Source organism: Lolium rigidum, chromosome 3, assembly GCF_022539505.1.
Source record: "Lolium rigidum isolate FL_2022 chromosome 3, APGP_CSIRO_Lrig_0.1, whole genome shotgun sequence".
Taxonomy (NCBI): domain Eukaryota; kingdom Viridiplantae; phylum Streptophyta; class Magnoliopsida; order Poales; family Poaceae; genus Lolium; species Lolium rigidum.
In genome coordinates, this window is record NC_061510.1 from 179,936,435 (window position 1) to 179,999,752 (window position 63,318).

The window sequence follows — 63,318 nt, forward strand, 5'->3', positions numbered from 1 at the left end:
CATTGGTAGGCTCTAGGCCATCTTGTTGCTTGCAAGGAAACGGAAGCGGGATCATAAACATCGGCGTAAACTATCACAAGGAAATTTATGGGCAAGTGGAACCTGTTACTGCAGCGAAGTATCGGTTTCGGCGTCAAGTTGCTTCGGCAACGGTCCTAGAACTCTCCACGAAGGCACCTGCCCAAGACCGAATTGCCGGCCTACTACGACCGGCTGGTAAGATTCATAACCAGGTTTTATGATCCTGTTTGAGGTGCTCATGCCAATTGTGAGGAAGCAGGAACGGATCATGATGGAATATAAATGCCGAGTGCTGTCGTCATCGGCAAAGTTGTCTAACCTGTAGGAGACTGGATTTTCAAAATTCTTTCAAAATTCTCAGACTCCTGATAAGGAAAGAAGAGAGGGTCATCCAGGCCCTGGTAAAAGGTTCTGAACTATCCTGATGCTTCCTTGGAGTTCAGTTTGCTGCTTGGAAGACTGTACGAGGTTTGGCCGTAGCGGGTACAGCGGATTGGCTTCCCACGGAATTTGGGTTTACATGTCCAAGATCTAGGGTTCGCACGGCTGTGGGCTGGACCTGTTCGATTGGAAATTTGGAGATCTGAATTTGAGCACGGGTTGTAGTTACCGTTTGAGGGGATAACTGAATTGGCCTGTCTCGCAGTTTATCGTGAAGGACTGATGCGTTGCCATCGGCTCATTCAGCATTGACCAAGTTGACAATCGGCAGAGTCAGTATGAGGGGAAATCGGCTAAATTAGCATAAAGGGAATCGGCAAAATCAAGTTAAAGGAAATTCTTCATTGATAACGAGATTTCTTACATAAAGGGCTGATTGCTCTCAAAAGGAAGTACCAGGGGATATATTGCCCCATCTACTACTACTGGTCCTATGCTAAGGATCCTATCTATGGGCCGTCGCTGCCCTCGTCGTCGCCGTCGTCGCCGCTATCGGCGCTACTCCCGGCCGGCTCGTCGTCGGCTGCTTGCGGCGGCCGCCGGCGGGGCCCTCGTTGTCCTCGTCCTCCTCGTCGGCGTCTTCGTCGGCTGTCGAAGTCGGCTGAGGTTCCCGGCCGGGCGGAGCGCTTGGCCGGCGGCTCATCGGAGGAGGTGTCGTCCTCCTCCTCCTCATCCTCCTTCTCCTCCTCGGAGGAGGTGAAGTCGTCCCGGGAGAAGCGATCGTCATCGCTCTCCTCCTCCGGTCCCGTCGGCGAGGAAGCGGAGGTCACTTCCCCGTCGGTCGAGGACTTTTCGTCCTCAGACCAGACGGAGAAGTCGTGGCTGGACTCCTCCCCGGCTTCTATGGCGCGGCGGATGTTGGCCTCGTGGGCCTCCTGCGGGTCCCACTCCGGCGTCGGCTCGCGGGAGGGGGAGGACTGGACGGAAAGACCCGATGAGGCGAGAGGAGGAAGAAGACATGGTGGCGAGAGGAGGGCTTTTGGAGTGCTAATGCAAAGGGGATGAAGAAGTGAAGCTGCAAGATGCGGTTAAAATAGAGGCGATATAGTGGAGATGATTCAATGCTGCAACGGTTCCCGAGGATGTGGTGCCAAAACCGTCAAATCGTGCGGAGAAGTTGAGAAGGCAAGGCATCATGATGAAGGGATACCGTGGCGGTTACGTTACGCCCGATTTGACACGACGAAGAAAGGAAAAAAACGGAGTGGTTTTGGAATTACCATTGCCAAAACCAGGGGGGCATGTGTTATCACCAGAATCTGACCACATTGGAGTTGGGCTGAGATGAAGATGGGCTTGGAAGATTTACATCTAAGAGGAGTTTCTGAATCGGCCTTGGGGCTAGAATTTGGGCCAGCGGGCCCGTGTATCTGTAAATATAGTAGACTACGTGTTGATTAGTTAGAGTTTGGCTCGTGCACGGTTGGGATTAATCCCACGTTAGAAAGTCTACGGACTATAAATATGTATCTAGGGTTATTGAAATCGAGGACAATCACGTTCACAACACAAATCAGGCGCATCGCCACCCCTTACTTCGAGGGTTTCTTCCGGGTAAGCATCATGCTGCCTAGATCGCATCTTGCGATCTAGGCAGTATATGTTTATTCGATTACCTTGTGTTACTCATGCTGAAGCGTTGTTGATGGCGAGTAGCACTATTTATCATAGATGTTTTAGGGTTTGCATTGATGCTTTTTCTTATGCGTATCTGCTTAGCAATGCGCGTCCTTCGACATCTAAGTCTGTCCTTACACACGAACAAGTGTAAGGGCAGCACCTTGCTTATTCGTTACCTAGTAGATCCAATCCGTTATAGTTGCTCCTTGTTTCAAGGATTAGTTTAATATCTGCATGATTAGGCCTTATGCTGGGGTTGGATGATCCGGTAGTACGTGAGGTGTTGCTTTACCGTTCCTATAAGGGATGTTCCGGGAATTAACTTTACGTTGGTTTTTAGGCCTCTTGTAGGGGTAGTTTACATCATATTTCGTATCTGCTAGGCCCAACTACGCGTAGGATGTTCCGGTTATGCGGTGAAAACTCTAAGCTGTCGTAGATTGGTTCAGCTTTGTTTTGATCAAGCGAGGAGCCCCATGTCATCGTAATTCCAACGTGAACCATGGGGTAATCGGCTCTTTGAGCCGATCCACGAGAGCAACTCGAGAGCCGACCGGGCTCGTATTTAATGTTTACGTGTCTACTATGCAGGAGACTAATCGAAGCAATCCAACACCTTCCTGATCAGGTCTAGGTCAGGTGGCACGCCCTTGCAACCGCCAGGACGTGTGCCAGGACTTTGCGGGTCGACGCGAGACGCCAAGGCCCACTAAGCGGTCGTGGGAGTCTCCCGGCTCTTCGTGTTGCTTAACCACTGCTCGCCGGTGAGTTTTGGCAGGCAACACCCCCCTAGCGAGACTCCGGCCTGGACTCAATGTCCTCACCTCTCCGAGTCTCCTCAACTGACTCGGGAGGTTAGGCGGATCCACAAGCTCACGGACGAGGGCTTGTCGGGGAAGGACCTGACCATGTCCTGGTTTACTAAGCGGATCCAACCCCTACAACACCGGGACCGCCTGCTATTCCAGTACACGGGGCGCGAAGACAATATGCGCGCCTCCAAGGACAACCTCTCCGCCGACGCCTTGGACAAGCGCCTCCGGGTGCTGATCAAGATTCCGCGTGAGCTGAAGATCCATGTGTGCAATATGGATATTCACACCAATGGCTCCGGGACCGCGGTAAGTTTACATGACTCAACTACTGATTCTCTTTAAGTTTTTTGCTGAATTCGTCTGAGCGTTTACTGGGTAACTTTAGCTCGAGGCCCTTGAAGAGAAAGACCTCGGAACTCTCCTCCGAGTACCTCAAACGGGCAACACCGACCCGGAGGCCGTATCCGAGGCGGAGGCTCCCGAAGCTCCGGGTTCCTCTAAAAGGAAAAGGACTTCTTCCTCCGGCCCTGCTGCTAAACGCGCCCGCGAAGTGCCCAGCACTGCGGCAACCCGGAAGGCAGAGGCGGAAAAGAAGCGCCTCAAACTTATTGACACCAGCAACCGAGCTCAGCCCAACATCCAGCGATTTTTTATACCAACTGGCTAAGCGTCTGGTTTCCATCATAAGATCTTGTTGCTGCTGTGAATCAACATACACTAACTGTTATGCCCTTTTTTTATATTGCAATAAAAGCTCCGGAAGCCAGGCCCCCAAGATCACCAAGAAGAGGGTGAAGCCCTCTCCGGCTTCTATGCCCGTCACACCGGAAGTGGAGGTTCCGCCCAAGGCCTCCTCAACCGCCAAGCCGGATCCCAAGAACGTCATCAATCTTGATGATCTTCCGGAGGATCCAGCTGCTGAGTCCGACAAAGGCGATTCTGGCAAGGGCGCATCCTCACCTGCACCTCCGCCTGAGCAGCCCACTGTTACCTCAACTGACGCTCCGGCTGACAAAGTTGAGAGAAAGCTAACCTTGAGCGGCGCCACTGGCACGCCCCAAACTCACCCTCACTTCTTTCCGATTCTGCAAAAGGTCCCCCTTTCACAGCGCCACGCGGAGATCTCCGCCATGATGGACCAGGTGTGGGGGCCTGCGGACACGGAAGAGCAGGAACTGACCGAGCTTGAGAGCAGTATCAAAGCTTTTATCGCCAAGCACAAGAATGTGCGTCAGGTAACACCAGCCCCCAGGCATTGGTTAATGCATTTTTTCCGAGTAACATGTATGAGCCAATGTCTTGAACTGTAGATTGTAGCGGAAAATCAAAATTTTCACATGCTAAAGATTTTAACTTCCGTCCAGTCCCCATAAGTTTGAATTTCCGTCTAATCCTTAAACTGCTTTCCACGAGAACACGCGGAAGCTGCACGAGGACTTGCGCACCCATGTGCTGGAGCAGAAGAAAGAAATTGAACTGCTTCAAACCAGGGACGCGGATAGTCAGAAGGCCATCGTGCTGCTGGAGACCCGCCTCAAGGGTAGGTAATAACTCCGACTGAGCCCCCAGGATCGTCAATGTAACTATATTATCTGAACTAACCATGTTGTTGTATTTCCGAGTTGCAGAAGAAATTGCCAAGCGCCCCACCATTGACACCCTTGCCGCCAAGGTCGAAGTTCTTGAGGCGGAAAATGAATCCCTCAAGAAGTTCCTGAAGGAATCCTCCGAGGAGGAAACCAAGAAGAAGAAAGAGCTCTTGGAGAAGCATACCCAGGAACTGTCGGATCTCGCTGAAAAACTCAAGAAGAGCCAGCAAAGGATCCAGACCTTGGCAGCAAAGAACAAGAATTACGAGGCGGAGGCAGAGGCTATTGACAAGATGATCTTCCGTAAGGACCTCTTTGTGTTTCTTTTTTACTCTGACTTCCTCAGATTTTTCGCGGAAAAAACTAATCACGTTTTTCGCAGCGAGCCTTGGTTTTGAGTGGACAAAGGATGCAACCCTCAAAAGGACTGAAGCGTATGAAGAGGCGCAGAGTTCCATTGATAACCTCTTCGAGGCATGTCGTGGGGTCGCCAAATCGATGTCCCTGAAGAGAGCCGGAACCACGGTGATTGACACCATGACCAAGCTGATCAAGCAGGTGCCGGAACTCATAAAGGATTGGCAGGAGTCTTTCGCCCGCGGAGTCGCTTCCCTCGTGTTGGCGACGTGCAAAGCACACTTCCCAACCATGAGCTTTGCTGATGTTGCACGCGGAGCCCCCATGGGCACCAACATGAGGATCCTTCTCGCGGAGACCCAAGGGTATGACCGGCTATTTGTCGGACGAGTTAACCACTCGTTCTGGTACAACAAGCACGATCTTCCCGAGGGGTTCTCTGACGCGGAGGATGAAGATGAAGAGGACTGCCTCGAAGATTTTGTTGAGGAGGGCTCCGGGTCAAGCGCGGATCATGAGGAAGAAAGCTCCGGCGACGACTCTGGCGATGGCTCCGCCTACATTGCTTCCGATGAGGATCAATCCTCCGAGTAGAACCTGTGAAACAATCAAACTGATGCATCATTTTGGCCCCTGAGTGGGTTTGTAATATAACTTAAATACTTAAGTAGGTAGGTACGAAACACTTATTCGTGGGCGGAAAATACTTATCCTGCTATCCGTTAATATTATTTGCATGTTTCGTTTATTGAAAGCAAGTGCTGGCTTTTATATTTTTCCGGCTTGCCCATTTGACCTTCCACGAGCCGTAAAACATCTAGCCAGGAACGCTCGCCATCGGCGACGAAGCCCAATGGCAATCCATCAATAACCGCGGAAACAAGCCCCCAGCCCAGGTGCCGGAAGTCGCTACCAGGAATCCTGAGTTTGCAACAGAAGATATTTCCACCAGAAAACTTAAGCTTACGTCTGAAAGGACGATTTTGAAAATCACAACTTTCATACACGCCTAGGCGGAAATATCCAGCTCTGCGGTTTTAGTCGGAAAACATACATGATCTAAAAATGAACAAGTAAAGGAGGTAAAAGACTCAAAGAGTGAACCAAAAGCTTTATTTCATTGATCATGTATAACTGTTACAAAGTATGCAATTCTATAATTGTTGCTAAGTGTGGAAAGGACGTAGCTGTGCAATGTTCCAAGCACGTTCTGTTTCATCGTAAATGTCATCCGGATCCTCGCGCTTAGCAGGTCTATCCTTTAGCTCTCGGAAATCGACAAGGTAGTACGATTTGTGTGAAGCACTTTGCTAACGACGAAGGGTCCTTCCCATGGAGATTGCAACTTATGATCTTTCACCTGGCGAAGGCGGAGGACCAAGTCTCCGGCCATGAACGAGCGATTCCGAACTCGACGACTATGGTAGCGTCGGAGCTTCTGCTGGTAAATGGTGGAACGTTGGTCCGCTAAGTTCCGAGCTTCTTCGATCAGGTCCACATATAGCTGTCTGGCCTCGTCAGCAGTTTCTTCATTATAGGCGGAAACTCGTGGTGAATCGTGGATGATGCGGAGGGGAGCACAGCTTCGGATCCGTATACCAGGAAGAACGGAGTGAATCCGGTTGACCTGTTAGGGGTAGTTCGTAAAATCCACAGGACGGATTCTAACTCCTCAGCCCAAGCTCCGGCTGCGCGGCGCAGCGGTTCTTCAAGGCGTGGTTTGATTCCGGATAGGAGGAGTCCGTTGGCTCTTTCGACCTGACCATTGGACTGTGGATGAGCCACTGATGCCAGGTCTAGCCGGATCCCAACGTCATGGCAATAATCCTTCAATTCTCCTTGTGCGAAGTTTGTGCCATTATCTGTGATTATGCTGTGCGGGATGCCGAATCTCGTCACGAGGCTGCAGACAAATTTTAGTGCTGTAGCACCATCGGCTTTTCTCACTGGCTTTGCCTCGATCCACTTACTGAACTTGTCAATAGCGACCAAGAGGTACTCAAAACCGCCAGGAGATGATTTCTTTAGTTTACCAACCATATCAAGCCCCCAGACCGCGAACGGCCAGGTGATAGGGATGGTCTTCAGCTCTTGGGCTGGAGCGTTTGGTTGAGTAGCATAGTACTGGCAACCGCGGCAGGTTTTTACCAACTTGTCAGCATCTTCTTTAGCTGTGAGCCAATAAAATCCAAGCCGGAAAGCTTTGGCAACGAGGGACATGGGAGCGGCGTGATGCCCGCAATCCCCTGCGTGGATCTCTCTGAGGATTTCAATGCCATCTTGATTGGAGACGCATTTCAGAAATACTCCAGTTGCACTTCGCTTGTAGAGATGTCCGTCAACTATTGTATAGGATCTTGCTCGTCTGATGATCTGTCGCGCGAGGACCTCGTCCTCTGGCAACTTCTGATCAATGAGGTAGTCCAGGAAAGGCTGCGTCCAGGCCGGAATGATGACCATCACTTCCTTTGCCGGAGATCTTGCCACTTCTGGATTTTCCGGGTTAGCGCCCTTGGCAGCGTATCCGTAGATGCTCCAGGAAAATACCAGGCGGAATTGGTTTTCTGCCGGATCCGAGCTTGGATAGCATATCTGCCGCTGCGTTATCGTCTCGCCTGACGTACTTGACTTCGTATCCGAGGAAGCATTTGGCGATCTCGTCAACTTCATCTCTGTAGGCCGCCATGATGGAGTTTCCGGCGTTCCAGGTTCCGGCTACTTGTTGTGCCACCAGGTCGGAATCTCCGCAGCAAATTATGTGCTTGATCCCAATTTCCTTAGCGATGCGCAGACCGTGTAGTAGAGCCTCGTATTCCGCCATGTTGTTTGTAGCTTCGAAGTGAATCTGCAAAATGTACTGCAGTGCTTCTCCAGTAGGGGACTTCAGGGTGACTCCGGCTCCTGAGCCTTGATCCTGCTTGGATCCATCGAAGTGCATGACCCATGTTTCTGGTTCCGGCTCCAGATTTGCATCCGGAGCCTCTGTCCAATCTGCGACGAAATCTGCCAAGACTTGGGATTTAACCGCAGTCCTGGCTTTGTAAGCGATGTCGAAGGCGGATAACTCGATGCCCCATTTCGCTGTGCGTCCTGTTGCGTCAGCGTTGTTGAGAATCGTCGACAGCGAAGCTTTGCTCTAGCTGATTCTTCGAGTGCTCTTGGAAGTAGTGTCTCAGCTTCCTGCTACCTAGGAACACGCCATAGGCTAGCTTCTGAAAGTGAGGATATCTTTGCTTGGATTCCGTCAGTACCTCGCTAATATAATAGACATGCCTTTGGACTCCGTATTCGTGACCTTCTTCCTTTCGCTCTACCACGATGACGAGACTGATGACTCTGTTGGTAGCTGCCAGGTATAGGAGCATGGGCTCTGACTCTACTGGAGCTGCTAGGATAGGTGGAGAGGTGAGTATTTCCTTCAATCCTTGAAGTGCTGCATCTGCTGCGTCGTCCCAGACGAATTTGTACATTTTCTTCGGCAGCTTGTACAAAGGTAGCGCCTTCTCGCCAAGACGGCTAACAAACCTACTGATTGCTGCGACACAACCAGTTAGTCGTTGCACATCTTTGAGACAAGTTGGCCTTTTGATACACAGGATTGCCTTGATTTTTTCCGGGTTAACCTCAATGCCTCTGTGAGAGACGATGAAGCCAAGGAGTTTTCCGGCTGGAACGCCAAAGACGCATTTCAGCGGATTCAACATCATCTTGTACCCACGGAGATTTTCGAAGATTTCTGTGAGATCGCTGATCAAGTCGGATCCTTTCCGGGTCATGACCGCGATGTCGTCGACGTAAGCGTGCACGTTCCGGCCAATTTGGTCCTTCAGGCACCGCTGCATCGTACGTTGGTAGGTGGCACCTGCAATTTCAAACCAAAGGGCATGGTGACATAGCAGTAAGTGCCAAAGGGGGTGATGAACGAGGTCGCCTTTTGGTCGGACTTCTTCATCCGGATCTGATGATACCCGGAATATGCATCAAGAAAACACAGAAGTTCCGCCCCTGCCGTCGAATCAATGACTTGGTCAATGCGCGACAAGGGGAACGGATCCTTCGGACAATGCTTGTTCAAGCCGAAGTAATCGATGCACATTCTTAGTATTTCAGTGTTCTTTTTGGGTACAAGGACGGGATTTGCGACCCAATCAGTATGGATAACTTCTACTACAAAACCTGCCTCTAATAACTTAGCTAGTTCCATTCCTATGGCGCGGCGCTTCTTATCTCCAAAGCGTCGCATAGCTTGCTTCACCGGTTTAGCCCCCGGATTTATGTTGAGGTAGTGCTCGGCGAGTTCCCTAGGTACTCCGGACATGTCAGAAGGTTGCCATGCGAAGATATCCATGTTAGCGCGGAGGAACTCGACGAGCGCGTCTTCCTATTTGGGGTCCATGTTGGCTCCGACTGAAACCTGCTTGGAGCCGTCACCTACGATGAGGTCATGCTTCTTGGTTTCTATCGCGGCCTTGAAGGAGGTCTTCTGTTCGGAGATCTGCTTCTTGGTGGTATGCATCTCGGTCGGATCCACCGCGGCTCTGTAGCCTTGCAGCTCCTCTCCAGATATCACAGACTCTGTGAAGGCGGCTTCGCCTAACTCGCACTCGTGAGCCTTCTTGTAGTCTCCGGATACGGTAATCATACCCTTTGGACCCGGAATCTTAAGCTTGTTGTAGATGTAGCACACTCTTGCGTGAAACTTGTGGTAGGGCCTGCCGAAGATGACGTGGTAGGAGCTCTTGAAGGGCACGACCTCAAACGTGATCATCTCTTCGCGGAAATTATTTGCATCACCGAAGGCCACGGGAAGTCTGATGCTGCCCAAGGAATTTGCCTTTTTACCGGAACCACACCATGAAATTCGGTGGTGCTTGTGTTTGAGCTGTTCCTTGGTAAGGTTCATCCGCTCCGAGTTTCCAGGTACATGATGTTCAGGCTGGCTCCACCGTCCATGAGGCACTTGGAGAAATCATACCCGTCGATGCGGGGACTTACGACCAAGGCATAGCACTCTTTCGGAATGACAGTAGGATGATCCTTCCTATCAAACGTACACGGAGTTTCCGACCACCTGATATACTGCGGCACAGCGGGAACTTTGGCGTTCAGGATCCGGAGAGCTGATTTGCTTGCACGGACTGTTGGAGTTCCAAGGAAAGTGTGGTACGCGCCCGCACTCTTTTTATCGAAGGGGTTGGGTTTAGCTGCGGATCCGGCTTTGGGATCCGACGAAGCATCATCCTCGTCCATCGCCTCGGAACTGTCTTCCTCCTTGTCCTTGTTTTTGCCCTTGCCTCCTTTGCCGCGTGGGTGGTGCTTCCGGGCTCTCTTGTATCCTGCTTCGGGATCAGATTTGAGATCATTGACCCACTTACAGTTGCGGTTGGTGTGAGTGGACTTTCCTGTAGCCGGATCCAGATGGGCCAGGCAAGGCATGTCTCTGTACTCTTCATAAGTTTGGGGGCGCGGGTTCCGGCAGCGGTGACCTCATCGCCACGCTGCTGGCCCCTTCCGGCTCCGCCTCCGCGGCCTCTTCCGCCTCCTTGGCCTCCGCGCTGGAAGGCCATGGCGATCAAGTCGGATCCGCCACTCCTTTGGTCATCAGGGGGATTTTTCCGCTTGGTGCCGCTGCTGCTACCGTTATCACGGTTCTTCTTTTGCTGATGCAGGGGAATTGCTGTAGCTGCTAGATCTCCGCCTGTGTCGTCATCGGCGGCAGTATGATCGCTGGCGATGGTGATCATGTCATCCAACGTCAGTTTTTTTTTGCATTGACCAAGCAAGTTAGCTTGTGCCGCAGCAGTCCTCCTCGCTGCAAGCCACCAATAAAGGCGTGCATTGCTGTGCGGTTATCGACGTTCTCGCACTCGTTCCTGGTTTGCAACCATCGGGTGAGGAAACTCCTTGATGTTTCACCCTTCTTCTGGATACATGCCTGTAGGTCGCTTGTCGTGGCAGGTCTCTTGTAGGTGCCCCTGAAGTGTTTCTCGAAGGCGTTCTTCAGGTCAAACCAGCAAAAGATGGAGTTCTTCTCGAGGTCACTGAGCCAGATCCGGGCTGGACCTACAAGGTACGAGCTGAAGCATGCGGCGGGCAATATTAGGGGTTCCTCCGGCAAAGGTTACTTGCATTATAGTAATCCTCAATCCAGGTATCCGGCCTTTCCGTGCCATCATAATTCTTCAGGTTTCCGGGTAGCTTGAGGTTCATCCTTGGTTTTGGTTCCTCTCGAATCATCCTGCCGAAGCACTTTGGGCCAATGTAATCAGTTTTGTACTCATTGAGGCATAATCGGGCATCGCGTGGGCCGCCGCCCGGGGTTTTTGAGCGGGAACGAGATCTCCGGCCACCGCCTCCGCCTCCGCCACTTGGTGGTGGTGAAGGGGACCTGCGAGGGGGCCTGCGAGATTTTTTGCTTCCGCCTTCGGATTCCCGGCGGTCTTCCCGTGGCTCGCTCCGGCTCCGGTGGCTACCTTCACCTTGGTGGTAGTTTCCTCCGTCGTTCCGGCTTCGGCGGGGTTCCGGCTCACGCTCAGCATTCCGGCCCCTCCTGTGCTCAGGCTCACGATCGTTGTTCCGGCTCCGACGTGGTTCCGGCGTACGCTCCCTGGTTCTCGGCGGCGGCATGTCGCGGATGTTGATTCCACCGGCCCCATGAGGTCTGGTGTTTCCAGCTGGACTGCGGCGGCGAGGAGGCGGGGGACGCGGGTACCCGTTAGGCGGAGGTGACGGATCCTGGTACTTGTTCCTACCAGCGTACATTGCATCCTTTCCCTTCTTTGGATCTGACGGAGGCGTCTTTGATGGTACGGGGATCGGATTTGGGTGCTCCCTTGCTTTTCTTCTGCGCTCCGTGGATCCGGTGCGCGATTCATCATCGGGGTGCCGATTGACATGGGCGTCCTTCTGCACGGTAGATACACAGTGGTCCGGATTGGATTCCAACCTGCGCGAGGTATCTGCCTTACTCTGCTGCTGCATTGCTGAAGCAACGAGCTTGCGGACGTAGTTAATATCAATTTCCTCGTCCTTCTTTTTCAGGAGCTCCGCGGCCTTCTTCATGTTATCCTTTGGAGTTGCGAGCGGCTGCTGCTCTGCAGGGGTTGCGAAGTTGATCCTACGGGGAGGGATTGCTTCTCTGACGATTCTATCGGCCTCCGCCTGTGCATAGGTCATTTTCACCTCCCACTCTTTCCTCATCTGCTTGACGTGTTCGAGTGTTTCAGTGATTTCGCGATCCTGTCTTTCAAAGCGATCCATCAAGTTTGCAGCTTCTGCCCTCTCATCCAATATTGCAGCTGCGGTATTGGCGAACTTCTTGGCTGTGGCCAGCATCTCCTTTCTCGTGGCCTCTAAAGCCTCCGGATCTGCGGCGTCGCCAGGGGTTATGGGTTTGTTGAGGACGTCAGACTGCGCGACTAAATCCATGCGTGCTTGCGCAACTATCTCTTCTGGGGACAGGAAGTCCTCGTGCGGACGTTCCCGATCTAACGGAGATCCTGCATTGGACGGTCCTGGGTCGGAGGTGGTGTTTTCATCTTCGCGTTCCTGCTGATCCAGCGGTGCCACGGTTGCGAGAACCTGCATAGGCTGGGCGGAATCGACGTCAGGTTGCTCACCGCCTCCGAGTTCTTCTAGTTTACGGTTGAACTCTTCCGTGTCCATGGAGGAGGAATCATCGGAAGTTCGGCTCAGGTTGCCCAGGATCGATTCTTTACCCGGGGCATCGCTTTCTCCGACAGCCTCCTGCTGATCCGGAGCATCGCCGTTTTCTGGGGCCTCGACCTGCACGGGGCCAGCTCCGGCTTCTTGAGGGGCGGCTTGGGCTATGAAGTGCACGAAGTGACACCTTTGCTTCTCTTACACCTGGGAGACCCAGGCGGATCTGCATTGGTCTTCCACCGTTATTTCCTGCTCAGGGGTGGATTGGGTGGGCTTTGATTTTTCCAGATCTAAGGCGGAATCTTCCTTAGGAAGTTTCTGCGACTCAGATCGGATCTTCGCGACTGCGTCCCGCTCGGCGGCGGCCGCGTCAGCGTTACTTACCAGTGCGTTCCCGTCGGAATCGACGGTCTCGCCGATGAAGATGTGTATCCCGCCGATCGGGATGATGGAGAGCTTGACGGGGTTTGTCTTAGCCGGAATCCAACACTCATCCTCAGGGACGATCGGGAAGTTTCCGGCGTACTTGACGCGCCCCACGGCGATGGTGTCGCCGATGCCTCCGAAGGTAGAACCCTCCCGATTCCGGCCTCCAGACGCCGCAGGCCCACGGTGGGCGCCAAGCGTCGTTGCCTATTCGACGGTACTCCGAGAGGAGGGATCCTCATGGAGGAAGAAGAAGTAGGGGCCATAGGGCGGAGAGTCCTCGGGACGGTGGTACGCGATTTACCCAGCTTCGGAACACCCGCACGATGGCAAGGCCTACTGCCGCTTGTCCGGAATTATCCGGGCGCTTTCGCGTTGTTACAATGAGTTGTGGTTGTGCCTCTAGGGCTCCCGGGATCCGGCTTATATAGGCGCACGGATCTAGGGTTTACATGGAGAGTCCTAGCCGGATTACAGATTGCCTAACTACGGTACAATATCTTGCCGTGTACGTTAAGGATCCGCCTTCCATCTACATCGTACTGGATCCGGGTTCCTTATGGGCCTCCACGGATCCGGCTTCCTCCGAAGGTCGGTTAAGATCCGGCTTACTGATCTTGGGCTGGACTTCATCCTTCATGATCAACAGCAACTGGGCCGCCCGATGGGCCTCACGCCACATCACCGTCTATGGGCCACCCGGGCTTGCCAGATCAAGGCACTGTCGATGGTACACCCATGAAGTATACCCACAACAGTGATGCAAAGGTTAGGTTTCTCTCATCGATGGGTGGACTGGATAATGTCATGTGTCACATCGGTGAGATATCAAGTGAAATTCAATGGAAACCTCCTGGATTCATTCTCGCCTTCTCGGGGCCTCCGACAAGGTGATCCCCTCTCGACATTTTTGTTTCTTTTTGTGGCTGACGGTTTATCCACCTTATTACATCATCAAGTCTCAGTTGGGAATATTACCCCGGTCAGAATTTGTAGGCGTGCGCCTGGCATATCACATCTTCTTTTTGCGGATGATAGTCTCCTGTTCTTCAAGGCTACAACAGATCAGGCAATGCACATAAAGGCAGTACTCGATACCTATGCGTCAATCACGGGGCAGCTGATAAACCTTAGCAAATGCTCAATTATGTTTGGGCACGCCTGCCCTAACCCTTGCAGGGAAGAGCTAAAGGGGATGTTGAATATGGTACAGGAGTACTTTGAATCAAAATATTTGGGATTGTCAACTCCTGATGGCCGCATGTCTAGTGGGAAATTCCAAAGCTTGCAGGCCAAGTTGGCAAAATGCTTAGTCGAGTGGGATGAAAACCATAAGTCCCAAGCAGCAAAGGAAGTACTGATCAAAGCCATCGCCCAAGCCATTCCTGTCTATGTCATGAGTGTGTTCAAGCTACTCCTGGGCCTCTGTGATGAACTGACCGCAATGATAAGAAGATACTGGTGGGGCGCTGAGAACGGTAAGAGGAAGACATATTGGGTGGCATGGGATACCATGCTTCGGCCTAAAGAGTGCGGGGGCATTGGTTTCCGTGATACGCGTCTGTTTAACCAGGCCTGTTAGCTAGGCAAGCATGGAGGCTGATCCAATATCCTGAGACTCTATGTGCACAACTGCTGAAGGCTAAATATTTTCCAAATGGATCTCTGATTGATACTGTGTTCACTGGTAATGGATCGTCATCTTGGCACGCCATTGAATATGGCCTAGAGCTACTTAAGCAAGGAGTGATCTGGAGAGTGGGCAACGGTGTGAGCATTCGAGCTTGGCGGGATCCTTGGATTCCAAGGGACTGTAACCACCGACCACACACATCCCAGGGTCGTTGTCGTTATCGGTGGGTCTCCGATTTCCTTCTCCCAGATGGTTCCTGGAATACACAGCGGCTGCACCTTTACTTTCAGCAAGAGGACATCGATGAAATTCGGAAGATCAAACCATCTATGCGTAACGAGCAGGATTTCATTGCTTGGTTCCCCGAGAAGAGCGGTCAGTTTAATGTTCGCAGTGCCTATCGCCTTGGCCTAACCAAGAGCATGCAGACCTAGTCCTATGGTTCAACTAGCCTGCGACCCAATGGAGAACGTCCAAGCTGGAAGGTGATACGGAGCTGTCAGGTACCACCAAAAGTGAAAATCCTAACCTGGAAGATTTGCATAAATGCCATTTCGACACAGGTCAATCTGTCTAGAAGAGGTATGGGTACTTCTGTGACATGTACACTCTGTGGCGTTGAGGATGAGGACTCCTTCCACGTTTTTATGTGCTGCGCTCATGCTACAAGCCTCTGGAAGGCTATGTCGGAAGTTTGGTCCCTGCCCCGTGTTGAGCTGATCAGAAATACCGGTAAGGAGTGGCTCCTGCAGTTGCTCGTCTCCATCCCGGAGACACAACGAGCGCCCACCCTCGTGACTATATGGCGTATCTGGCATGCCCACAATGAGATGACGCATAAGAAACCCTGCCCCTCGATTGAGGGGTCGCGTAGGTTTTTGATCAGCTACCTCAATTCGCTTATGATGATCAAGCAATTTCCGAATGCAGATGTGGTGAAAGGGAAGATGGTGGTGGATCCGGACCAGGGGTTTAAGCGAACTACTGAAGGCGGGGCCAACCGTCCAAGCCAAAAAAAGAGATGGATCCTACCTAAGCCAGGCAAGATGAAGCTGAATGTGGATGGGGCCTATACGATGATCAGTGCAGGCGCAGGTATGATCTTGCGTGATTCAACCGGCGAGGTTATCTTCTCAGCGTGTCGAGCTTTAGAGAACTGTAGAGATGCTACTGAGGCGGAGCTCCTTGCCATCGAGGAGGGCTTACGTCTGGCATTGCTTTGGACACAGATGGAAGTTACGCTGGAGACGGACTGTGCGGAATCCCTGGAGTTTATTCAACAATCAACGCCCAACACATCTATCTACGCTTCCAGAATCACAGTCATTCGTGAACTTTTAGGGGAACGAGAAACGAAAGTAGTGAAGATCAGCCGGGATGTGAATGGCGTGGGATTAGCTAGGGTTCACGGTCGTACTGGGTTTTGGCTCAGAAGCTTCCCCGAGGAAGTGGCTGTAGCCATCTCCAACGACTGTAGCTCCTGTTTGGATTGATGTATTTCTCATCCCCACCGCAAAAAAAAAGGATCACCTACCCAACGAATTGTCAAGAAGAAGAACCATCCGTGAATGAAAATGCCAAGAAGGACCAACTCTGCGTTGCGGCAGGGCTGCCCCGGCGACAAGCGGCACCGACCGCCGTTGGCCGTGCCGACATGATGACGTCGATGGGGCCATGCCGTGTGGCAGGATGACGTAGCGACATGTCACAGTTGGCTGTGGAGGCAAGATGACGTGGTGACGTGCCAGCTCAGTGTGCCTAGCTCTACGGCGACCGTGGTCAGGTACCTAGCTCTAATTATTTTTGGCAATTTCATTCACACGTGATTCTTCTTGACAATTCGTTGGGGTAGGTGGCAATTTCTATCAAAATTTTGTAGTTATCTGCGGTCGTGTTCCCCAAACCGTCCCCGAAACCGCGCCTGATCGACCGTTTGGGGGACGTGTTTTGTTCGTGCCGCGTTTGGGGGACGTCGCTCCCCAGTCGCGTCCCTCAAACAAAATTTCGAAAATTTTAAACTTGAGCGAGATTCGATTAAATTCATCCAAACTTGACATATATTACATAGATTCGAACGAGGTTCGACTAAATTTAAACTAAACCTAATCTAGAAGTACTTGCGGCGACCGGAGGCGTCGTAGTACTGGTGAAAGTTGTACATGTCGTCGGTGATGACCTCCTGCTTGACGCGCTTGTCGGGCTCGTCGACGGGCTCGTCCTTCACCAGGCCGCTTGGTCCTGCCTCGTCGGTGAGGTCCACGAGCGGCTTGCCGGAGTCGCGGATGGACATGTTGATCGCCGTGTCGAGGTCGCCCCTCCAGGCGTCCTTGTCATTCATCGACGCCAAGCAAGCCGCTCGCAGCCCTGGGTAGTCCTCGGGATCGTCGCTGCTGCCGCTCGTACTCTGCTAGCAGCGCCGCCTGCGACGCTTCCTCCGGCTCCTCCTTCACCTCCGGATTCGGGATGAGGAGGGTGCCACCGCGCCTCTCTTGTTGCCGCTGCCGCCGCGCCTCTGATTGATGGGCGTCGCTGGCTCCTCCTTCACCACGCGATTGGGGACGGTGTAGGGCGTCGAGCGGTACGACGAGGACGGCGTCGATCGGGCCGGTCCTGAGGAAGAAGAGCTCGAGGAGGACGAGTACGTCCTCCTCGGATGCCATTGCGCTGCGGGAGACAGTGGCGGTGAGGACGGCGCCTCCAACCTTGGGGCGCCGTTGCGGATGTCGTGGATGACGCTCTCCAGGGTGCGCCTCGGAACGCCCCAGAACAGGGCACGCCCATCCCTATTCCAGCTGTTCGGCCCGCTGATGAGGCCGGTGGTGTTGCGCATCTCCATGTCGTACTTGGCCTGGAAGTAGGTGCGCCACCATTCGTCGTTGTTCTTGGCCGCCCAGGTCAGATCGGCCCGCTCCTCGGCGTCGAGTTTAGCCCGCCGGGCCCTGATGGCGTCCTTCCAGCGCTCCGTGCCCGTCGTCGTCCACGGCCATCTTCCAGCCGCCGCTGCTTGGCAGGCGCATGTCTGGCGGGACGGGATATCCCTCGTGGTACAGCGCCCACGCCTCCTTCACGGTTAGGCTGCCGCGGCCGAAGCCGTTCGCCGCGGCGATCTTGCGGGAGGACGAGGACGACATTGCTTGGAACGGCGAGGAGAAGATCTAGGGGCGGCGAGGAGAAGATTTGGGAGCGGCGAGAGATTGGAACGAACCGCATGGCCTCTTAATGTACAGCGGCGGCAGCGGGTGATTGCACGCAATAACGCCGGCGCGGACGGCCACGCGGCCATGCACGCCGAGACGCGTCCCTGCGTCGCCTGGGAAAACAGGGACACCATTAACGTCGCTTGACGAAGGTAGGCGATGGGGTTTTAGGCTTCCGAGCCGCTGACACGTCGTGCCCGCGTCGCTTCGTCTCGCTTTTCGTTGTATCCGTCGTGCCCGGAGCGTTCCATGTGGGCGGGAACGGGCTCGAGGCACCGAACACCGTATCGGACCGCGCCGGACAAAAAGAAAGTTTGAGAGACGCGGCTGGGAATAATTTTTTGTCCGACGCGCCCCAAATCGCTTTGGAGAACAGTTTGAAGGACGTCAAAATGGAAAGGAACAGGCAGCAGACAGCAGAGAGTCAGGAGATGTTAGCATTGGGGTAGGTGAGATGGTGGACTGGGTGAGGACATGCACAAACATTGAACCGCAAATCCAGCCCAGATTGGGCCTAAAAATGTACAGTCCGAAGTTTAAACGAGGCGTTTGGAGTTTCTACGAGCATCTCTACCGGCGCTCCTTAAATAGTCATCGGTAGAGGCGTCGGCACTTCCGTATGGGGGTTCCGGCACTGCATCCCCTATTTGAGGGTGATTTTCCCACACCGGCGTCCCCAAACCGGTGGCCCTGATAGATAATTTGAATTAAAATTTCAAATAAAAGCCTAGAAATTTGAATAAAGGGAAGAAACATTTCACAAACTAATACATAATTAGGAACATGGTTTACACGAAGATATAATATGGAACATTGATTTCCACAAACTAATACATAGTTGAACCATGGTTGACACAAATATAAAATATTGCAAAATAACTAAACCTAACTAGTGTTGGCATCGCAGGCTTCGTGTGTTCGCTGCCAAGAAAGAACACTCTCAGGCACTCCCGGTCACTCAAACTGGAATGGTTCTTTCGAGGAAGAATATCCAAAAACATGCGTGCCTATTTTCGATGCGAAGAAACAACACTCAGTCGTCCTCATCATCGGTGTCGCCGTGGTAGTACCCGCGGCAACGCGTCTCGTCAAACACCTTGACTGTCATATCCCCCTCGCCAAAGTAGGAGAACGTGAGCACGAAGCCATCTTCGAGGTGGTGGTAGCGCGAACTTCTCCCAGCCGATGTGGAGGTACATCTTGCCGCACGCGTCGCGGATCACGTTCACAATACACCGGCAGCAGCCGCAGGCAACCTCCCGCAGATGCAGAGAGGCCGGCTCGTTGCTGGCGATGAAGTCGGCGAACTTGTCCAACAGCCTCTGGATGCCGAGTGGGTCGACCTTGAGGACGACGACGAACTCAAACAGCACTTGCCGCTCCACCTCCTGCAGGTCCGACGATGAAGACGGCGGCGAGCGTGCAGCTCTGCTGCGTCCACGACCACGGCCGTAACCTCGGCCTCGACCAGACATGGCGTCATCTCTTCAGATGGTGGCGACTAGGGCTGGGGAGAGAGGCGCTAGGGTTTGTGTGGTAGGGACGATGCGAGAGAACCCTTTTTATAGGCCGGAGAGAGGCGAGGGAGCGGTGACGCTCATTAATACCAGCACAGAGAGCTAGACACGACATGACAGTTCGCTACGCGTATGCGAAAACTGCACCGCCGCGAGGTAGGCGACGGTTAGGTTAAAATTGAATGTGCCGCTGAGGCATCAGCCCCACCACTCCCCGCTGGCGTCAACTTTTGGGATGTGTGGCTGACAAGCGGCCCCCACAACCAAAAAATTTCTCGAGAGGTGCCGGCGCACCCGATTCACGCCGTTGGCCAAGAAGCCGGCACAGGGTTGTCAGCGCTTCTGTTGGGCTCGAAAAAGCACCATCGCTATTTGGGGCGCGCCGGTGTGAGCTAATTTTCACCCCCAGCACCCATATCGCTATCAGGGCCGCTATGGGACGCGCCGGTGGAGATGCTATAAGGCAGTGAAACAGAACGTGCTTCGTTATGCAAGGCGAAAATTAAGATGGATGACCTCACGTGTTTCAATGCTATTTCATCAGGCAGAGAAAAGCTTTCGAGTTTCCAATTATGCACAGAGAACTTATATAGGTTAAAAGCATATCTAATAAAATAGAAGTCGGTATCAATTCTTTCCAGTATGGCACCAATAACCATGGCAAATACAATGGTCCACAAAAACTGATGGAAAACTGAAACCTCGCATGCACATACAAAAAAAAAATCTAGTTTTCTTTAATCCTCCATCTTGAGCGATCCTTCAGATACCCTTTGGTCAGCACGGCAAACAAAGTACCTTCAACTGAAGCATAGGCATGAGTCAGATCAGCAAATTGCTCGATGGTACATAAACAGACCTAATTTTCAGAGCCTTGCTCGCAAACAGCAGGGTGGCAATAAGAAAGCACTACTGCATTTTCAGGTGCATTAAGAAGAAATCACTTGGTCTTCTCTAGATCTGTGAGTTCGTGAATTATAATGGAGGACACATCGGGCCCAAGACTTAAAATAATCTATGCTATTCTTCATTTTTGTTAACACCTGAGACCTTTATAACCCACAAGACTCATTATGCAAGATTAGATAGGCAATAAAGTTTGAAGGTAATGCAGAAATGTCATTTTCCTGTAAGCTCAGCAGGGTGGCATTGTCATGTTGAACAAAAATAGAGTGCCTCAGTTTTTGCAAGCCAGAAGAGTTACTAGATAAAGAGGCATGTCACATACCCATGGATGGTTTAACCTTTGCAGAGCTACTCTTGCGGCTTCATGGCCGGGAATAGGAGGACTTCCTGAAATGCATCAAAATATAAGTTTCACATATCAACAGATGTGCCAAGCAAGTAAAATGTGTCGGCCATTTATATGTGTATACAAATTATGGAAGTAACCAAACCTTGATGTTCTGGGAATCTGTCAGCATCATTGTAAGGCGATCAATTCCCAAACCCCAACCACCTGTTGGCGGCAGCCCATACTCAAGAGCAGTGCAGAATGTCTCATCCAAAGCCATAGCTTCATCATCGCCAGATTGACGATCCTGTAACATTATAAGAACCAGGAAATTATTCAACTTTTCAACAAGCAACACATGGAAGTAGGGCAACTTTCGCTGCTTCGATTTTCTTATATAAGTGCACAAATCTAAGCATGACATTTCGATGCATAGGTCGTTATCTAATAACCAAACATGAAAATATACAATACAAGGTATCTTTGCTAATTCCAAAAGTACCACGCATATGGAGTGGGGGGCAAGTACAATCCAAAGGTTATGTTTAGTTGTCAAAAAAATTCAAATATGTACCTTTAGTTGTTCCTCAAACCGTTGCCTTTGCACAACAGGATCATTTAACTCGGTGTATGCATTGCAGACCTAAAAGACATTTGCAGATCACAGCGTAAGATGACATAAACGAAGCCAAGTATAAAAGACCGATGAAGAATAGTGCATACCTCATGTTTGTTAACAAAAAGCTCAAACCTTTCAGTCAACCCAGGCCTGGTCCTATGCCACTTTGCCAATGGACTCATTATCTCTGGATGGTTGATAATAAATGTTGGGTTCACACATGTCTCTTCCAAGAAATGGCCAACTAGCTGTTTGAGAGAAAAATGGATTGTTAATCTAGCTAAGAGCATCTCCAGTCATCCTCCCCAAAGCCTAGAAAAGCTAAAATGGGGGACGCCGGCGACAAAAAAGACGCCCAGTCAGTCCCGCCTCCCCAAATAACAAATTTTAGCAGGCGGTCCCAATCAAAACCCAGCCCATAGGGAGGCTGCTGGGGGAGCCGGCGCGCATGTGGCGTGCATGCAAATGATATTTTATTCTCTCTCCCCACATGCCTGGCCTACATGCAGGCTCACATGCAGGAATCTTTTCTCTCTTCTCACATGCACATGCAACCAAATGGGGGCTACGACTGGGCGGTGGCATGAATTTTTAGCCTCCCAAAGATTAAGTAGCCCCCCAAAAGCCATTAGCCGGATGTGAAATGAGGAGCATCGAGTGGAGATGCTCTAACAAATTATCAAGAAGTGTCCCCGAAAGGAACGAATCCAAAGGTATAATATCACGGCAAAGAAACAAAAGCCCTAGTATTGTGGTTCTAGTTTCCAAATCCCAAGCAGGCCCTGATATTCAAGTTGTTAAAGATCTAGCAAAAGCAGGTATTCTAGTATTTTGGCTTATATGGCTAGTATTTTAGTCATATAAGCCAAAATACATCGCAAACCTTGCAAAACTACCCAACAAAATTATATGAAAATACAACAATGATGCAGTCTAGTGTCAAAAGTAAAACCTTGTCAAGCAACCGTGTTGTTGTCTGGGGAGGTGGGCATTTAACATCATACTTGGCACAGGCATCTATTAAGTACTTGTTTGTTTCATCACTGGATAAATCTTTTGGTATCTCCAGTTTGGCCATAGCCTCCAATCCTTCAATCATGTCTATTCTTCTGCAATAAGGCAACAGAGAGCATTAAGTTTCCTTGCGACTGAATAACTTGGATGGTCAGTTCAAAGCAGATCTTGAGCAATGAGATTCTAATATTCTACTAACCAATTTACAGTCTATTACCTGAAGGGAGGCGTGAAATCAATCTCTATTGGCGGGCTGTCAACTCCATTCGCATGATAGCTGATCTTATACCCACCTGTCAGCTCTTTGACCATACCTGCCAACATAAAAATTACAAATTATAGTCTTCTAAAATAAAATAAAACAAAAAAAATGTCACAAGGGAGGGAGAGAGATATGAACGGAAGTGACTCTTACCAGATATCATTTTTTCAGTAAGCTTCATTAAGTCATTGTAATCTGCATAAGCCATATAAAATTCAACTGTTGTGAATTCAGGATTGTGTGTTAAATCAATTCCTTCATTCCTGAATTGCTTCCCAATTTCATAAACACGATCTAATCCACCAACGACCAATTCTTTCAGATAAAGCTCAGGTGCGATACGCATAAAAAGCTTCATGTTTAGGTCATTATGGTGTGTGACAAAAGGCCTTGCAGCGGCTCCGCCAGCAATCATGTTCATCATTGGAGTCTCCACCTAAAAACATAGACAGTTCAAGCATCAAAGGATCAACAGAAGTACAAGAAAGTAGTATATAAGAATCCTACCTCCAAAAAGTCAAGTTCATCAAGAAACTTCCGAATAAACGAGACAATTTTAGACCGTGTCTTGAAGATATGCCTCACTTCATGGTTTACCATAAGATCAAGGTATCGTTGACGATAGCGCGTTTCCTGAAATCACAAAACGAAACAGTTCAGGAATCAATGCAGTAATAGTACAAATGTTCAATATTTGAACATATGAACAAAGGTGGCAGTGGTGGAATATTCAGAAATCAGAACTGAGAAACCGTTGAGACACAGGGGCCAACTGACAGTCACATGCACCAACTTTATGATTGGGCAATGCAAATTACAAATACCAGTAGCACCTGACCAATTTAACTTGGTAAAGAAACTGGTATCCATTCATGCAAACCCACAACACTGTGAATGAAAGGGTAAGATGTAGCACAAAAAAGTAGACATCAGATCTGTTCCTTAGCGTACGACATGCCTGACAATTCAATCAATTTTTTGTATCCAAAATAAATACACCATTTAACAAGTTTGATGTGGTGCCGATCCAGTTATTCAGCCTTGATCTGATTAACAACTGGTTCACAACCCTGAATGAGCCCAGTAACCTCCAAAAGCAACCAATCAAAATTAACTTTGTTGCATATAATTCACAAATACATAGAACCCCTTAGCAAAATTAGACAGAATAGGTTAATGCACACAGAATGGTACTTGAGGGTGTCCATTAAATCCTGAAGGCCTTTCTAGTTATCTGTTATATAGTTAGGTCCTCAATGGCAAGCATATTACTACTTCAGAAACATGTTAGATGTGAAAATGGAAAATGCAATAACTGCTAAAATTGATGATGTGCAGAAGGGGATATAAAAGAAGTAGAATTATATGCAAAGACACTATGCCACAAAAGAAGACAATATTACTATTAGGAATGGACCTTAATCTACAGTGTACACCATTCTGATGTCGGGCTCCCCAAGTTAGGAATGAAATTTGATCTACTCCATTGGCAAAAAGATCAAATTCTATAGATGTACATGGGAAGGAAAATAAGCATACACCATGCTATGCAATATTCCTAACTGTTACTATCTGCTTGACCAACACTCCACATTGCAAATGAATTTAATGCGAGAAAAGTAACTGAATTAGATTGAGAACAAACCTGGTCCCTCAAAACATACTTTTCAATATTCCTACCCATTCCTGGAGACCATGGCGTAGGTACAGCGCTTCCTTCACTCTTCTGTAAAGGTTAATACTAAGTATTTAAGTAGTCATTCAAACAAACATTCCAAGTAACATATAACAGACATTAGGAAACCAAAGGCAGACTGTGCACTTTGAAAAAAGTTGAATAGAGCATGCATGGGCAAAAAATTCATCCAAGAATCAAGTATCAATGCATACTACTTATGTAAGCAGTCGTTTAAACTAACATACCAAGTAATATAACAGACCTTAAGAAACCAAAGGCAGACACTGCACACTGAACACTTGAATAGTGCATGCATGGGCAAAGAAATCTTTAAAGAATCAAGTTTCAATGATACTACATATGAAAGCAATCATTTAAGCTAACATCGCAAGTATTGGAGTAATATAATAGACCTTAAGAAACAAAGTCAGACACTGCACACTAAAAACACATGAATAGTGCATGCACAAACAATTCTTTCAAGAACAAGTTACAACTAGATTCTGATCCGCACCTGTCGGGGCATCATATGAAGACAAGGAGAGAGCACATCAAAGTCCTTCGGGAATATACTAAGCTCCCCTCTCTTGCTTTTTCCTGATGATTAACAAAGTGAGAATTCAGTCATCAAGCACAGTTCAACACCACAAAGAAGCCAATTATATGTAAACTTCTGTGACAATTATTATTGTCCAATACAATTTATAATGTTTATATCTATAATCGCAGATCCCAAATCAACCATAAATAATTAAGTTTTATAAAGTTTATATCTATACTAGCAGATCCCAAATCAACCATAAATAATTAAGTTTTATACAATTTATATCTATACCAGCAGATCCCAAATCAACCAAAAAACAAAAACAGATATTCTATACAGCTATGTGCCAAGAGCAACATTAGTTTAACTACCCCAGCTGTTACAAAATGGTTTATTAAACTCAGTATAGAACAGGAGTGAAAGCAGCTGACTGAACTGGCCACACAGTAATCTGTAGAAGTAGCCGACCAAACAGTTAACAGTGTTTTTGCATGTTATTACTAAACCCGGTCTGAACTGTTTTCAAAGCAGCATCCATAAGACTCAACAATACAGATTTGGTCTGTCTATTTCAAAGATAGGACTTGGATTTCACAATTGTACAATTAAGTGCAAGACAAGCTAACAAACCTGGATAACCACTTATGCCAACAATATCACCTCGCTTCACACCAGAATGGAAACTAAAGAATGCAGCGTCGTCCAACACTGAGGTACTATAACAGGTACAAAGACGAAGAGAAAATTAAGTTCACTGAGACCGATACCGAATGAAGAAACCTTTCCAAATAGACACCAAAGCAATCTTGAAATTTTACCTGGCATCAGCCATGACTTGAACCTTCAGACCATCACCAAAAAGGTCATAAAAGAAAAGCTTAGAAGATGATGTTCTCTTGTTCATGATCCTCCCTTTGAAAAATAGAGCCACAAATCAAATTAGACCCATATGCAGCATCTCTAATCTCAAAACACTGCCCTAGGCAATGAGAAAAAAATATACCTGCTATAGACACAGTTTTCTCCTCGAGCTTCTTCCCATCACTCAGGTCCTTGTATTTCTCAATGTATCCAGGTACAGTGAAGTCAGCTGCAAACTTGTGCGGATAGGGATTGCCGTTCTTGGCTTTGATAGAGGCAATAGCGTTGAGCCTATTCTCACGATATTGCTGCAGCAAGAAACACGCCGAATTTGAGTTTTCCGAAGGGAAAAAAATGTAATTGAGTTTATAATAGATGGGTAAGAAATAGGTGCCACTATGACATACAGTAGGATCCATGTCCTTGTCCTCATCGTCGGCCGCAGCCGACTTCTGTGGCTTTCCACTGGCTGCCGCCTACATTAACGAAAAGATATCATCAGTACTGTACTAAATAAGTAGGAAAAAGAGTAGTATCACAAAGGAGGACTCGATATCTCAAAAGCATCACACCTTGTTCTTCTTTTCTTCCTCCTTGAGCCGGCGCGCCTCCTCCTGTTTCTTCATCTTCTCCTCCCGCTTCTTGGCACTGCACACACATCCAACCACAAGCCATGGTAAGAAACTAACAAAGGCAGACGACGAGGGATGGTGTCATGGCAAGAAGCAAGGAAGCGCACTTCTTAGAGAGCTGCGGCTCCTCGCCGCCGTCCGCGGACAGCCCCGCGAGCTTCTCTGCCAGGCCTGCCGCACCCTCGCCGTCCGCCATGTCGCACGGGATTCTAGGGTTTCGAGGGTGCAAGAACGGAGATGGATGGAATTGGGGAAAGCGGAGGCGGAAGGAGGGGGTTTTAGCTAGGGTTAGTTATTTGCTCCTGCGCCGCCACGACCAAGAGGAGGAAGTGGTCTCGGTCTCTCGGATGAGTCTAAATGGGCCTGCTGCACGCTATTTCCGGAATGGTCCAAAGTAGTCTACATGGGCCGAGCCCACGTACCTTTGCTTTTTTTTTTCTTTCTTGCTCTGCTATCGGAGGCGATTTTAGGCGAACTCAACGAGTGGGGAAGGGGACGAGCGGAAGCGGCCATGGAGGGAAGAGGCGGCGGCGGGGGGACCCGGAGCTCCGGCAAGGGATCGGCGGGAAAGATCATGTCTTTGCAGGAGTTCGTCTCCACCATGGCGCCTCTCATCGACCTAGAGAAGGTTTCCTCTCCGGCCCTTTTCTCATCTTCGCCGTTGGCTCGGTCGGAACTTGGAATGGGGATTGCCATGACTGAGTGCGGTTTGGTGAGCAGGAGGCGGAGATATCGTCGGAGTCGGAGGCGAGCTCCAAGAGGATGGAGAGGAGAGGCTCCGTCATGCCCAACCTCAAGTGCACCGATGCCCAGGTTGGTGGTTTGGCTCAATTGCTGCCTGATGCGCACATATCGGCCATGGTGCTAATCTTGCTCTGGCCTTTGGTGGGTAGAGTAGACGGGGCTGATGGGGAAGACGCTCCTGGAGTTCCAGCCTAACAAGGGAGACGTGCTTCCACCGCACAAGGTGAGGTTGCACTTCTTTCCCCTTCCCATTTACTACGGTTAGGAATTTTGCTGTTCATATAATGAATCTATGAGTGATCAAGCAATGCTAATCTTTGACAAAGGATGGTTTGCTCAATAGTGTACCAGTCCAATACATGCATCTGTTAATGTTCATTATGAATCAAACCTTCTGATTTTTTGGGGGACTAGTACTTTGTTTCTTTTGCTAGTAGCACTGATGTTGCTTCTCTATATCCCCCCTTCTGGGCTTTTGCTTCTCTAGTTCGGTACACACGATGTGGTTGCCCTGAAGCCAAATAAAGCGGATGCGGGATCCGCTTCTCTTGGGCAAGGTGTAGTTTATCGCTTGAAGGTACCTGTCTCTCATCCAAGGATTGTCATCTATCTAAGTCTTTGCTTTGGGGTAGGCATATCGATTGCAATTTTGTGTTTGAACAAACAGGATTCTTCCATTACCGTTGCTTTTGATGATATTCCTGAAGATGGGTTAAATAGCCCTCTCCGTCTTGAGAAGCTTGCGAATGAGGTACTGCATTTCTTTTTTCATGGTTTCCATTTACAAGTTTTCAGTTCACAATTGCACAACTAACAGAACACACCTAGCACCTTCTTGGTTATTACTCCATGGTCCATTACTTTTTGTTGCAACAGCAGCATTATCATACAGTATACCAGACTGAAATATGCATCGGAATCCCTCTTTTAGGTTACTTATCGCAGAATGAAGGATGCGCTAATTCAACTTAGTAAGGCGATTCAAACTGGACCTTCTGCAAACCTTGTTCCTGTGTTATTTGGGGAGAACACGCCTATGCGCTCCAAGGATGCCGCGAAGTTCAGTCCATTCAACAAGAATTTGGATGAATCACAGGTTAGACTTGTTTTTCAGTGTACTTAGTTCTTGTGTGTTGCTGCTTATGTCCTGTTTATATTCTGACCCGCTTAATTTGACTACATAAAAATGAGCCATATACCATTAGGCTAGAGATGTTCCTTAGAAGTCTAGAACAGTTGGGTTTACCATCTAATTTGTTAGTGCTGCCATCAAATGTTTAATTACAATATATGAAGTAAATCATATATGTCATGATTTGTTTCCTTGTCATTGAAGAAGGAATAGGTGTCATTAATGTTCCACATCGTAACACCACAAAAGAATGGTATTAGGCTTTAATGCCTGCCTTGTAGGAGTGCCAGAGGGAAAGCTTTTTAGTGAAGATAGTAGATTTTTGGAGTATTGAAATATTATAGGGTTAAGTGCACTTTTGGTCCCTCAAATCTTGCAAAAGTCTAATTTTGGTCCCTTAACTCTGTTTTGGTTTAAATCTATCCTCAAACTCTCAATTAAGTCTATTTTTGGTCCCTGGCAGCGGTTCAATGATGGTTGACTGGTTTTTGACTCTCTTTTTGCCATCGTGGACAAAATTGTCCGGTTTTAATCTGAGCGGGATCATTTGTCCTCAGTCCACAAATAGAAGAAATCCCCTTGCCCTAATACACATGTGCGTCGCCGCCGCCTTTCTTGCTCGGTGGAACCGTCCTCGCCACTTCAGCCGCTTTGCCTTTCCTCCCGACGCAAAAGCCCTCTCATGTCCGCCGCTTCTGCCTTTTCCGCCCGGCTTATCTGCCCTCGTAGTGTCAGGTGCCGCCGCTAGGTGTTGGAGAAGAGTTAGGGTTACTACACGCCAAACGGATAATGATCATGATCTCGCCGGCGAATATTCGTAATGCTAAATGCACAAATGATCTCGAGGTGAGATGGTCCTACATGGACTAAACCTCTCCAAATCTGTCCACGGTGGCAAAAGGAGAGAGTGAAAAACCGGTAAACCATCGTTAAACCGCTTTCAGGGACCAAAATTGGACTTAATTAAGAGTTTGAGGACAGGTTTAGACCAAAACAAAGTTCCGAGACCAAAGTTAGACTTCTGCAAGACATGAGGGACCAAAAATGCACTTAAGCCAATATTATAATGGTAGAACCATCATGCGCTGTCGCTTTAGAACTAAATTCTCTGATGCCTCTTGATAGGTCAACTGGCTAACTAATCTTAATACTCCCTCCGTCCCGTGGAGAGTGTGGGACCTGCAGTACAGAACAGTTTTTCCAAAAAAGTCCTAAAACACTGAAAACGTTTCAAACTAGGACTTCGACATTGAATCTGAAACAGCAATTTTCCCCGGCCGCCCTCTACCTCCGTCTCCGTCCTCGACCTCCGCCTTCCGCCCCGTCGCCCCCGGCGACCGAACTATCAGCAAATACGACGTGGGCGAGGCAGCAAACACATGGATTGACCGTATCTGGGACCGTCGCCCCCGTCGTGTTCGTCATCGACCGCGACCTCGAGTAGAGAGCGTGCGGCGCTCGCTGCCGACTGCTCTCTGCTCCGCGTGACACGCCCGAGCTCGCCTCGCTCGCCACCGGATGCTCTGTTCCGCGGATGCCGCTGCTCCTCCTCTGCTTCGCGTGCATGCCTCGCTGCGCCACTGCTCCACGCGGCTAGCAGCACCATGCCGTCGGCCACGAGCTACTCCCTGCCGAGCTGCGCTGCTGGTCCTCCGCTGCGCCGCTGCTCCTCGCGCTCACCGCTGGCCTACTCGCGGGCTCTGTCGCCGAGCTCGTCGTTGTCCTCGACGGCTCGACCTCCTCCCTATGCTACTGCGCCGCTGGCTGCTGCGACGGCAAGCTCCTCTGCTCCCTGGACAAGATCGCCGCCCTCCCCTGAACGAGCTAGCCATCCTCCCCTGAACAAGCCCGCTATCCTCGTCCCTGAACTGTTACCTAAAGAAGGTACTGCGGTTTAAAATTCAGTTTCAGAGAAATTACTGCAAAATATTCAGTTTCAGAGAAACTTCAGTTTCATATGTGGTGGATGGATCTATCTTGGAAAAATATTAATGCAAATATTTTCATCACTATATTTTGGTAAAAATTCGTTCTCCTTGCCATTGTCATGAAATTGTAGCTAATACAGTAATAACAATGAACTTGTGAAATTCAGAAAAACATATGAACTCAGTAGATGTCAACCGGTGGCTGCAAAGTTACGCAAAATTCCTTTGCATATGGATCCTCATTGTATGGTTTCACAGTCTGTTAAAGAAGATAAAATAAAACAAGGATAAACCTATAGATGGATGTGACTATACCTGTTCTTCATTATGCAGTGATGTACTTTGAGTCTTTGACATAATTGGCAGTGAAATATTCAGAGACAAGCTAACATTTGTCTAAGAAATTTCAAACATGCATCTTCAGGAGTTCCATGAACTCCCGAAGCAGAATTTTATACCATTCTCAAACAGAAATCAAGTGGTATATTGTGATATGCCTGATAGTAATCTTTCTTGACCAAGAGACTTAAAACACTGCAGAATACAATCTGGTGGGAAATCAGTAACAAACCTTTTAAAATCTCTCCTTCTGTATTTAACCTGAACCCATGCAGCATAGTTGAGAGCATAGCCATTAACAATCTGGTGGAAACTGTGGCATAGTTGAGAACATAGCCATTAAGAACAAAGACAGGAAGAAGGGTCTATCACCGTGCATAGAGATATGAGTTACACTAACAGAAATAGAAACTGAGTAATCAACAGGTATCTTCGTTTTGCGGGGCAAGGAAGAGCAACACATGACAACTTCACGACATGTTAATAGATTAGAAGAATACCAGGATTTTCTTCAGGTTTGTTACTCATTATGCCCGTAAACTGGAGTTTCTTCTCCATGTGGTTTGATGACCCACACCGACTGCTCTAGCGGAACACGCAGCTTTTAACATCAACGCACCAACCTCCACCCTGGAATTCGATTTAGAATCACCATCAGCTAAGCCTAAAGCAGACATTTTACAATCTCCTACTACTACTGTTAGAGTACGTCATGGGCCTGGTTATAGCCCATTAGTCTTAGGGTTAATTAGAGATAAGGGTCGCTTGCTTAGGGGTCAAGTAAACCTCTCTATATAAGGAGAGGAGACCTATCAATCTAACCAAGCAAGAATTAAGAAGGAAATCCCTTCCCTCTTGCCACCGGCCGTGGGCAAGGCCCCCGGCCGGCCCTCTCGCGCCATCCCTCTAGCAGCACCATAACACTTGGTATCAGCTTTCCCGGGTTCGATCATGTCCAGCTCTTCACCGAGTTCTTCCCACCCGCCGCCGCCGCACTCCGACGTCCCCGCCGTTCTCTCCCTGGCGGATATCACCGCAGCCCTCCGCGATCTCGCCACCGCGGTCCAGGAGATCCACCTCTACTTGGCCGGCCCCTATGGGCTGCCGCCGGCCGCGCCACCAGCCGCCACCACCGGGCCGCTGCTCCTGCCGTGGCAGCCGCCGCATCTGGCGGTCTCCGCCCTGGTCGCCGCCACCACCCCTCCCTGGTTGCCGTGGCCGTCCCAGCCCCTCGCGGGATCCGTCGCGGCCGTGGCCTCGCTGCAGCAGCCGGCGCCGCCGCCTTGGTTGCCGTGGCCGTCCCAGCCCCTCGCGAGCCCCGTCGCGGTCGTGGCCCCGCTGCAGCAGCCGGCGCCGCCGCCACTCAGCCCCGGGCCAGCTACGACCACGCCGGCGGGAGTTCCGATCCAACAAGTCCGGTTCCCGCCCTCGCCGTCACCGCTTTCGTCTTGGATCGCTACCCGCCACGTGTCGGCGGCGGTGAGGCTGCAGGCTGCTGCGCGCGGCCTCCTAGCGCGTCGGCGCGTGCGGGAGATGCGTGGTCTGCAGCTGCCGCTCCTCCAAGTTTCCCTTCGTTGCGCACATGACCTCGCTGTCGTTCGCTGCGTCGGGGCTCTTGGGCATGCGGTTTTCCCCACGAGCGGCGGGCGTGCTGTTTTTCCCGTGTGCAGCGACCTCAAAGTCTGCAACATCGGCGGTTGGGGGGCGCACCCCTCCTCGACAGGAGCGCACCGCGTAACACCACTGCATTCCGCCGCCAGCCTCCGCGAGGGCGCCTCCGCTAGTCGCTCTTGCGACCTCTTCCAGGTGGCCATACACATGCACTCCTTTTGTCCAGCTGGTGTCCATGGGACCCAGGTGGCTGTACACGTCCACGTACGTCGTGCGGATGGTGTCCACTTTTTGTTAAGGGGTCCAAAATAGAGCGTCCCAACCCATTTCAGGTTGAGAATAATAAAACAAGCCAAGATGTAAAAGGCTTGTTTTTAGGTGTTAGGTTTGTGTCGAGTCAAGTCATCGTTATAAGTTGGTTAGGTTGCAGCTCGAGGACGATCTGCATGTTCAGGTGGGGTGTGGTGTTAGAGTACGTCATGGGCCTGGCTATAGCCCATTAGTCTTAGGGTTAATTAGAGATAAGGGTCGCTTGCTTAGGGGTCAAGTAAACCTCTCTATATAAGGAGAGGAGACGTATCAATCTAATCAAGCAAGAATTAAGAAGGAAATCCCTTCCCTCTTGCCACCGGCCGTGGGCAAGGCCCCCGGCCGGCCCTCTCGCGCCATCCCTCTAGCAGCACCATAACAACTACAAAGCGGAATTCAAATTTTTCTCTCAGCCCACATAATATCGTAGTGTATTGGTCACCTCCAGGTTGACAAGCCAATTGTTTGACCCTGATCCAGATCCTCGGTGTAGATGGTAACACAGTGAGCTTCCATCCAAGCATGCTGTAATGATAGACATGGAAGTAAAGCACCAACATTTACAAGCCTACCATGCCATTTATCAGCTAAAAAATCCAAGCATGCACAAATTCTGATGTGATTGCAATAATACACGCATCTGAGAGGAATTAGCTAATAAATCCACACAGCATTACCACCAAAAGCAAGGTATCTGAGAGGAATTACCTTCTGGGCGATGCACTCCCAGAGTGCGTCCAGGAGGGAGAGGCACTTGTCGCGGTCGTAGGGGTTCTCAGCGGCGCAGTTGAGCAGCACCATCGCCTCCGGCCGCGGCGTCGTCACCTCCTTCTCCATGCCAATCCAATCCGACGAATCAACAGGGGTCATCCACGAGCTCCCCAACATTTCTCTCTACCTGGAGCTTCTCACCGTAGGGAGCAGACCGGGAAGCGCTGCTGCAAGATCCAGTAAGTTGGCGTCGAGGAATCAAGGGAGAGGCGGTGTATTGCACAGAAAAATCAAAGCTTGGACGGAAAAGTCCGATCTTCGCTGTTGGGATGGGGACCGGCTCAGGTGAGCTAGATGGAGGAGGGGTAGCGGCGCGGGGAAGATATACGACGGAGGGGAGCAGCGAAGGCGAGCTAAGGCGGCGCTCGCCGGTGGAGGAGCAGCAGCGCCGGGATTCAAGCGGGGCGGAGCGTCTGAGAGCGAGGAAGAAGAGGCCTGCGGGGACTACGGGTTGTGTCTGGAATTAGCCGAGGGTGTTTTTGCAAATTTGACCATCCGACATTTTCCCCCGGACGGAGGGAGTATGTTTTCTCATGTAGTTCTAATTACAGATTAGAGAGATAGCTCATGAAGCAGCGCATGAATTATTTGTTTAGCAGTAAGTCAACAAATCAAAATATTGCAGTGGGAGTTTTTTACTTCTTATTACATGCCTCTAAGTTATATGAACTTGTCTTCATGTATCAATATCAGTAAGCATTACAGAATGAAACAAAAAATAATTATTATATTGTAGTCCTGTAAAGTCAATATTTCTATTAAATGTTTTTCAACTAGTGCAGATTGTATAGAGAAATGTAACAGATATTTCTTCTGTAGAAAGATGCTATCTCGAAGGCCCTCAGATCAAGGGATGTTTTCTTGCTTCATGGACCTCCTGGAACTGGGAAGACAACAACCATCATTGAGATAATATTGCAGGAGGTCAAGCGTGGATCGAAGATTCTTGCTTGTGCTGCTTCCAACATTGCGGTGGATAACATTGTTGAGCGACTATCACAGTACAGGTTGCTAAAACAAGTGAAACATATAATTTTCCTTCAAATGTTCTTTCCATTATCTCTCTTAGCAAAATGTTTCAGTCATATATATAGTCCTTATAGAAGGTGAATTCTGATGAACTATTCATCTGAACCACTAAGTAACTGAAATATTCTTATTTCGTTTTGTAGAACGAAATTGGTGAGGTTAGGGCATCCTGCTCGTTTGCTACCACAAGTATTGGACAGTGCTCTCGATGCTCAGGTATAAACCTATTTTAAGTTGTTCAATTTGCTTTTGCACTGCAGAATTATATGAAGATGCACACCCTTTTTGTTTTCTTCTATTCTTAGTTCATAAGTTATTCTTTGGATCACATTTAACTTAATCTTCATCCAGTGCACCACCTTTGCATTTATATGAAATTTTGTGGGAATACATGCATGCACCTCATGATTCAAGTGAAGTTTTATATCCCCATTTGGTTGGATTGTTTTTCCTATTTTCTTATGCTTCGCAGGGCTATGCCTTTTTTCCTAACAGTGTAAGGAATTCTACTGTGTTCTTCTTGTTAACTAAAGCAACTTAGTATTAGTTTGTCTGGCCCACAAAATTTTAGAGCAATTTCAAAATGAACTGGATTTCCCATATGAAGTATATTTGGCAGCTGTATTATCTGTGATGCCTTATTGTGTCCATATGATCTTATGATAGTTAGCCTGATTAATCTTCTTTGACCAGGTACTGCGAGCAGATAATAGTAGCTTGGCTGGAGACATTCGCAAGGAAATGAAGGTAATAAACCATTTCCAAGATCCTAAGTTTTATGTAATGCTAGGACAGCATGTGTATCCACAACTGTTAAAGAGCCTTCTTGGTAGAACTTGAGGATAGGATAGCCCCCGACCCTGATCTAAGGTTGTAGGGTGCTCGATGGGAGGCCGAGGTCTGTAGCCTCGGGGCCCCAGAGCTGATGTATGATGCGAGCGAGAAGGGGACTGGGACATAGATCGGTTTTGAGTTTATTTCATTGCTTAATTTTGGAATAACTAGTCCGGGCATAATTTAGGCTGGATTACATTTACATCTGACTTGCAGGAAAAAAAAGAACTCCTAACTAACTCTTTGCGTGGCAGAATACATAATCTAAACCGGCTCTAACTTACTTAAACTGACTAACTAATCTTAACCCTGCAGCCACTGGATTGTTGCCACCACGTAACACTTCTAGTGTGGAAAATGTCCTACTTAGATAGTACCACTGGCTGCAATTTCATTTATTTTATATAGTTTGATATTCATTGATATGTTCTATTCTTTCTGCCAGGTGCTTAACAGCAAATTGCTGAAAGCTAAAGATAGAAACACGAAAAGGGACATCAGGAAAGAGCTCAAAACCCTTGCCAAAGAGGAGAGAAAACGACAGCAGCTTGCAGTCGCTGATGTGATAAAAAATGCAGATGTTGTGCTGTCTACTTTGACTGGTGCATCTTCCAAAAAGCTAGCTGGCATTACGTTTGATTTGGTAATTATTGATGAGGCTGCTCAGGCACTCGAGGTGGCATGTTGGATGGCCTTATTGAAGGTAAGTTATAACTTACAGTTATGATAAATAAAAGTTGATCACTGCATGCCATTTAAAAGAGGGTTAATCTTCGACAATTAAATAGATCTATTATATGTGTTGTAGGCTTGTAGTCGGGATTTTTAAATTGGTGTAAATTATAGCGCATTGGTACGAACGTGTGCTAAACTCTGTAAGGATGCAATGATAATCTTCTCTAATTTCCATGCGTATCACCCAGTAGGCAAATCGTAGGAAACATAGTTTTGGCTTTACAGTTACGGCATCCCGCTTATGTTGGATGATTAGTTTTGGGATTATGAAATGATGGTAGCAGAGATTGCTATCACCAATGAGGTTGTTTCTGTGTTTGACATGATTGGCATGCCGAATACTTTGGATGAAATTGTAATTGTTCTGTTCTTATTAGGATTGATTTTATGCTATGGAGATTCTCATTTATGTATTTATTTATTCTATTTTCAATTGGTATTCAGGGGCCAAGGTGCGTGCTTGCTGGAGACCATCTTCAACTTCCTCCAACAATCCAAAGTGTTGAGGCAGAGAAGAAGGGTATGGGAAAGACACTCTTTGAACGCCTTACAGAAGGCTATGGAGAGGAAATCACATCCATGCTCACTGTCCAGTACAGGATGCACGAGCTAATTATGAACTGGTCATCAAAAGAACTTTACAATAATAAGGTGCACTTTTCCTTGTATTATTGTGCTACCTGTTAGGTTACTTGGTTTCGATCCCCCTTTTCCATAACACTGCTTTTTTTTCTCAGATCAAAGCGCATTCTAGTGTTGCTGGGCATATGCTCTATGATCTTGAGAAAGTAAATAGATCTTCTTCAACAGAACCAACTATTATACTCATCGACACTACAGGGTATGTATTCTCTGGTGCTTACCCAAACTTCAAAGTAATGTGGCAAAATGTTTTTGAGATATGCATTGAAACCTTGACTGCTTTTGTATTTCGTCGCCCTCTGTTCCTTGCATTACAATAGTTTTCAAGATATGCTTGTACAGACGTAGGACTAGCGGTTTGACTGAACAGACCTATTTAATATCCTAGAGAATGCAATAATTAGACAGGTTCACTATTATTTCAAATTTGGACCAGGCTGATACGAAAATGTTATATTTTTGAAGTGATGAGCGGTTTGAAATGTTTTTTTGAAATGATAAGCAAAATACTTCTAACATGTCTGAAGTAATCTGTAGGTGTGACATATTATTTCAAATGTGGACTATCCTTTGGCTGATACAACAAATGTTTATATTTCCTAAGTGATGAACAATATAAAGCTTTTAAATTAAACCTAAATACTTCTAACATATGTGAAGTATTTTTTAGGTGTGACATGGAAGAAGTGAAAGATGAAGAGGAGAGCACCATGAATGAGGGCGAGGCTGCAGTATCCATAGCCCATGCCAAGTTGCTTGTTGAGAGCGGTGTCCATGCATCTGATATTGGCATCATTACGCCTTATTCTGCACAGGTTATTTATTACATGCTCTCAGTATTCATTGGAATGTATAGCTAGATAATGTTATTAGCCATGTGTTCTTCATACACTTCATATTTAGTAGTATCATGGTTACCTCGCTATTTCTTTTTGGGGGCACCGTACAAGCTTTTTGTTGTTGCATGTTCTTTTTGCTGCTCTGGTCTCGAGTCTTGACGTATTGGTTGATTGGGGATTGTGCGCTATTTGGAAGACTCTGCTTCTCTATCTGTAACACACATCTTTTGCAACTTTTGGCTTGCAATTCACTTCTCTGTTGCTAATTTATGGTTGGTTCCTCGGATGGTGTAACAGGTAACCTGTCTGAAAATGCTGAGAAACAAAGAAACTAAACTGAAGGACTTGGAGATATCGACGGTTGATGGATTTCAGGGCCGGGAGAAAGAGGCCATCATCATTACAATGGTCAGATCCAACTCCAAGAAAGAGGTGAGCTTCATTCCGCAATCTTCCCAGTTTGGAAAGTTAATCCTATCTCAATGTCTGATGTACACTGACATGATATTATGCATTGATGTTGGTTTGGCTTTGCATGGTTGGTCCAAGAAATTAGGATGTTGTGGAAATTTGAAATGTTTAAATTGTCTAATAAAAAGGAGTAACTAGTAAAACTGTGTGTTCATTTTCTTCTTTCAGGTTGGGTTCTTGAGTGATCATAGGCGAATGAATGTCGCTGTAACACGTGCAAGGCGGCAGTGCTGCATAGTGTGCGACGCGGAGACAGTAAGCAATGACAAATTCTTGAAACGATTGGTTGAGTACTTTGAGGAGAACGGTGAGTACTTGAGTGCGTCTGAATACGGGAGCAGCTGACCGTGATAGCATGTATGCTGCTTTTGTGCCTGCTCAGCGACCATCATGGAGATATTGGAGAACTGGAGTACAATTTTTAATGGCTGCGTCTGGTAGTTTTTTTTTTCTCGCGGGGACAGTACTTAGTTCAGATATAGACGCAAATCACAACCGAGACAAGCGTTGTGACGGATGACCCTACAACTGAACAAGCAATTGGTTAAATTGATGATTGGTGTGTGGAATGTGGATTAGCATATGTGGCCGCTTTGTCGGCTGCTGCTCTTGGTGCGAATTTGTGGAAATAAATGTCCTTCGTATGATAGTGAACATTCCCTTGATATCGTTGATAAAGCAACCAGATTTATCACCAGACTATAATGATAAACTTATATTTGTTTCATAGTTAGGGTTGTACTGATGAACTTCAATCTGTAGTAGCTATGACTAGAGTTAAATCTATACCCGTTATCTCTATGGCTAACTGATGAACTGCCATTTTATTTGCTGGTCGTTGTGTGTGATGGTGATGTACTATTGTAATGTCAGCACTAGATAGAAGACGTGACCACAGATATGGTCTGCAAGTAACCTAACATAGTAGCTCTCCTCGTCATAGCCATTTTTCTGAATGCGTGCAAGGAGCAAACGGCAGGTTTTGAAACTGTCTCAGGCATAGGAGGACCCAACCGTCCCTAAGTCTGGGCACCCGCCTAGGTTCGGCCGGTGGCGCGATAAAAAATTGATGAATATTTTAACAAAAATTTGGACGGGTTTACAGTGCGCTTAGACTTGATGAAAATCTTTGGTCCGTCACTGGTCTCAGGGTATGTACTACAACATAAGATGCTTAGGGAGATGCTTAGAGAAATAAACGGATTTTTTGAAGCACTAGTGCTTATTTATACAACCAAGATGCTTAACTAGACATATTTTATATCAAAATAAAATAAGCACGGGTTCTTAAGAGCATGTACGATGTGGTGACGATCAACCTTCTTTTAGAGATGCCACGTAGAACTTTTACTTAATTGGACGAGAGAGAATAGAAAAAGAGAAAGTTGTCTTAGCTAAACTGATGGATGATTCTTTAGAAAATAGAGTGACAATTTTTTGCGTTGTCCCATATGTCATCTCTTAGCCACATCATTTTTGGCAAAAAAATTATTTTATTAATTCTCGTTAATGGTAAGGCTGACAATAAATAAGAGATAATGCATTGTGCATGGGAAATTCAAAACGAAACCCAGGTCCAAATGATCTTTATATCTGTACCATTCATTTTTATCGGGATCTGTGCGTCAGACAGTATGAGATGCAGTATTACACATCGTATATCTATTATTGAACAGTAGCTAGGCCCACGTATCGACAGCATTAAAGGCCTTTGATCGTTGTCCCACACTCGGTCCAACATGTTGGCCGACGAAATAGACCGTGGTGGACCGATGTCCACGCGTCTAAGTACTACCTCTTTGAAGTGCACACGTACCTACCGCCGCCTCCACCAGTCTTCTCCAACCCAGTGCCTCTGCAATTTCTTCTTTATCCCATCCCCATCCAAGCTCGAGATCCATGGCCTGCTCTACTTCTTCACAGTCGGGTGCTAATGGAGTTCGGAGCTCCCGGAGGCAACGGAGGCCCTGGGGGTCATGAAGGTCCAGGAGCCAATGTCAACGACTCTGCCGCTCATGCCCATTTTGCGGCAGCTGAATCTCAACAGCCATCTCATGCAAAGGAACCCGTCCCAGCACTAGATACTACAAGTGCAGATTTTCAGCGTGAGTCTTCAATCCCATTGATTCAGTTCTTATATTGTGTTCTCCCATGCCCCCTATTTTTCTATTCGATCTGGATCTTGAATTTGGGTGCCACGCGCTGTCTGCAGTATGAAAAGTGCCCGTTATTCGAGTGGAGGGAGGGATATGCAGAGCTCGTCGGTTCCAATGTCGCGCAAGCTCAGCAAAAGCGCACCCCAAGCAGCAGCTCCTGCAAATGCTCACCGTCAGCTGCTGAGGCTAAGGGTCCGTTTGGATTGTGGCCACGAGGAGCCGAACCAATATTTTGGCGTTGACTGGGAACGCGGGCAATTGTTTGGATGGTAGCCAAGATTCCACATCCCTTCCAATTATTTGGTTATGCCTTCACGTTTTGCTGCCCACAGCTTGGCGAGACGGGGGCGGCGAAATCGTCCGCCAAATAATTGGCTTGCCCACGTTTTGGCAGGGCGCGCGCGGGCGCAATCCAAACAGATCCTTAATCTACTCATCAACGTCACCAACACACTTGCAAACCATCCTCTTCTGGCAGTTGTTCTGCTCATACTCATGTGGGCAAGCCGCAACTGATGTTCTGCCTCCTACTGTACAGCGACTAGGAAATTAATTACCAGATCATGTAAGCCAGACTTAGGCAGTGTGTGTTAGCAACTTTGTGTTGCATATGAAATTAATTATCACGTTCCACTGGTCCAGCACCGCCACTCTGTCACACGACCATCAGCCGCCCCCGACGCGGAACCTGCTCCGTCTGCGTATGGAAAGGCCCACTTCAGTTAATGCACATGTATTGCTCTCTCGCTTGCTTTTCCGCATGCTATATTTGCAGACATAATGTTCCTGTCACGCATCCCCACACGTAATTCAACGGTGGAGATAAAAGGATCATCTGGACCCAGGTCCCAAAACGCCTCTCCCATTGTGCATGCTATATTCAAGGTCTAGTCTATATTTTGCGCTGTCCTTGGGAAAGGTTGTACACATATCCATATGTGACGGGGAAAGGGATTCAGTGACTGGACTACATCAAGTCACCCTGTAACTGGATCTTCTATCTACCTCACATTTTCCATCCAACGGCTCCAATCAAGCGATTCGAAAATTTTACTAAATTTGTCTTTTTTGCTGCGCATAAAATATAAACTATTTTTCTTTGAAATTTTTTCTTACTTACAACATGATTCTTTGGCAACATGTACATTTTTAGTTTTGAATTTTTTGATGATTTTGAATTCAAAATCATCAAAAAATTCAAAACTAAAAATGTACATGTTGCCAACGAATCATGTTGTAAGTGCGAAAAAGTTTCAATAAAAAATACTTTATATTTTAGGTGCAGCAAAAAAGACAAATTCAGTAAAATTTTCGAATCACTTGATTGGAGCCGCTGGATCGAAAATGTGAGGCGGATGGATGGTCCAGTTACCGCGTGACTTGACGTAGGCCAGTCACTGAATCTTCGTCCATGTGACGGAGGGGCTGCAAACAGCAGACGGCGATGTTGTGAACTGACCGGTCAGGGCTCCTACAAACTATGCTCGATGTTCCTACAAGCGGGATCACGTTTTCGGGATTTTTGGGTGATTTGCTACATTCCTATATTTTTCTTACTACAATTATTTTGTGATTTTGCTACAATAATATAAAATTATGGCTCCGACGAGAGTATTAGGCGAAGTCGGTTTGCAACAGTAACACTTTCTCTTTCTCCGAAGGTCTCCGACGATGATTCTAACAAAGTAAAATTTTGCTAAAATAGTACAATGTTGTTGCTACGAGGTCTCTGGTGACGTTTGTGTGTTTTGTGGTGTAAGGGTACATTGCCCCTAAGTGTGTTTTTGATAATTAATGACAATCCTCTATGGACTAATATTTTCATAGTGTTTATATGAAGGAATATTCCATAGGTATTTCTTGAAGTCCATATGTTGGATTCAAGTGTGGATGCCATGAATATAATGTTATACCTTTCGTATTGGCATCAAGATCATCGATTTGAATAGAAGAATATGATATGATCGGGAAGAAGAAATAAAGATGGAGTTCTTGTGTGGAACTCAAGTTAGCCATGCTCTAGATTATGTGTTAAGCAATGAATGATCAAGATATTATGATAGAGCATGAAGAGATTTAAGGTTGACCAAGACTAGGAGTGAAGATTGAATTCAAGTTGGTCAACACATGAAGCATCAAGATTGTACCACTTTGGATCATGTGATCTTGTGTGCGGGAAGCCTTGTCAATTGTACTTCATGAGCTAACCCACTATATATGTGCATTTGTGTTGTCTATGTGGGTTAGGTATCTCGTCATGGGCACGCATCAAGAGTATGATCTCATATACACACATGAGAGGATGACATCAAGCTTGGATGTCATCAAAGTTGAGAAGGGCAAGTTCAACATGAGCATATCGAAGATATCATTCTTGAAGCTTGCCATCCATTTGGTGATAATGGACATGTGAAGATGTACCTCAATGGAGCTTTCCCATAGTGGTGTATATGGGAGCAATCATGAGTCTTCACGAAACAACAATGATCAAGTGGGCATTCTAGCTTGAATGAAGCATTAAGCGTCTTCATCAAGATCAAGCGGGATGCACAAGGCAAAGGTATAGACTTGCTAGGTGACGAGGTATCGACTCGTCAATGCCTACAGATTGTAGACTTAGGGTTTCGTAGAAAGTAGAGGGCAAGTAGATCTCGAAGGTTGTCAAACAAACAAAGACGTCCAACTCAACAAAACACGATGGCTAGGGTTTGCAATGACTCGATCCTATTTTGACCTCGGTTTCCCCTTTATATAGGAGGTGAAGCCGAGGCTTTTCCGTGTCGTACAAGTATAGATTATCGGGCCGTGCTGGGCCTTTCCCTATATTGATACAAGTTCCCTATAAAAACTATATTTTCATAATCCGAACATCTTCAATCTTCTGGGCCTCCAAATCTTCGAGTCCATGGGCCTTCTACGTCAATTATGAACCAGGGGTATTCATGCGACATGCCACTTAGGCATACCTATGTCAGTAGCCCCCGAGATTTTACTCGAGTCGTAGAGTCGGGCAAAATCTCCATCTTTCGTCTTTTCGATAATACTTTCGAATTACGCACAATCTTTACTTAATATCTACATTGTACAGGGATGATGGTAAATGAGGCTGGTTCATCTCACGGATCAGGTACCAGTTAATTTCTCTTGTGGCAAATCCGCATAAACCTACTTCAAATTTGAGTCCCTGGACTCGAACCTGGGATACTGGTGTAACTCGGTACGTACCGCTTTAGGACTTACCGAAAATTGAATTCCCGCTATTTTATCGAGTATCCAACATGGCCGCTGAGATTTTCTTCAAATCTGTTGATGTGGATAAAGTGGGAGAGCGCATTCGGGTCCGATAACACGCCACACAGGACGGGTCCTGGGGTCTTACCTTCGTGACCCTTTTGTAAGTCACGACATTCAGAGTTCTTATCGCGATGGACGCGCTCTGAGAATATATTGTCAAGCATCTTTGTTCGGCTGATGGAATACTCCATTTCTTCGGGTTGATGTATTTCATCAAATAATATCTTGACTCCCAATGGGAGTACATGACGAGTTTTGCGAAACTCGAAAATGTATGCCCACGACCGAAATTCTTCGGTTCCATTCTATAATGCCTTGCTATCTTGCTTTCTTTACTATCATTTTTCGTCGGGTGCGCAACCAGCGCTCCCGATGGGAGTAGCCCCCGAGGTTACAGCTGAGTGTTTGCACTTGGGTGTAGGCTCAAATTTGTTGTTGATCAACTCTATATTTTTTCATCATCCACCTCGTCTTATGAGCAGTATAATCTATACTGCCGATAAGAGTAGTCCCCCGAGCCTATGGTCGGGTGCTTGCAGCTGGGCATAGGCTCCAGATTTTATACTTCCGGTCGTATATTGTCTTGTTAACTCAAAAAAAATTTGTCCGTGACTTCGATGTCGATGAAGACCATTTTTTGTCGCCTTGGGAAACCACGACTGCTAGTGGACCACTATTGTGTGGGTCCAAAAGTTTTGCACTTCCCCCACGACGCACGAAGTGGGGCTCGCACGTTCTCCGGAATTCCCGGCACGCGCAGTAACTCCTCCATTTCCAAATTAAACCGTAAAAGTAATTTTACTTCCTTGCCACGCGTAGGGCCTAGATTGTTCCGCAGAGATCCAATGGTCCAACCGCTTCATCTTCTAGGTTAAAAGGATTGCCCTGGATCTCATTTCCCCTTCTTCACTCTGCCGCACGAATCCTTTGCCTCTGCCATTGCTTTAGCTCTCACCACCATTCGCGCTCTCTGCTTCGAGCTCTCCCGTTACCGTGTCGTGCTGCCGCTGCACCACCATGCCTCCTCGTACCAAGCGCACCAAGAACATCGCCACCGATACCTCCGCTCGATCGGAGAAGGAAAGGGTCTCGGGATGGAAGAGATCCAAGTTCACCTCGGCAGATCAACGCAAGCTGAAGAAGGTGGGCTTACTGGCGAACGATGAGGCGATGTAGATCCCAGGTGATGAAGCCATTCCCAATCCTCCCGAAGGTTATCGGGTAATCATCGCTGACTTCCTTATTCGCGGCCTCTCTGTTCCAGTTCACGAGTTCCTTCGGGGACTCCTTTTCATCTATGGGATTCAGCTATACCAGCTGACTCCCAATTCCATTCTCCACATTTCCATTTTCATCACACTTTGTGATTGCTTCCTTGGCGTCCATCCCCACTGGGGCTTATGTAAACACATTTTTTACCTCCGCCGCAACAACTCGAGAAATGCCATCTACGACGTAGGTGGTGTTTGCATCTGCGTGCGGCCGGAAGCCGGGTATTTTGACCTAAAATTCGCCGACTCGGTCCAAGGCTGGCGAAAAAATGGCTATACGTCAAGGATGAATCAACTGCCACCCAATAGTATGGCCTTGCTCCCTTTGATATGTCGCAAGAAATCTTGAGGCGTAAATCTTGGGATGCTGAAGCTACTCCCGGAGAATTGGCAGCTACAGAGTGTTTGATTGCTCGGATCAAGGCTCTTCAAAACACACAAGGGCAAGAATTATCGGGTGTGCAGATCATAGCGCATTTTTTGCGAATTCGCATGCAACCCATCCAGGCTCGTGCAAGTCCTCTCTAGCTCTACTCTGGCGCTGGTGATGCTACTAGAATTTCGAAAGATCTGTCTGTGAAGGATTTGAAAAAACTGGTGCGCCGCTTTACTTCCCTTAGCAAAAAGAGTGAAGTTCCTGCATCCTACTGTCTGGAGCCATTCAGTGGTGCTCGCGCCCTTCCAGCTGTAAGTGCCTTTCTCGAACTTTTTGCTTTTCCTTTCCTGCCTATCTTGTATCTTCATTATTTTAACTTGCACTTTTATTATGTAGAACCATCAAATAGTTTCTTCCCTTTCTCCTGCTCCCGAAGGTGGGGATGTTCCTGAGCGAGCAATCATCACTGATGACTCGCAAGAGGTTTCAGTTCGCGATAGTGAACCCACAGAATCTGAAAAGAGTGCGGGTTCATCTGATAAAATCTCGTAGTCAGCACACACCTCTGACTCCTCCTACACAAACTCCGTTCCTCCTGCAGCTTCTCCAAAGAAGCACAAAAGAAAAAGGACGGATGATGCAGAGGATTCTAGCGCGTCCAAGCTATCTGAACGAGATGCCGAAGAATCTTCTCATGAAGAACCAGCGGATTTTGACCCCTTTGCTTATGTCGCCGTTATAAGCTCGTAAGTTTATTTTCCTTCTACCCAACTATTTTGACTTGATTTCTTTTTTCTTATGTTGAAATATTTTGTATATGAATAGGGACGATGAAGAGCATCTAGAACTCAATGCTACCAAACCAGCAAACACAAGTACATCCCATACGTTGGTCATCTCCGAGGACCCGAAAACTACCCTTGAAACCACGGATCCACCGCCAAGCCCCCGGGTGTTGAAGAAAAAACCCAGGCCGGGTGCCGCTGGCAAGGGGGTAGTTGCCACCGAGATTTTATCGACCCCTCTTCTTGACGATGTAAGTTTACCTTTTTTTCCTTCTTTTACTTTTTTGTTTACTCGATAAACACCATCTCCTTGACACTTTTCTTTTGTGTTCTGACTATTTTGCAGCCCTTAATGAAGGAGATGGTCGACATAGGTACCCAATTTATCGGTTTCCGTGATGAAGCTGACTCTTTAAGAAGCAACTTTCTTGTATATGTTACCTAATACTCATGTGTTGTTTTGCTTATAACCTAAGCCCTCCTTTTGTTCAGGAGCTTTGCACCTTGCTGAAAAGCGCGCCAAAGAGCTGGAAAAGAAGCTCGAGGCCAGCGAAAAAGCTCGTAGTGATGACGAAGCAAAAGCTGCGAGTGCTGAAGGTCTTCGAGATAGGCTTAATGTCGCCAAAACAACCTTGAGCGAGAGGGAAGAGCAAATTTCTAAACGAGAAGCCGATATTATTGCGTGACTCGACACACGGTACATCAGATTTTCGAGTAATGTTACCCTTTCTTTTCGTCGCCCTTTTTGTTTGCTTATATCATCTTCATGTTTATATTGAAAGGTTCTCCTTTTTCAGCAGAAAAAATCGATGAGATGTATACCAGGAACCAAGATTTGGAAGAAGTTGCCCTCCTGGATACCCTCTCGATACTGGAGATGAACTGCACCTTGGCGCGCGACTGCTTGCGGGCGGGGCGAATTGCACTTGAACATATTTTGCCGTACTTCTTCTGGAAAGCTGTGTTGCTAGACAAGTTTGAGCTTCTCGCCAAGAGCTTCACGAACAAAGGTGATCCAGTTTTGGCGCATCGCCAAGCTAGCCTGCATATTGGTGTTGAAGGCACCATCACACTGGTGATAGCCAGTGGTGAGAAGATTGACTAGGCCAAGGTTGCAGGTGTTCAAGGTTTGAAGAAGGATAGGTGGACCCTCTGATAAAGAGTGCGAAAGCCTTCTCGAAGAAACTCATCGTCATCATTGACCCAACAGCTTCTTCCTCTGCCAGCACGGAGGTCAAGTAGACAACCTTGTACTCCTTACTGTGTAGATATTTATACTTTTGTTGCTTTTGACTGTCCTGTAAGCGCCTTGTTGGCTGCAATCTTTTGAACTCCTTTTTGTAATATACCATGATGATGAATGAAAAAAATCGACTTGCAGAGTAATTGATGTCAACTATATTTTTATTTTCCAGTTAGTTTTTGACAACTATACCGAGACTGGATGTTCCGACGCGTCTCCTGCGGCACCACAACCCGCGAAAATTCCTGAAAATATATCCTCGGATGCGTCTTAAGTACCTGACTCAATGAAACGGGAGATGGAGGAACTGCGACACAACTACAATTGCTGAAGAAGCAAACTATGACTGCCCTGGACCAAGCACGAAAATCATCGGATCGTGAACAAACTGCTCTTCTTTAAGCAAAAGAGTCTCTTAAATTGGAAAAAGCTGCTACTGCCAAGGCTACTCGTTCTTCCGAACGTGAAAATTACATGCTCACCTCATGACTGATGCAAGTCAAGACATGGATGGTGCGCTTCCTTTTCCCTTCAAACCAAATTATCTTTCCTTGTTCAGCCACTTACTACGTTGCTCTTACTTTTCTTCATAGGTTCCTTTTTTGGATACTGCTGCTGAAGAACAAAGGGTAAACTTGTGGGTTGAGAGTCTCACGTGACTTGCCAAGGAAGCCAATGTTTATTTCTGGGCAGATGAAACACGTTGTCATCATATTGTCCAATTGACATAGGCATCCCCAATGGGCCTGCCGAAGATGGTACCCGGGGTTTACTGAAGGCCCACAGGTCGAAGAGTATGAAGTTCGGAAGCCCAGTTAGTTGTTAAGGAAAGATAGAATTGTATTAGGAAAGTAGAGATTTGTAACTTTACGGGTTGAACTCAGAGAGTCTCCCGGAATCTGTAAACTTGTGTAATACGAAACCCTCGACTCCACCTCCTATATAAGGGGGAGTCGAGGGACAAAGAGAGGATTGAATCATTGTCAACACAACCCTAGATTTCATAAGCAGTCGAGTACTTTTCGGCTGAAACCCTCGAGATCTACTTGCCCTCTACTTCCGACAAAACCCTAGTCTACAACTTGTAGGCATTGACTAGTTAATCCCTTGTCAATTGTTTCAAGATCGCGCTAATCAAATCTGTGTATTTATTGACCTATGTCGTGATACACTGGGTATAGTTTATAAGACCATGTTTCCTCGCAATCCCCGGCCCGAAGAATTCACTGACCTGATAGAGAAGTTCAAGAATGTACAAGCTGTTCACGACCTTGTAAAGGCGCAGATGATTGCTGGGGCGAAGTTTGCTCTTATTTGGGTTAAAATTTGTCATTCAAAGATTAATCTTGACGACGTTGTGAGGGGGGTCCTTTCGAGGTGCTCAAAAAGGAGAGTAAACCTTGACCGTCATATTGAAGTGGTACATGGTCTTGCCGAACAAATAATTGACAAGCTGCTTATCATGGATTCTGATTTTTACAGGGTGCCCCGCATGATGACTCCCCCACCAAAATGTAGATAGATGGATGTAATGTTCCTGTGCAACTTTGTATGACTATATTAAATTGTGCATGAGGTTCATCTCAAACCTCTTCGAATATCTGCAAATATATTGTCTGTGTTGTATATTATCGCGTGAGGTTCCAATCATCTTATGGCAAGAGTAATTTATTGTGCATGCTTTGTTGTCCTGCTATTTTTATGATTTCGTGAGACTTTCATATACCCAAGGCAAATTTTGATTGCGATAGCCCAGTTTTTTCAGCACTGGCTTTCGACCGAGCTCCCGAGTGTCGGGTGGCGATGGTTTTTTGGTTGCGACTTGCCCGGGAGACTTATGCAAAGCCAAGGCGAATATATTGTGATATTTTTCGAGTTAAACCATATTGAACTTGCGGGTTTAGCCCCCGAGCATTACTTGCGAAGAATAAAAGACAAGAATTTTTTATATCACTATTTTTATTCAAACCATGCTATATTTCAGCAAAGCAAGCCAGCCTCATTAAAGACCTGTCAGTCCCACTTGGTACCCTGGAAGGAAAAGAGTGCGTCTGAAAACTTGCGAGCTGTTCAAGTACATTGTCTGTTTACATGGTCACTGCTAAACTGACTGCTTTCTACGCGTAAAAATGTCGCAATTGTGCAATGCTCCACGGGTTCCCTTCATCTTTGCATGTCTTCTTATCTTTGAGTCGATAGGCTCCGCCTGGAATAATTTATGTGACGATGTATGGTCCCAACCATAGCGGTTCCAGCTTATCATGGCAATCTTTCTTGAGTCGAAGAACTAAATCTCCGACTTCAAAAGATCTGGGTCGCAGCCGACTGCTGTGGTAATTCTTGAGGTTCTGCTGATATGCACTTACCATGGACAACACGGCATCTCTTGCTTCATCGACTGCATCAACGTCGTCTCTGAGTGCCCTTTGCGAGGCTTCTTCTTCATATTCCACAACTCGAGGAGAATCATGTGTTATTTCTATTGGAAGTACAACTTCTGCACCGTGAACCAGGAAGAAAGGAGTCTCTTGAGTTGCTGCGTTCGGTGTTGTCTGCAAGCTCCATAACACGGAGGGTAACTCGTCGACCCAAGCGTGCCTTGCTTTTTCGAGTGGCGCTGATAAACGCTTCTTGATGCCATTGCAGATGAGGCCGTTTGCTTTTTAAACTTGACCATTGGTTTGTGGATGTGCTATGGACGCAAACTGTAACTTAATTCCCAGCCCTTCACAATAACCTTTGAACTCTCGGGAGGTGAAATTGTTGTCGTTGTCCGTTACTATGTTGTTTGGGATGTCGAACTGAAAAACTATGCCCTTGATGAAATTTACTACTGTTGTTGCGTCTGCCGTTGTTGCTGGCTTTGCCTCAACCCACTTGGTGAATCTATCGACTGTCACAAGTAAATAAACGTGCCCTCCTGGCCAAGACTTATGCAATTTTCCCACCATATCTAACCCCCACTAGGAGAACGGCCATGCCAAAGGTATTGGCATTAACTCTGCTGTTGGAGCGTGTGGCTTGGATGCAAATCTTTGACATGCTTCACAAGTGCGCACGATATTCTTCATGTCATCTATGGCCCAAAGCCAATAAAATCCAGCTCGAAAAGCATTGGCTGCAATTGCTCGGCTACTTGCGTGGTGGCCAAATATCCCTTCATGTATATCCTTGAGTATAAGCCGTCCTTCTTTGGGGTAACACACCTATGCAGGACACCCAATATACTACGTTTATATAGCTCTCATTTCATCACTGTAAATGCTTTAGATCGCCTGATAACTCTTCGCACTTCCACTGGGTCTTTCGGTATTTCTTTCCTTGTAATATATGCCAGGTACGCTTGCATCCATGTGATTTGTATCATAATTATCTATTCTGGCTCGTCCTCGTCGTCTGAAGTCGACGGTTCTGGGGCTGCTGCTGCCCCCGAGGTTTTTTTGAGCTTATATTTTTTCTTTGGCTGCATCGACACTATAGACTTCTTCGGCTTGGTTGATCTCTCACTGCTTTCTTCCCAAAACACTCCTGGTGGTATGGGCAAACATTGTGATCCGATGTTTGCTAGAACATCGGCTTCGTCATTGTTGAGTCCGCTCACGTGATTTAGTTCACACCCGTTGAAGGTTTTTTCGAGTTCATTGTATGCGTCTCTGTATGCTATCATGTTGTCATTTACTGCGTCGCACTTGTTTATCACTTGTTGTGCTACCAACTGAGAGTCACCAACGATTTTCAGGCGTGTTGCGCCACACGCTTTTGCCATCTCCATCCCATGGAGAAGAGCTTCATATTCTGCCTCATTATTCGATGCATTGGGGAAGGTTATCCGCAATATGTACTTCATCTTGTCGCCTTGCGGGGAAACAAATATCACACCTACCCCCGCTCCTTCTGTTCTCTTGGACCCATCAAAATTCATGTGCCAGGTACTCGATAGATCTGGTGGTCATGTATTTTGTATTTCCATCCACTCTACGACAAAGTCTGGCAAAATCTGCGACTTGATTACTTTTCCTTTTTCATATGTGATGTCCCGAGGGGAAAGTTCTATTCCCCAGAGGGAGACACGTCCCATAGCTTCTGGATTGTTCAATAGATTCGAGAGGGGTGCCTCATTAACCACTACGATCGGGTGCACCGAAAAGTAATGTCTTAACTTCCTTGCTGACATGGAAACTCCATACTCTAGCTTCTGGTAGTGCGGGTAACGTTGCTTAGATGGAGACAAAACTTTGCTACGGAAATACACTGGACGCTGGACTCCATGGATTTTTCCTTCTTCTTCCCGCTCCATGATGTCTATGGGTGCTTCTATTCTTGTAGACAGTGTTGGGCCTCCAAGAGCAGAGGTTTGTAGAACAGCAGCAAGTTTCCCTTAAGTGGATCACCCAAGGTTTATCGAACTCAAGGAGGAAGAGGTCAAAGATATCTCTCTCAAGCAACCCTGCAATCACGATACAAGAAGTCTCTTGTGTCCCCAACACACCTAATACACTTGTCAGATGTATAGGTGCACTAGTTCGGCGAAGAGATAGTGAAATACAAGTAGTATGGATGTATATGAGTGGTAATAACAATCTGAATAAAATATGGCAGCAAGTAAACATGCAACAGAACAGTAAACAAACGGAGATTCGATGCTTAGAAACAAGGCCTAGGGATCATACTTTCACTAGTGGACACTCTCAACATTGATCACATAATACAACCACTCTACACTCTCTTGTTGGATGATGAACACCACTAATTGTGTAGGGCTACAAGAGCACCTCAATGCCGGAGTTAACAAGCTCCACAACATTCGATATTCATATTTAAATAACCTTAGAGTGCATGATAGACCATTGCAATTACACCAAGTACTAACATAGCATGCACATTGTCACCATCACACTATGAAGGAGGAATAGATCACATCAATACTATCATAGCAATAATTAACTTCATAATCTACAAGAGATTACAATCATAACCTACGCCAAGTACTACATGATGCACACACTATCACCATTACACCATGGAGGAGGAATAGAGTACTTTAATAACATCACTAGAGTAACACATAGATGAATAGTGATACAAAACTCATATGAATCTCAATCATGTAAGGCAGCTCATGAGATCATTGTATTGAAGTACATAGGAGAGAGAGATTAACCACATAGCTACCGGTACAGCCCTTAGCCTCGATGGAGAACTACTCCCTCCTCATGGGAGACAGCAGTGGTGATGAAGATGGCGGTGGTGTCGATGGAGATGCCTTCCGGGGGCACTTCCCCGTCCCGGCGGCGTGCCGGAACAGAGACTCCTGTCCCCCAGATCTTGGCTTCACGATGGTGGCGACTCTGGAAGGTTTCTCGTACCGTGGCTTTTTCGTATCGAGGTTTTAGGTCAAGGACCTTTAAATAGGCGAAGAGGCGGAGTCGGAGGGCTGACGGGGCGGTGACACAATAGGGGGGCGCGGCCCAGGCCCTGGCCGCGCCGCCCTATCATCTGGGCCCACCAGGGCTCCCCTCTGGTGGCTCTCGGGTGTTCTGGAAGCTTCGTGGAAAAATAGGATGCTGGGCATTGATTTCGTCCGATTCCGAGAATATTTCCTTACTAGGATTTACGGAACCAAAAACAGCGAGAAAACGAGCAGTGGCCCTTCGGCATCTCGTCAATAGGTTAGTTCCGGAAAACGCATAATAATGACATATAATGTGTATAAAACATGTGAGTATCATCATAAAAGTAGCATGGAACATAAGAAATTATAGATACGTTTGAGACGTATCAAGCATCCCCAAGCTTAGTTCCTACTCGCCCTCGAGTAGGTAAACGATAACAAAGATAATTTCTTAAGTGACATGCTATCATAATCTTGATCAATACAATTGTAAAGTATATGAGATGAATGCAGCGATTCAAAGCAATGGTAAAGACAATGAGTAAACAACTGAACCATATAACAAAGACTTTTCATGAATAGTACTTTCAAGACAAGCATCAATAAGACTTGCATAAGAGTTACTCATAAAGCAAGAAATTCAAAGTAAAGGTATTGAAGCAACACAAAGGAAGATTAAGTTTCAGCGGTTGCTTTCAACTTCAACATGTATATCTCATGGATAATTGTCAACACAAAGTAATATAACAAGTGCAATAGGTAAACATGTAAGAATCAATGCACACCGTTGATACAAGTGTTTGCTTCTAAGATAGAAAGAATGGGTAAACTGACTCAACAATAAAGTAAAAGAATGGCCCTTCGCAGAGGGAAGCAGGGATTAAATCATGTGCTAGAGCTTTTTAAGTTTTGAAATCATATAGAGAGCATAAAAGTAAAGTTTTGAGAGGTGTTTGTTGTTGTCAACGAATGGTAGTGGGCACTCTAACCCCCTTGCCAAACGAGACTTTCAAAGAGCGGCTCCCATGAAGGATGTTATTTCTACCAGCAAGGTAGATCATCCCTCTTCTCTTTTGTTTACACATGTATTTTAGTTTTATTTATGGTTGACACTCCTCCCAACCTTTTGCTTACACAAGCCATGGCTAACCGAATCCTCGGGTGCCTTCCAACATTCACATACCATGAAGGAGTGTCTATTTGCAAAATTAAGTTGCTTACTGATGAATCAGAGCAAAACATGTGAAGAGAATTATTAATGAAGGTTGATTAATTGGGGGCTGGGAACCCCGTGCCAGCTCTTTTTGCAAAATTATTGGATAAGCGGATGAAGCCTCTAGTCCATTGGTGAAAGCTGCCCAACAAGATTGAAAGATAAAACACCACATACTTCCTCATGAGCTATAAAACATTGACACAAATAAGGAGTAATACAGTTTTGAATTGTTTAAAGGTAGCACATGAAGTAATTTACTTTGGAATGGCAGAGAAATACCATGTGGTAGGTAGGTATGGTGGACACAAATGGCATAGTTATTGGCTCAAGGATTTGGATGCACGAGAAGAATTCCTCTCAATACAATGCTAGGCTAGCAAGGTTGTTTGAAGCAAAATCAAGTATAAAATGGTGCAGCAAGACTTACATATGAACATATTGTAACTATTATAAGACTTTACATTGTCTCCTTGTTGTTCAAACACCTCAACCAGAAAATATCTAGACTCTAGAGATCAATCATGCAAACCAAAATTTAACAAGCTCTATGTAGTTATTCATTAATGGGTACAAGGTACATGATGCAAGAGCTTAAACATGATCTATATGAGCACAACAATTGCCAAGTATCAAATTATTCAAGACATTATACCAATTACCACATGCAGCATTTTCTGTTTCCAACCATATAACAATTAACGAAGCAGTTTCAACCTTCGCCATGAACACTGAAAGTAAAGCTAAGAACACATGTGTTCATATGCAACCGCGGAGCGTGTCTCTCTCCCACACAAGCATGATGGATCATATTTTATTCAAACAAAAACAAAAAGAAAACAAAAACAAACAGACGCTCCAAGTAAAGTACATAAGATGTGACCGAATAAAAATATAGTTTCAAGAGAAGAAACCTGATAATTTGTCGATGAAGAAGGGGATGCCTTGGGCATCCCCAAGCTTAGATGCTTGAGTCTTCTTGAAATATGCAGGGATGAACCACGGGCCATCCCCAAGCTTAGACTTTTCACTCTTCTTGATCATAGTATATCATCCTCCTCTCTTGACCCTTGAAAACTTCCTCCACACCAAACTCAAAACAAACTCATTAGAGGGTTATTGCATAATCAAAAATTCACATGTTCAGAGGTGACACAATCATTCTTAACACTTCTGGACATTTCCCAAAGCTACTGGAAGTTAATGGAACAAAGATATCCATCCAACACAGCAAAAGAGGCAATGCGAAATAAAAGGCAGAATCTGTCAAAACAGAACAGTCCGTAAAGACGAATTTTAAAGAGGCACCAGACTTGCTCAGATGAAAATTCCCAAATTGAATGAAAGTTGCGTACTTATCTGAGGATCACGCACGTAAATTGGCAGATTTTTCTGAGTTACCTACAGAGAACACTGCCCAAATTCGTGACAGACAGAAATCTGTTTCTGCGCAGTAATCCAAATCTAGTATCAACCTTACTATCGAAGACTTTACTTGGCACAACAAATGCAATAAAATAAGATAAGGAGAGGTTGCTATAGTAGTAACAGTTTCCAAGACTCAAATATAAAACAAAAGTACTGTAGTAAAATAAAAACATGGGTTATCTCCCAAGAAGTGCTTTCTTTATAGCCATTAAGATGGGCTCGGCAGTTTTAATGATGCACTCCCAAGAATTAAGAGTTGAAGCAAAAGTGAGCATCAAGAAGCAAATTCAAAACAAATTTAAGCCTAACATGCTTCCTATGCATAGGAATCTTGTAAATAAACAAATTCATGAAGCATAATGCAACAAGCATAGAAAGATAAAGCAAGTGTAACTTCAAAAATTTCAGCATATAGAGAGGTGTTTTAGTAACATGAAAATTTCTACAACCATATTTTCCTCTCTCATAATAATATCCAGTGGCATCATGAACAAACACAACAATATAAGTATCACATAAAGCATTCTTATTCACATGCATAAAAGTATCATTACTCTCCACATAAGCATAATCAGTTTTATTAGTTGTAGTGGGAGAAAATTCAACAAAGTAGCTATCATTATTATTCTCATCATCAAATATAGGAGGCATAGTATAATCATAATTAAATTTACTCTCCATAGTAGGCGGCACCAAAAGACCACTATCATTATAATCATCATATATAGGAGGCAAAGTATCATCAAAGAAAATTTTCTCCTCAATGCTTGGGGGACTAAAAATATCATGCTCATCAAAATCAGCTTCCCCAAGCTTAGAACTTTCTATATCATTATCAACAATGGTGTTCAAAGCGTTCATACTAATATTACTACCAGCATGCAAATAAGGTTCCATAGGTTTTTTAATTTTCGCATCAAACAATCCATGTCTTAACTCAGGAAATAGAACAAAAAGCTCATTGTTGTCCATTATGCCTTACTAGTGTAAACAAGAAACAAAAAGATGCAATTGCAGGATCTAAAGGAAATAGCTTCGAGCACTTACAACGGCAACAGAAAAGTACTTAGTTACCTGGGACCGGAGTGTGAGTGCCTTTTACCTTTCCTCCCCGGCAACGGCGCCAGAAAAGTGCTTGATGTCTACGGGTGCTTCTATTCTTGTAGACAGTGTTGGGCCTCCAAGAGCAGAGGTTTGTAGAACAGCAGCAAGTTTCCCTTAAGTGGATCATCCAAGGTTTATCGAACTCAGGGAGGAAGAGGTCAAAGATATCCCTCTCAAGCAACCCTGCAATCACGATACAAGAAGTCTCTTGTGTCCCCAACACACCTAATACACTTGTCAGATGTATAGGTGCACTAGTTCGGCGAAGAGATAGTGAAATACAAGTAGTATGGATGTATATGAGTGGTAATAACAATCTGAATAAAATATGGCAGCAAGTAAACATGCAACAGAACAGTAAACAAACGGAGATTCGATGCTTAGAAACAAGGCCTATGGATCATACTTTCACTAGTGGACACTCTCAACATTGATCACATAATAAAACCACTCTACACTCTCTTGTTGGATGATGAACACCACTAATTGTGTAGGGCTACAAGAGCACCTCAATGCCGGAGTTAACAAGCTCCACAACATTCGATATTCATATTTAAATAACCTTAGAGTGCATGATAGATCATTGCAATTACACCAAGTACTAACATAGCATGCACACTGTCACCATCACACTATGAAGGAGGAATAGATCACATCAATACTATCATAGCAATAATTAACTTCATAATCTATAAGAGATTACAATCATAACCTACGCCAAGTACTACATGATGCACACACTGTCACCATTACACCATGGAGGAGGAATAGAGTACTTTAATAACATCACTAGAGTAACACATAGATGAATAGTGATACAAAACTCATATGAATCTCAATCATTTAAGGCAGCTCATGAGATCATTGTATTGAAGTACATAGGAGAGAGATAAACCACATAGCTACCGGTACAGCCCTTAGCCTCGATGGAGAACTACTCCCTCCTCATGGGAGACAGCAGCGGGGATGAAGATGGCGGTGGTGTCGATGGAGATGCCTTCCGGGGGCACTTCCCTGTCCCGGCGGCGTGCCGGAACAGAGACTCCTGTCCCCCAGATCTTGGCTTCGCGATGGCGGCGGCTCTGGAAGGTTTCTCGTACCGTGGCTTTTTCGTATCGAGGTTTTAGGTCAGGTACCTTTAAATAGGCGAAGAGGCAGAGTCGGAGGGCTGACGGGGCGGTGACACAATAGGGAGGCGCGACCCAGGCCCTGGCCGCGCCGCCCTATCATCTGGGCCCACCAGGGCTCCCCTCTGGTGGCTCTCGGGTGTTCTGGAAGCTTCGTGGAAAAATAGGATGCTGGGCATTGATTTTGTCCGATCCCGAGAATATTTCCTTACTAGGATTTCGGAACCAAAAACAGCAGAAAACGACAATCGGCCCTTCGGCATCTCGTCAATAGGTTAGTTCCGGAAAACGCATAATAATGACATATAATGTGTATAAAACATGTGAGTGTCATCATAAAAGTAGCATGGAACATGAGAAATTATAGATACGTTTGAGACGTATCACTCCACAACGAGGACTGTGCTGACCACCTGTGGTGTGGCCGCGATGTACAACAACTGGGGTTCCTTTTCTCGTGGCGTCACCAGCACTGGTGGTGTGGGGTATGGATGAGGATAGTTATTTATTACTAGCGGAGGTGGGTTTAATTATCAGTTGAGTGGGTGAGTCGGGTTAAGAATGTCTTTAATTAGCAAGGGGTTTGTATAATTAATAGCTATTATACAACCTCTTAATTAAGGGGTTGTAGTATAGTCCCACCGTATATAGAGAGATAATTAATATCTATTATATAACCTCTTGGTTTATTATTAGGGTTTAGGGTTAGGGTTAACTAGGGTTTATGGTTTAGGGTTAGGATTTAGGGTTTAGGGTTTAGGGAGGATCATTTTTTGCATATCGCACCGTCATACGCACACACGTGCGTGGATTTACTTTTAGCATCGTGTTGCTAATTAAGGATTTGAACCAGTGTTTGATTTTCTATTTTGATACCATGTGGAATTGTTATTGCATGGCATGATCTAGATGGTATGTAAGATTCAACCAACATATCAATATGTGATTGGAAGAAATGAGGAAATTTTATATATTAATGCAACGCAAATTTACAAAATTAATAAGTCACACCGCTATTCAAAATCTTGTATAAAACCTGGTTACGTAGTCACGGGTCGGTGGAAGGTCGAATGGGTGTCAGCGGGAGGTGGGTTAGGTCGGTGGGAGGAAGGGTTTATGGTGGGTTTAGCGGAATGTGGTGTTGGGGTTGGGTTAGCACAAGAGGTACGTGGGTCTAGGTAGGGTCGGCGGGAGTCGTGGTAGGGTAAGTGTGGGGGTCGGAATTAATGTGGTGGGGGTTGTGGGGGTCGACGGAAAGCGGGTGGGTGAGGTTTGTAGGAGGCAGGCTACGGTGGGTGTGGGGTATATAGAGGATGAGTGTAGTTTAGTATTGGCGGAGGTGGCTTTATCAGTTGATGAGTGGGTGTGAGTCGGGTTTAGAATGTCTTTAGCGAGGGGTTTGTAGAATTAATAAATGTTATACATCCTCTTAGGGGGTTGTAGTATATAGTCCCACTATATATAGAGACAGAATTAATATCTATTATATATAAACTCTTGGTTTATTATTAGGGTTTAGGGTTAGGGTTAACTAGGGTTTATGATTTATGGCTAGGGTTTAGGGAGGATTATTTTTTACATATCGCATCGTCCTACACACATGCGTGGATGATATTCTTTTAGCTAGGGAGGAAATAAATATTTACTTTTAATTAGTATCGTGTTTCTAAGGATTTGAACCAGTGTTTGGCTTTCAAGTCTCATACCACGTGGAATTGTTATTGCATGCATGATCTAGATGGTATGTAAGATTCAACCAACATATCAAAATGTGAGTGGAAGAAACAAGGAAAAATTTATATATTAATAATGCAACGTAAATTTACCAAATAGGGCACACCGCTAGTCGAAATCTTGTATAAAAATGGGTAGTCTAGGGTCGGTGGAAGGTCAAATAGTGTCAGCGCAAGGTGGGCGGGGGTGGTGGGAGGAAGGGTTTGTGGTGGGTTTTGGCGGAATGTGGTGTTGGGGTTGGGTTTAGCACAGGAGTTACGTGTGTCAGGGTGGGGTTGGCGAGAGGCGTGTGGTAGGGTATGTGTGGGGCCAGAATGTAGTGGGGGTGTGTGGCGGAAAGCGGAGTGGGTGAGGTTGGCAGGAGGGCAGGCTGCGGTGGGTGCGAGGAATGTAGGTTGAGGGTAGTGTAGTATTGGCGGAGGTGGGTTTATAAGTTGAGTGGGTGAGTTGGGTTTAGAATGTATTTAACGAGGGGTTTGTAGAATTAAAGCTATTATACAACCTCTTAGGGGTTGTAGTATAGCCCCGCTATACATAGAGAGAGAGAATTAATATCTATTATATAGCCTCTTGGTTTATTATTAGGGTTTAGGGTTAACTAGTGTTTATGGTTATGGGTTAGGGTTTTGGGAGGATGATTTTTTACATATCGCAACGTCATACAAACGTGTGTGGATGATATTATTATAGGGAGGAAATAAATATTTACTTTTACTATCGTGTTGGTAACGATTTGAACCGGTGTTTGATTTTCATGTCTGATACCATGTTGAATTGTTTTTGCATGCATGATATAGATGGTATGTAAGATTCAACCAACATATCAATATGTGAGTGGAAAAAATAAGAAAATTTTATATATTAATAATGCAATGTATATTTACCAAATAGGGCACACCGCTAGTCGAAATCTTGTATAAAATTGGGTAGTCTGGGGTTGGTGGAAGGTCGAATAGTGTCAGCGCGAGGTGGGCGGGGGTGGTGGGAGGAAGGGTTTGTGGTGGGTTTTGGCGGAATGTGGTGTTGGGGTTGGGGTTAGCACATGAGGTACGTGTGTCGGGGTGGGGTCAGCGAGAGGAGTATGGTAGGGTATGTGTGGTGCCAGAATGCAGTGGGGGTGTGTGGCGGAAAGCGGAGTCGGTGAGGTTGGCAGGAGGGCAGGCTGCGGTGGGTGCGAGGAATGTATGTTGAGGGTAGTTTAGTATTGGCGGAGGTGGGTTTATAGGTTGAGTGGGTGAGTCGGGTTTAGAGTTATTTAGCGAGGGGTTTGTAGAATTAAAGCTATTATACAACCTCTTAGGGGTTGTAGTATAGCCCCACTATACATAGAGAGAGAGAATTAATATCTATTATATAGCCTCTTGGTTTATTATTAGGGTTTAGGGTTAGGGTTAACTAGTGTTTATGGTTATGAGTTAGGGTTCGGGAGGATAATTTTTTACATATCGCAACGTCATACAAACGTGCGTGGATGATATTCTTTTAGGGAGGAAATAAATATTTACTTTTACTATTGTGTTGGTAACGATTTGAACCAGTGTTTGATTTTCAAGTCTGATACCACGTGGAATTGTTTTCGCATGCATGATCTAGATGGTAAGTAAGATTCAACCAACATATCAATATGTGAGTGGAAGAAATAAGGAAATTTTATATATTAATGCAACGTAATTTTACCAAACAGGGCACACCACTAGTCGGAAACCTGGGTTGTATGTGCATATCTCTATGCACAAGGCACAAACAATAACATACATAGGGCAGCTTCTTGTGAGGCGGCAACGGATGATACGACGGTCCATTCAACTGTTCACTTGGGCGTTGACATAGGCATCCCCAATGGGCCTGCCGAAGATAGTACCCGGGGTTTAGTGAAGGCCCACGACTCGAAGAATAAGAAGAATCGGAAGCCCAAGTTGATATTAAGGAAAGTTAGAGTTGTATTAGGAGATGATGTTTGTAATCTTGCGGGATGAGTTGGAAACCCTCCCGGACTCTGTAACTTGTACAATACGAATCCCTCGGCTCCACCTCCTATATAAGGGGGAGTCGAGGGACAAAGAAAGCATCGAATCATTGTCTCTCAAAACCTAATTTTCATAATCGTCGAGTACTTTTCGGCTGAAACCTTCGAGATCTACTTGCCCTCTACTTCCAACTAAACCCTAGTCTACAACCCGTAGGCATTGATAAGTTAATCCCTTGTCAATTGGCGCCGTACGTAGGAATTAGAGGCGTCAAGGATCTGATCTCGATGGCACGTTCAAGATCGTCGACTTCATCAACTGCAAGCAACACAATGGATCGAGGTAAACAGATTGCAACTGGTCCTGTCGATTTTATTCCTCACCCGCCCTCCCGTTTGGATGCATATGTGTATCTGGAGGAGCCTATGGAGATGACGTTCGGAAGATTCCACTTTCCCGTCGAGAAAGAGGGAGCGTATCGTCTCGAAATTCCAATTTCGTCGGAATCATCGACGGTCGATTCCGATTTTTCGAACTCAACATCGTCAATCGAGTCAGGCGAAGAAGAGACTTCATCGCCACGCTTCATCAGCACCAGGGCAAGCGAAAAGCTCGCCAAGATCTTCGGCCGACATGTCCTTCGAGTCATCCGCGGACTCCTATATAAGCGATGACTCGAGCAGTGTCAACAGCTTCGATTTCATCGACAAATCCACTACGGTGGGCAAGGTCTTCACCAATCTTTATGATGGTGTCACCAAACATAGCACAGATCTGAATACAAGATACCATCAGATTTATGTCATCGGAGAGCCAAGCCGTGATCAGGAGGAAACATCTGAGGCTTTCGACGATTTGGGAAATCCATACGTCGATCCCTCTGATTTACGACGAGGTCTAGGCAGCAAATATGTCGGACCTGAGCCTCGAGATAGAGTTCAACTCCCGCAAGCAGCATGGGATAGAGCCGCAAGAGCTATGGACGGCTCAGAACCAATGGCCACAACAGCCACGCCAGAAGAGTTGCAAGCATATCAATATAGACTCGCACGAACTGCAAGGGAGTTGGAAAAACAGACAGCTGCTTTGAATAGAAGAAAGGAGGCAGCCTCCGCATCAAGCAGGCGAAGAGCGGAGTTAAGTCGACAATCTGGAACTTCGGGAGATAGCCACAGGGAAGCTCGGAACAGAGCAAGATCGAGGCTGCAAAACATACACTGAAGGAGAAAGAGAGCATTTGGTTCAAAACCTCGACATGTCTTTTATGTCGATAGACACGAGAGGGAACATCATCCCCAAGACACCGGAAGCTGGGTATATGGCGACACGAGCCTTTATCCTTGCATCCAGGCCACCTCCAGGAGATCCAAGGGAAGCACTATACAACATGGCAATGGCAGGAGTCGGAGCCATGGGGACGGCGTTTGCATCAACACCTCCCGAAGGAACAGACAAGGCAAAATAGTCCACGACCTGCGGCAGCAGCGAGCAGCGGCTCCTGAAGGGACAAGTGGAGCAAGAGACACGACGAGCGCAAACAAGGGTGGACAGAGCACGACAAAGTAGAAGATAACATCGGCATTCCCCAGAACTAAACGACGAGGACATGTGCGGTTTACCATGCTTTACAAGGAGAGTCCGAAAAACTCGAGTCCCTTCGGGATTCAAGTTGCCCGATAGTTTCAAGAAATTCGACGGCCTGCAAGATCCGGAAGATTGGTTAGTCGATTACCTAGAGACTCGTGAAGCTCACAGGAGGCACCGAGCAACAGCTATGCAAAGTATTCAGATACACCTAAGTGGAGCCGCGCGATCCTGGATAAAGAAACTTCCTCCAGGATCTATCGACAGCTGGGACAGTTTTGAGGACGTATTCGTCAAGAACTTCCGGTCCACCTGCAAAAAACCTGCATCACTAGAGGAATTGAGGTCGTGTCGACAAAAGCCAGATGAACCAATGAGAAAGTATATCCAAAGATGGAATATCATTAAAAATTCGGCAGAGAATATATCTGACGAGAGAGCAATAGATGCGTTTGTCGCAGGAATCAGGCGAGGAGATTTTGTCGAGGATTTGGGGAGGACCAATCCAAAGACAGTATCCGCATTAATGGAGATAGCAAACGAGATGGGCAGATGGAGAAGATGCCGTTCACAACAAACGGCATAGGTCACCGAGAGGAGGACCGCAACCGAAATTATCAAAGTAGGCGACGATTTCCTCGGCGAGTACTCGAGTTATGATGCTCCTGGGCAAATTTCGGTGGCTTCCGAGCAAGCGCCGGAGGAAACAACGAGAGATGATTACCGGAGGAGCAACGAGCAGCGAGGCGACAATAGAGATGACTCTCGAAACAACGGGCAAAATACCGGGCCAAGGTTCCAAAGACCTTTCGTGTCCCCCGAAGAGATGATGAACGGGCCGTGCCGAATGCATTTTTATCTCGACAATAATGGAAAAAGACAGTCAGGACACTTGCAAAAGGATTGCCGAAATTTCCAGGCAATGTTAAGGTGGGCAGGACACGCTAATGCTCAGGTCGCGGACAGAAATCCTCAAGGACCCAGGAGTGAGATTCACTTGTGTAATGTCCCAGGTTTAGAGACGATCGAGGGGTAGATTTTATAAAGGGATGTGCATTGCATAGTAAATTCTGGGGAAATTTCGCGCTTTTAAACAAAAACTGCATCGAAGGGGGACAAGTTTCTCTCTCGACACCTT

At 46.6% G+C, this 63,318-nt stretch overlaps 2 protein-coding genes across 3 annotated transcripts; one reads left to right on the forward strand and one right to left on the reverse strand.

The window, feature by feature from the left end:
* Nucleotides 1–19,868: 19,868 nt before the first annotated feature.
* Nucleotides 19,869–26,419, reverse strand: LOC124702768 (lysine--tRNA ligase). The gene is made up of 17 exons (XM_047234929.1): nt 26,230–26,419; nt 26,063–26,138; nt 25,898–25,966; nt 25,633–25,798; nt 25,448–25,541; nt 25,260–25,345; nt 24,600–24,682; nt 24,053–24,133; nt 22,915–23,040; nt 22,561–22,843; nt 22,363–22,459; nt 22,084–22,240; nt 21,236–21,379; nt 21,087–21,155; nt 20,676–20,819; nt 20,507–20,571; nt 19,869–20,082 (listed from the first exon to the last, which is right to left on the reverse strand). Exons 1-16 carry the CDS (start codon nt 26,316–26,318, stop codon nt 20,533–20,535), a joined length of 1,803 nt encoding a protein of 600 aa, XP_047090885.1. The 5' UTR covers nt 26,319–26,419; the 3' UTR covers nt 19,869–20,082; nt 20,507–20,532.
* Nucleotides 26,420–26,620: 201 nt separating this feature from the next.
* Nucleotides 26,621–38,339, forward strand: LOC124702769 (DNA-binding protein SMUBP-2). Of its 2 annotated transcripts, XM_047234930.1 has the most exons (15): nt 26,621–26,750; nt 26,843–26,935; nt 27,021–27,089; nt 27,354–27,443; nt 27,534–27,617; nt 27,798–27,962; nt 33,776–33,963; nt 34,129–34,201; nt 34,679–34,732; nt 35,265–35,522; nt 35,999–36,205; nt 36,292–36,395; nt 36,867–37,011; nt 37,333–37,467; nt 37,675–38,339. In XM_047234930.1, the coding sequence occupies exons 1-15, from the start codon at nt 26,634–26,636 to the stop codon at nt 37,849–37,851; spliced, it is 1,959 nt and encodes a 652-aa protein (XP_047090886.1). In that variant the 5' UTR covers nt 26,621–26,633; the 3' UTR covers nt 37,852–38,339. The 2 variants fall into 2 exon arrangements, with proteins under 2 accessions (XP_047090886.1, XP_047090887.1); XM_047234931.1 differs by lacking the exon at nt 26,621–26,750 and having other exon boundaries at nt 27,016–27,089.
* Nucleotides 38,340–63,318: the final 24,979 nt, after the last annotated feature.

Coding starts and splice junctions, on each gene's coding strand:
- LOC124702768 (XM_047234929.1), bottom strand. CDS start 26,318: ATGGCGGACGGCGAGGGTGCGGCAGGCCTGGCAGAGAAGCTCGCGGGG. Junction 25,799..25,897: donor ACAAGGACATGGATCCTACT/GTATGTCATAGT, acceptor TTCTTGCTGCAG/CAATATCGTGAGAATAGGCT. Junction 22,460..22,560: donor TACTGAAAAAATGATATCTG/GTAAGAGTCACT, acceptor TTATGTTGGCAG/GTATGGTCAAAGAGCTGACA.
- LOC124702769 (XM_047234930.1), top strand. CDS start 26,634: ATGGAGGGAAGAGGCGGCGGCGGGGGGACCCGGAGCTCCGGCAAGGGA. Junction 27,090..27,353: donor ACGTGCTTCCACCGCACAAG/GTGAGGTTGCAC, acceptor TTGCTTCTCTAG/TTCGGTACACACGATGTGGT. Junction 34,733..35,264: donor ACATTCGCAAGGAAATGAAG/GTAATAAACCAT, acceptor TCTTTCTGCCAG/GTGCTTAACAGCAAATTGCT.